Raw genomic sequence first — 60,273 nt, forward strand, 5'->3', positions numbered from 1 at the left:
AAAGTGTTGTATTGTGGGGAGACAGTGGTCAGTAAAGTGTTGTATTGTGGAGAGACAGTGGTCAGTAAAGTGTTGTATTGTGGGGAGACAGGGGTCAGTGAAATGTTGTATTGTGGGGAGACAGTGATCAGTGAAATGTTGTATTGTGGAGAGACAGGGGTCAGTGAAATGTTGTATTGTGGGGAGACAGTGATCAGTGAAATGTTGTATTGTGGGGAGACAGGGGTCAGTAAAGTGTTGTATTGTGGGGAGACAGGGGTCAGTGAAATGTTCTATTGTGGGGAGACAGTGGTCAGTGAAATGTTCTATTGTGGGGAGACAGTGATCAGTGAAATGTTGTATTGTGGGGAGACAGTGATCGGTGAAATGTTGTATTGTGGGGAGACAGTGATCAGTGAAATGTTGTATTGTGGGGAGACAGGGGTCAGTGAAATGTTGTATTGTGGGGAGACAGTGATCAGTGAAATGTTGTATTGTGGAGAGACAGGGGTCAGTGAAATGTTGTATTGTGGGGAGACAGGGGTCAGTGAAATGTTGTATTGTGGGGAGACAGTGGTCAGTGAAATGTTGTATTATGGGGAGACAGTGATCAGTGAAATGTTGTATTGTGGGGAGACAGGGTCAGTAAAGTGTTGTATTGTGGGGAGACAGGGGTCAGTGAAATGTTGTATTGTGGGGAGACAGTGATCAGTGAAATGTTGTATTGTGGGGAGACATGAGTCAGTGAAATGTATTGTGGGGAGACAGTGATCAGTGAAATGTTGTATTGTGGGGAGACAGTGATCAGTGAAATGTTGTATTGTGGGGAGACAGGGGTCAGTGAAATGGTGTATTGTGGGGAGACATGAGTCAGTGAAATGTATTGTGGAGAGACAGTGGTCAGTGAAATGTTGTATTGTGGGGAGACAGTGATCAGTGAAATGTTGTATTGTGGGGAGACAGGGGTCAGTAAAGTGTTGTATTGTGGGGAGACAGGGGTCAGTGAAATGTTGTATTGTGGGGAGACAGTGATCAGTGAAATGTTGTATTGTGGGGAGACAGGGGTCAGTGAAATGTTGTATTGTGGGGAGACAGGGGTCAGTGAAATGTTGTATTGTGGGGAGACAGTGGTCAGTGAAATGTTGTATTGTGGGGAGACAGTGGTCAGTGAAATGTTGTATGGTGTGGAGACAGGGGTCAGTGAAATGTTGTATTGTGGGGAGACAGGGGTCAGTGAAATGTATTGTGGAGAGACAGGGGTCAGTGAAATGTTGTATTGTGGGGAGACATGAGTCAGTGAAATGTTGTATGGTGTGGGAGACAGGGGTCAGTGAAATGTTGCATTGTGGGGAGACATGAGTCAGTGAAATGTATTGTGGAGAGACAGGGGTCAGTGAAATGTTGTATTGTGGAGAGACAGGGGTCAGTGAAATGTTGTATTGTGGGGAGACAGGGGTCAGTAAAATGTATTGTGGGGAGACAGTGGTCAGTGAAAATGTATTGTGGAGAGACAGGGGTCAGTGAAATGTTGTATTGTGGGGAGACAGGGGTCAGTGAAATGTTGTATTGTGGGGAGACAGGGGTCAGTGAAATGTTGTATTGTGGAGAGACAGTGATCAGTGAAATGTTGTATTGTGGAGAGACAGGGGTCAGTGAAATGTTGTATTGTGGGGAGACAGTGATCAGTGAAATGTTGTATTGTGGGGAGACAGGGGTCAGTAAAGTGTTGTATTGTGGGGAGACAGGGGTCAGTGAAATGCTGTATTGTGGGGAGACAGTGATCAGTGAAAATGTTGGGGAGACATGGAGTATTGTGGGGAGACATGGGTCAGTGAAATGTTGTATTGTGGGGAGACAGTGGTCAGTGAAATGTTGTATTGTGGGGAGACAGTGGTCAGTGAAATGTTGTATTGTGGGGAGACAGGGGTCAGTGAAATGTTGTATTGTGGGGAGACACAGTGAAATGTTGTATTGTGGGGAGACAGTGGTCAGTGAAATGTTGTATTGTGGGGAGACAGGGGTCAGTGAAGTGTTGTTGTGGGAGACAGTGGTCAGTGAAATGTTGTGGGGAGACAGGGGTCAGTGAAATGTTGTATTGTGGGGGAGACAGTGGTCAGTGAAATGTTGTATTGTGGGGAGACAGTGATCAGTGAAATGTTGTATTGTGGGGAGACAGTGGTCAGTGAAATGTTGTATTGTGGGGAGACAGTGATCAGTGAAATGTTGTATTGTGGGGAGACAGGGGTCAGTAAAGTGTTGTATTGTGGGGAGACAGTGGTCAGTGAAATGTTGTATTGTGGGGAGACAGGGGTCAGTGAAATGTTGTATTGTGGGGAGACATGAGTCAGTGAAATGTATTGTGGAGAGACAGTGGTCAGTGAAATGTTGTATTGTGGGGAGACTGTGATCAGTGAAATGTTGTATTGTGGAGAGACAGTGATCAGTGAAATGTTGTATTGTGGAGAGACAGTGGTCAGTGAAATGTTGTATTGTGGAGAGACAGTGATCGGTGAAATGTTGTATTGTGGAGAGACAGTGGTCAGTGAAATGTTGTATTGTGGAGAGACAGTGGTCAGTAAAGTGTTGTATTGTGGGGAGACAGGGGTCAGTGAAATGTTGTATTGTGGGGAGACAGTGATCAGTGAAATGTTGTATTGTGGAGAGACAGTGGTCAGTGAAATGTTGTATTGTGGGGAGACAGGGGTCAGTGAAATGTTGTATTGTGGGGAGACATGGGTCAGTGAAATGTTGTATTGTGGGGAGACATGAGTCAGTGAAATGTATTGTGGAGAGACAGGGGTCAGTGAAATGTTGTATTGTGGGGAGACATGAGTCAGTGAAATGTATTGTGGAGAGACAGGGGTCAGTGAAATGTTGTATTGTGGGGAGCCTGGGGTCAGTGAAATGTTGTATTGTGGGGAGACGGAGGACAGTGAAATGTTGTATTATGGGGAGACGGAGGACAGTGAAATGTTGTATTGTTGGGAGACAGGGGTCAGTGAAATGTTGTATTCTTGGGAGACAGAGGACACTGAAATGTTGTATTGTGGGGAGACAGTGTTCAGTGAAATGTTGTATTGTGGGGAGACGGAGGACAGTGAAATGTTGTATTGTTGGGAGACAGAGGACACTGAAATGTTGATTTGTGGGGAGACAGGGGTCAGTGAAATGTTGCATTGTGGGGAGACAGTGGTCAGTGAAATGTTGTATTGTGGGGAGACAGTGGTCAGTGAAATGTTGTATTGTGGGGAGACAGGGGTCAGTGAAATGTTGTATTGTGGGGAGACGGAGGACAGTGAAATGTTGTATTGTGGGGAGACAGGGGTCAGTTAAATGTTGTATCGTGGGGAGACAGGGGTCAGTGAAATGTTGTATTGTGGGGAGACAGCGGTCAGTGAAATGTTGTATTGAAGGTACACTGTGGGTAGTGTTATGTTGCACTGTGGGTAGACTGTGGGTATTGTAATGTTGCATTGTGGATAGTGTAATGTTGCACTGTGGATAGTGTAATGTTGCAGTGTGGGTAGACTGTGGGTAGTGTGATGTTGCAGTTTGCGTTGATTTTGGATAGTGTAATATTGCAGTATGAATAGACTGTGGGTAGTGTAATGTTCGAGTTTGGGTAGACTGTGGATAGTGTAATGTTGCACTGTGGGCAGACCGTGGATAGTGTAATGTTGCAGTATGAGTAGACTGTGGATAGTGTAATGTTGCACTGTGGGCAGACCGTGGATAGTGTAATGTTGCAGTATGAGTAGACTGTGGATAGTGTAATGTTGCAGTGTGGGTAGACTGTGGATAGTGTAATGTTGCACTGTGGGTCGACTGTGGGTAGTGTAATGTTGCAGTGTGGGTACAATGTGGGTAGTGTAATGTTGCACTGTGGGTAGACTGTTGGTATTGTAATGTTGCACTGTGGGTAGATTGTGGATATTGTAATGTTGCAGTATGAGTAGACCGTGGATAGTGTAAAGTTGCACTGTGGATAGACTGTGGATAGTGTAATGATGCAGTGTGGGTACACTGTGGGTAGTGTAATGTTGCTGTGGGTAGACTGTGGGTATTGTAATGTTGCACTGTGGGTAGACTGTGGGTAGTGTAATGTTGCAGTATGAGTAGACTTCGGATAGTGTAATTTTTGGAGTGTGGACAGACTGTGGGTAGTGTAATGATGCAGTGTGGGTAGACTGTGGATAGTGTAATGTTGCAGTATGAGTAGACTGTGGGTAGTGTAATGTTGCACTGTGGATACTCTGTGGGTAGTGTAATGTTGCAGTATGGAGTAGACTTGTGGTAGTGTAATTTTGGAGTTTGGACAGACTGTGGGTAGTGTAATGTTGCAGTGTGGGTAGACTGTGGATAGTGTAATGTTGCAGTATGAGTAGACTGTGGGTAGTGTAATGTTGCAGTGTGGATACTCTGTGGAGAGTGTAATGTTTCAGTGTGGGTAGACTGTGGATAGTGTAATGTTGCAGTTTGGGTAGACTGTTGGTAGTGTAATGTTGCAGTGTGGGTAGACTGTGGATAGTGTAATGTTGCAGTGTGGGTCGACTGTGGGTAGTGTAATGTTGCAGTGTGGGTACAATGTGGGTAGTGTAATGTTTCACTGTGGGTGGACTGTTGGTATTGTAATGTTGCACTGTGGGTAGATTGTGGATATTGTAATGTTGCAGTATGAGTAGACCGTGGATAGTGTAAAGTTGCACTGTGGATAGACTGTGGATAGTGTAATGATGCAGTGTTGGTACACTGTGGGTAGTGTAATGTTGCACTGTGGGTAGACTGTGGGTATTGTAATGTTGCACTGTGGGTAGACTGTGGGTAGTGTAATGTTGCAGTATGAGTAGACTTCGGGTAGTGTAATTTTGGAGTTTGGACAGACTGTGGGTAGTGTAATGTTGCAGTGTGGGTAGACTGTGGATAGTGTAATGTTGCAGTATGAGTAGACTGTGGGTAGTGTAATGTTGCAGTGTGGATACTCTGTGGAGAGTGTAATGTTGCAGTGTGGGTAGACTGTGGATAGTGTAATGTTGCAGTTTGGGTAGACTGTTGGTAGTGTAATGTTGCAGTGTGGGTAGACTGTCGGTAGTGTAATGTTGCAGTGTGGGTCGACTGTGGGTAGTGTAATGTTGCAGTGTGGGTCGACTGTGGGTATTGTAATGTTGCAGTATGAGTAGACTTTCGGTAATTGCAATGTTGCAGTGTGGGTAGACTGTTGGTAGTGTAATGTTGGGGTGTGGGTAGACTGTGGATAGTGTAATGTTGCACTATGTGTAGAGTCTGTATTTTGTAATGATGCCGTATGAGTAGACTGTCGGTAGTGTAATGTTGCACTGTGGGTAGACTGTGGGTAGTGTAATGTTGCCGTATGAGTAGACTTCGGGTAGTGTAATTTTGCAGTGTGGATACACTGTGTATAGTGCAGTGTAATGTTTGAGTGTGGGTAGACTGTGGATAGTGTGATGTTGCAGCATGTGTAGACTGTGGGTAGTGTAATGTTGCAGTTTGGCTAGACTGTGGGTATTGTAATTTTGCACTGTGAGTAGACTATGGGTAGTGTTATGTTGCAGTGTGGATAGGCTGTTGATAGTGTAATGTTGCACTGTGGGTAGACTGTGGATAGTGTAATGTTGCACTGTGGGTAACTGTGGATAGTGTAATGTTGCACTGTGGGTAACTGTGGATAGTGTAATGTTGCAGTGTGGGTAGACTGTGGATAGTGTAATGTTGCAGTGTGGGTAGACTGTGGACAGTAGAACCGTTGACAAATTCGACCGATTTTCGTCATATTTTGCATGAAACTCAGTAGTAGTATAGACAATTATGGTACGGGATTAGGGCCTTCCCAAGGGTTCAGTTTTTTAAATTGATCCCTTGGGAGGGCCTGGTTCCGTACCATCATTGTCTATACTACTCAGTTACAAAGAATACTACTTATTGACTGACAACGTAACATCACATTTACAAAGACTCTTCATAATAACTGAAAACGTAACATCACAGTTACAAAGACTCTTCATAATAACTGAAAACGTAACATCACAGTTACAAAGACTCTTCATAATAACTGAAAACGTAACATCACAGTTACAAAGAATCCATCATATTGACTGACAACGGAACATCACAGTTACAAAGACTCCTTCATATAGACTGACAACGTAACATCACAGTTACAAAGAATCCATCATATTGACTGTGATAAACAAAATGAAGATTCATTTATCCTCAGAGTGCTCCTTTATTCCACTTCTCATGTCAGTTCATGTTCATGTCCCGCAATTTCATAGTTTCACAGATTCAAGTTCATGACATACATATTCAATTTCATCATTCTCAATTCTCATCATAAATCCTCTCTGACGAATGAAATGATTGACTGTAAATAAAACAAAATATATACTGAAAGCCATTAAAAACGCAATTGGTATTTGTTGTCCTGAAACTTACAAAAGTTCTACTGAAGATTTTTTCCTGCGATACAGAGGATGTAGGGATAAAAGGCTGTTATTCTGGCCCATTTCGAGTTCGATTCCCGGAGCATTCCTCTCACATGAACTTTGATACTTAAAACTGAACCTTTGACATTTCTCGTAAACACAACCACATTCATGAAACACGTTGTGCACATGCATTACCTGCACCCAGGCCCTGTAAAAGCACAAGGAATTGTGGAACTCAATCACTTTGAGAAAATGCCACACTTGACACAAGACGAAAGGAATCAGGTTATCGGTATGGTCAGCCAAGGTGCTTCAGATGTGATGATTGCCAGGCACTTTAATGTGCATCCATCCACTGTAAGTCTACTTAGACAACGTTTTCGGGCTACCGGAAGTGTTGCAGATCGTCCGCGACCTGGCGCACCACCTGTGATAACAGCTCGACAAAACCGCAATATCCGAGTTTCACACTTGCGAAATCGGTTCCAAACAGCTGATGATTAGGCAAGGAGGACAATTGGGACAAGTCAACGTCATTTCAGCGCCCAAAAGGCGCAAGGACGCCTTGCTGCCTTCAACATCCGGTGTCATCACCCGTACCGTGGTCCAACCTTATTGCATCGCCACAGACTTTTTTTTTTTTTTTAAAGTATTTTTATTCACTGTACTTGGTTACATTTGAACAAGATATGTGGGTAGAGTAAAATGGCACAGGTTGCATAATAAAAAGCAGACAATGTATAACATATGGTACTGGGAATATAGATTAACAACTGAGATGCTAGCTAATATTACAGAGAATTAAAAGACTAAAATATAAATTACAGGACTGCATCTAGGACATTCCATTTTCTGTAAAAATGTTTCATATTATCGTTTTTCTTCTCGATAAATTTCTCTATCTCGTAGACATCTTTAATAATGTTCTGTAGATGGTGAAGCTAGGTTTGTGTCCTTTTATATTCATTACGAAAATGTGGCGCTTTGCCAATAGTATCATGTGGTTGAGTAAGTGGTTACTACTGCAACAAAATAGAATATCATGGTTTGACATTTCATACGTTTTACCAAAGACTTGAGTTATAAAATTGTTGTATTCTGACCAGAACATTTTGATGGTTGGATAATAAAGGTATACATGGTAAATATCCTCACTTACTGAACCACATAATGTACATAGGTCATTATCTATCAATTTCATTTTTAGTAATTCTCGTTTAGTGTAAATGGCTCTATGCAAAAACTTATTTTGAAAATCTAAGAGTTTCGTGTCTTTAGTGCATTGTCTATATTGTGAAAATATGGTTTTCCAATTTATCAACTCATTTAGTTCCCCGTTCCATTTGAGACACATATTCGGAATGTTATAGTCAGATATAAAATTATCATAGAATATCCTTGAACCTTTACTAGGTTTAATCAAATCGTTCCAAGGAGAACACATAGATAACGACGGTATATTAAAATGGTTATTTGTTCGTATAACTTCTTTCCACTGTTTGGGTATACTAAGGAGAACACGATTACCAAATTTTGCCTTAAGTTCTGCAAATGTTAGAAATGCGTGGTCGTTACAAATATCTTTAATATAAACTATTCCACATTTAATCCAGTTATGATCAAACTTGGCTGGTTACACTGGTGATTTAACCATAGTGGCTGCATGAGTATTTCATTAACGTCGTTATTGTTACATACCGATCTTGTAACATATCTATGCCAGGCATCAAGAGAATCTTTCCAAAATTGATTTTTAATATTATAATGTTTTGTGACGTTGGCTCCTAAAAAAAGGTTTGGTAGAGGGAAACCGGCGAGAGCATAGTTCTTAGGTTTTGAAATATATCTCTTCATACATGAAAGTTTTATGTGTCGGTGGACTATTCTTAGACCACCTTCTTCGTACTTTTTATCATTCCATATAAATTTGAAGAATAATCTGTTCAAATCAGTATGTAATTTTCTGAATAAAATTGATATTTTATACTTATCCTGACTCATGCTTATTGCTTGTCTCCTTCCTCTTGCGAACTTAGTGGAACACTTGTATCTCCTATTGAAGCTCCCTTCAATAAAACAGACGTAAAATCACTACTCACCAGAGTTGTCTCTATTTCCTGTTTTGGCGGGAAACCGTGGCGCCACCGTTCTCCCACGCTTCACTCTCTCCTGATTATGAGCCCGACACTTGAATTTGCAGGGAAATCCAAAGTGTCTAGTGGGGAGGTTGGGAGGGCTTACCTCATGAGTCAGGATAAGTATAAAATATCAATTTTATTCAGAAAATTACATATTTTTCCTTATCCTGACACATGCTTATTGCTTGTAGAATCCGACAGATTGGTGGCGGGCAAGTTACTTTTGGATTTCAGGTAGTGATTTACGTTAACTATACCCCCCTATGGGAACTTCGTATTGGCACTGTATTAAACTGCTAATGTCTGCTGCTGCTGCGACCTTGTCCTTCCAGCTGCCTTTTGATGGGGGGACCACAATTGTTAACTTTTGGTCCTTTCTTCTGTTAACATTTTATGTGGATTTTGCGACTCCATCTCTTGATGCAAGCACCAAGTGGAGAAGCGACCCTTTCCTGTACGAGTATCCTTACAAGTACTGGGTCATATCACTTTATGCTAGTCGTTAGACGTGCATTGAGACTTAAGCAGAACTCTGCTGAGTGTAGGCTTTGTAAGTCATGTGATAAAAGGGCGAGACTTCGTCTCAACGCCTTTGAGGGACTGTCAACTGTTGTGCTACAACCAGTGGGCCGAAATGGTGAATGCCAGAGACGTCCTCGGTGGCGATATCCCTCAGGTAGTGGTTTGCAAACACCATGTCCGATTTACAAAAGCAGCCCTCCATTATCGTCTTCAGTGAGCAATTCCCATGTAGAGCGAGTGTTGACGCCAGAGCTCTAACTTCGTGTGGGTTGGAGGCTCTTGGAGGCTCTAGTCCTGCTGCTTTGTAGGCCCATAGTATGACAGTTCTGATCCAGATTGATATCGTAGTGCGGGAGACCTCTGTCTGCATCGCTGTTGATATCGGGATGAAAAGTCACTTGAACTTGCGTCTCCTGATCCTGGATCTTTGTAGATACACTTTTAATTCTCTCACTGGACACAAAGATAGGTCTTGCGTATCTTGTGGTCCAAGGACGGAGGATAATGCTGGGACGTGGAATTGTCTGTCCGGTTGACCTGGCAGTTGATTCTTTGCGATGAAATCCCATCGTAGTCCCATATGCACTGTGTTTTGATTTTCAACAAAGGGTGTTCTCTCGTAGTCCAGAGCATGTATATCCGACATCCTGGCTGCTGTTGCTAGGGCTAGCAGGAACAGCGTCTTTTGTGTCAAGAACTCAAAGGATGTCCTCTGTAATGGTTCGTAGACGTCACTTGTGAGATGTCGTAGAACTACGTTGAGGTCCCACGCCGGAGCTTTGAATCTCTGTTGTTGGTCCTCCAATTTATAAGAGCGTAGGAAGGCCAGTAACTCTGGTACTTTCGTTAGCTTGGCACCTGTCCTCATAGTGATGACTGAGCTCAATGCCGCTAGGTATGTTGAGAGTGTAGACACTTTTAACCGTTTTGTTTGCCGTAGGTGACAAAGGTAGTCCGCCACTTGAGGGTGTGTCGCCTTTCTAGCTGAAAACCCGTTTCTTGCAGCGTATGTCTCAAAACTGCGCCACTTGTCGTCGTACAAGTTGCGTGTAGACTTGTGTAGAGCTAGTGTCACTGCTTTCGCTGCTCTGGCATTTGATGATTTGTTGGAAGATCTCTGGATGTAGCATCCATTCCGTTGGAGACGGTTGAGTTGGACGGGAGAGGGCGTCTGCGATCACATTCATGGCTCCTGGAATGTGACATGCTCGCATGTAGATGTTCAGATCGTCGGTTAGGTTGAACAGTTGAAAGCAGAGGTCCAGCAGGTTCGATGATCGTGTTGATCCTTGCTTGTTTATGTAAAACGCCACTGTAGAGTTGTCCGTGTGCACCATGTGATGAACATTCTGTAGAATGTTGGCCCAGTGGAGGATGGCGTTGACGACTGCTTTCATTTCCAGCATTTTGATGTGCAGATCTTTCTCCTCGTTGTTCCATCTCCCGGCTGCCACGTCGTTGTCAAGGTTTGCTCCCCAACCTTGGAGTGATGCGTCCACTTACAGATGAGTCTTGCACTCCACTCTGCTAGGTAAGTGCCTTCGCAGACATTCGATCTCTGGGTCCACCATAGTAGATGTGGTCTTAGGTAGTCCGGAAGACCGAAGGGGTTCGGGTCGTCAAGATAAGCATTGATGAAGACCTGTAGTGGGCGTAATTGTAATCGACCTCTGGCTGTCATGTCTTGTGCTGACGTGAGGAGACCCAACAGACTCTGTCATTGTCATAGTGGCCACGGAGAGAGTAGAGCTTGTGATATTGTCTGTTGAATCTTGAGCCATCAGTCCTCTGGTACGACAATGCGGTTCTGTGTCGTGAGAAATCTGATCCCTAGGAACTGCAGGTCCTGTGTAGGGTCTAGGTCTGACTTGAGTAGATTCACTAGCCACCCCAGTTGTGTAAGCAGTCTGATGGTGAAGTCCAGCTGTAGTCTGAGATGCTTGGGATCTTGATGTACTTGAATCCCGTCGTCGAGGTAGAAGGCACTGCGTAGACCTCGATGATGTAGGTATGTGACTATGGGCTTCGTTACCCTTGTAAACAACCAGGGGGCCGATGATATTCCAAATGGCAGGACCTTCCATTGGTAGTGTAGACCGTCCAGTGTAAACCTGAGGTACTTCCTCGAGTCCGGGTGTACAGGAATATGCAGCTAGGCGTGCTGTAGATCTATGCTGGCCATGTAGTCCATCGGACGGATGAGTAGGAGTAATTGAGGTAGATGTATCATGCGGAACTTGGGAGGTCTGCGTAGATAGTCTCTGTTGAACGTCCTCATATTGTAGATAAGTCGGAACTTCTCTTTGGAGTTTTTCTTGGGCACTAGGAAAACTGGGGAGTAGAACCCTGGTGTGATGTGGTCTGGATCCATGACTTCTATGGCTTGCTTCTCTAGAAGAGATGTGACTGCCTCTCGTAACCTCTCTGTCTGATGGGTCTTGAAGCCGAACTTGTGAGGGTCGACTGTAAGCGGCGGAGCTGCCTGTAGTTGTATGCGATATCCGTTTCTAAGGATGCTGGATACAAACGGATCTTGAAGTAGTCCCTAGCTTTCCCAGTACTGTTGAAGACGTCCACCCATTTGTGAAGGTTGTACAGGAACGGCTGGGGGTGGTAGACTCCAGTGGTTCCGAACTCCTCTTTCATCGTCGATGATCCTTGGCGCCTCTAGGTGCCCTGCCTCGTCCTCTATAGTTGCTGGCTGGGCGACGAAAAGAGTCTTTTCCACCCCTGGAGGAGGTCAATTTCTTGTCTCTAGCCTTCTGGATCCCAGCAAATTTCGACCTACCCGAGTAGCGCTGGGATGTCTGCCTGATGACGCTGGCCAGTGTATCAATGGACTTGATCACGAGGACCTCTCTGGAATCTTTGGTGACTTCCTTGGCAACATCGTCAATCTCTCCAGCGAAGATGGATGGAGTTGACCATGGGGCTCTGTAGAGTGACTTGGTGAAGCGTTCACTCCAGCTGCAGGAGGCGAGGAGACCTTGTCGTCTTGCTAGTGTCAGTGCTGCGGAGATGGATGATAGATGGTTCATCATAAACTGCTGGTCCTTCTTCTGCATCAGGAGTGCAGAGTACATAATGCTGTCTTCTTCCGCAGTAGAGGCCCTGAATTTAGCGATGAGTGTTTCGTTGACTGCCCTAGATCTGTTGAGGCATAAGAACATCCGCCTGGTCATCGTTTCGATCTGCGCCAACATCTTGTCTTCTATCTTATAGGACTTGGACTTGGCATCTCCGATGACTTTGTAGTTCTCGTCGATGTCCTGTGCCTTCAGGAACGGATCCATGTTGTGGGATGAGAACTTTTTGGCGTCGAACTGTGGCAGATGCGGTGCCTGGTCTTTCTAGGCTTTCTTGAAGGCTGCGTCTAGGTTCTCTGGGACCGCTGCGATGGGATCAATCGGAGGAAGAGTGATCGTGTCGACGTCATCCTCATGCATCTGATAGATGTGAGCTGCATTCTCATCCTTAGAGGGCGACGCCAAGTCCAGACCGTTGACCATCCAGTAGCGTATTTCTGAGTCCAAAAAGATGATCCCGCCGTCGTCCTCTGTGCCAGGTGCGCTGATCAAGGATTGGTGATCCTCCGGCGTTGATCTGAGTGGTGACCTTCACGACTGTGGGGACCTGTGTGGAGACCTGCGCGGAGACCTGTGTGGAGACTCGTGGGGCGACCTTCGAGGTGACCTTCTTGGGGACCTTCGTGGAGACCTTTGCGGAGACCTGCGTGGAGATCGGCGAGGAGAGGAGCCTGGTGAACTGCGTCTGTAGGGTGACCTGCGCGGAGACCTGCGCGGAGATGAGCGACGTTTGGTTCGCGAATGCCTCGGTGAATCCCTCGATGATCTGCGTGAGGTTGAAGAAGTCTTGGAGGCTGTGTCCGAAGTCCTTCACGAGTGCCTTCGCGAATGCTGATCATCTGAGTCCGTATCTGGGGATGGCCGAGTCTTCCTTCGCTAGTGCCTTCGCGAATGCTGATCGTCCGAGTCCATATCTGGGGATGGGCGAGTCTTCCTTCACGAGTGCCTTCGCGAATGCTGATCGTCCATTGAGTTGTCCTTCGCGCAGGCTGGTCCTGAAGCGTAGATTCGTTGCCAGACGTCACGTTGGTGGAGGGTCTCTCGGAGGCGTCGACTGCATTGGAACCTTCGCGAAGGTTGTTGATCATGCAATGCCCTCTCCAGTGCGAAACGCCTGTCCATCATCTCCATGATGTGTTGGGAGAACTGCTGCATGAAGTCCCCCGGGTTGAATGTCTGCGGTGATTGCTGAGCTGCCCTTTCTGTGGTGGTAGCGATATGGTCCAAGGATCGCTCATCTGCTGTCAGCGTAGATACCTCAGACTGCGTAGAGATCTGCACTGAAGTTACCGTTGCTGAGACTGGTCTCTTCTTGTGATGTACCTCTGGGATGATGAGCGGCTGCTCATCGTAGAGTCCCTGTTCCGACGGTGGGACAATCTCGGCCGAGAATGTTTTGGTAGTCTGCGCTGACTTCCCCTTAGAGGTGGTCGTTGCCCTGGGGGTGCGTAGCCTTTTCTGGGTAGATGACGACTTCCTAGTCTTAGGCTGCGACGACGGGACGTCCGGAGTAGCAGGCCTCTTCATGGGGGTGGCGGACATCGTCCCACGCCCGTCCACCGAGGAAGTCTCCGGCGTAGCACCAGACGGAAGAGGGTCGTCCGACATCAGTTGACTCGTGAGGGACTCAGCTGATTTATCCATGACAGTACAATCCCGTCTCGACCTATCTGCAGCACGTCTAAGGACGCAAAGAAGGTAATTATTAAATGCAAAATTAGTTAAATGCTGGCATTGAATGCAGCGCGAGCTGGAAGAACATGGCTTAGTGCAGCTAGGGCACAGTTGATGCGGGTCAGCAACAGAGAACGAAGTCTACAATTGAAACAGGTTTTCATGAACGTAAACAACTGAACAACCACGGACAAACCGTGAATAAACAGTGCTAAATACGACTAAATACTAAACCATATTGATGAATAATACTAACTAAACCTCTATAAAAGTAGAATAGAGGATAATAACTAAGGAATAAAAGGATATAGTGCCGTATAGGAGACACAGGCGCTCTCACAACCTGCTCACAGGGCGAAGAAGCAGAGAGTGAAGCGTGAGAGAACGGTGGCGCCACGGTTTCCCGCCAAAACAGGAAATAGAGACAACTCTGGTGAGTAGTGATTTTACGTCTGTTTTATTGAAGGGAGCTTCAATAGGAGATACAAGTGTTCCACTAAGTTCGCAAGAGGAAGGAGACAAGCTATAAGCATGAGTCAGGATAAAGAAAAATAATAAATGTTTTGGGGGGATTAGGGAGAGAAGAGGAGATGTGGACAATCGTGGATAAAGCTAAACTTTTAACGACGGTTATTTCCCCTATCAACGTTAAATTGCGTCTTTTCCCAATTCAGTAGAATTCTTTTTATATTTTCGAATCTCTTCTTTGTATTAATTACCCATAGGTTTTCTAAATGAGCATTTAATTTGATTCCCAATACTTCGAAATTCTCATTATGCCAATCCAGCTTATAGTCCTGGGATAGAACTATTTTACTACCTGCCATTGAGCCTAGCCATACTACTTTTGTTTTATCAATATTTATTTTCAAACCTGACATCTTGTAAAAGGAAAGCTAAGTTTTCATAGCTTCATTAAGAGAGGTTTCGAAACCGTCCAAAAATAATTCAGTGTTATCTGCATATTGACCAATAACATGTTCGATGTCGTTTAAAACAATTCCTTTTATTCTGTGGTTGTCTCTGATCATTATTCCTAGTATTTCTGCTACCAATAAGAATAAATATGGAGATATGGGATCACCCTGTCTACATCCCCTTTCATTATCGAAAAGCGTGGCAAGTGACCATTCCGTATCATACACAAGGATGCATTAGAAATCAATATGTTAACCCATCTTTGAATGTTAGTTCCAAAACCAAACTTGTCTAGGGCCATCTTAATGAATAATTTTGACAGCTTTTCAAAGTCAATTAAGGTTAGTAAACCTTTTATGTTTTGCCTTTTAGTTTCAAACATAATGTCATAAAGAAGTCTAATGTTTTCCATTATGCATCTTCCTGGATTGAATCCTGTTTGATTTTCGTTTATAAGAAAATTCAAATTTTTTTTAATCCTGTTTGTTATACGAGTACTTATAACTTTATAAAATTCGTTTAGGAGAGAGATAGGTCGCCAATTCTTTAGGTATCTTCTATCCTTACCTGGCTTAGGGATACATGTAATTACTCCTCTATTCATTGTCGTAGTCAAAGAATTCTGGTTGAAAGTTTCTTTTATATATCGGTGAATCCAAATTTTCATTTCTTTCTAGAAAACTTTGAAGAATTCGATAGGGAAGCCATCTAAACCTGGACTTTTGTTATTTTTCATTGATTTTACAGCATGCGAAAGTTCTTCAACACTAATATCGCGCTCTAGTTCATTTGACTGTTCTTTATTTAAAGAAGGAGTAGCAATATGTTCGAATACAACTTTAATGTCTTCATCTATGTCGCAATTTGATTAATACAGGTTTTCATAGAATCGCTTCCACTATTATTTCTCGTCCATCTGCTATTTCTTCACCATTATCAATAATAAGGGAGTTAATAAGTTTGTTTGTATAGTTTTTATTTTCTAAATGACAAAAATAATTTGTAGGTTTATCCCCTTCTTCATACCACTGGATTCTATTTCTAACTTGGATTCCTTTTATTTCTTCTTCTTTTATTTTTTCCAAATCATTTTTACTTTTAGATAAATCAGCAAGAAGTGTTTCATTAACGGTTTGGAAGTTACTTCTTATTTCATCTTCTATATGACATATATTCTCCTCTAGTTCTTTATATTTTGCAGTTCTGCATATCTTAAGATATGAAGAGTATGAGATGGATTTTCCTCTGAGTTTCATTAAAAATGTCTCTAAAAATAGAGTGTCACTGATAGTCAAACGTAAGTGTTCATCATTAATCTCGTTTTAATTCTTCATCTGAATATGTAGGGTCTGCGTATTCTCGTTTTGTTTCATTAAGTAAGTCTGCGTATTCTCGTTTTGTTTCATTAAGTAAGTCAATTACTAGTGTTATATATTCCTCTCGTCTCAATAATGATGTGTTAAACTTCCAATAGCCGCGTCCCTTTCCTTATTTTTTTGTGTTGATAAAGATAACGTTAAAGCAGAATGGTCACTTTTATAACCAGGTATGATGGATATATTACTATTTATGTTAAAGAGGTCTTCAGTTACCAAGAAGAAATCTAATCATTGCCAGACAGCGATGGGCAGCAAATGGGGCCAATCTTGGCAACAGGACATGGCCAGATGTCCTTTTTTTCAGATGAATCCAGGTTTAACTTATCCTTTGCAGATGGACGTCAACAGATTTATCGACGTAAAGGAGAAAGACTTGTGCCAAACTGTGTCCTTGATCATGATCGTTTTGGAGGGGGTGGTGTCATGATCAGACCACAGAAAAGCAGAGGCTGCAGACCATCCAACAGCTGTTCCTGAGAAATGTGTGTCATACAATGCCCCAAAGACTGCGAGCATGTCTTGCAGCGCACGGTGGACACACACGATATTGACTGCAAGTGATCCCTCCTTTGTGTGATGTCGTTGTTGCGTCACTGATGTTGTTGTTGACTGGACATTTTCAGATGAAATTATTCACAGATGTTCACTTAAAACATATCTGCCAGTTAGGTTTATATATGTTGAAATTAGTGTGAGTAAAGAAAGTATGAATGTCAAATTGCATTTTTAATGGCTTTCAGTATAGTAATAAGTACCTAAAGTATTACATGTCTAAGACAATTACAGTCAATAAATGGAAAAATAGATGAAATATATTTACTTTAACAGCTCAGAAATTATATGGAAATTAACTTTAACATTAGAGAAAATAACTACATGAACCTACACCCTAACCTTATAAAAAACACTTTAAATTTACTCAATGAAGAAATTTAACCAGTGCATGAAAACTGAGTACATTTATCAAAACATTGCAATAAAACATGGAAAATTTATAATAGTAATATTTTATGCATTACCATATCTCAAACACACAAATACATTATATTAACAATGAAAATATCTACATACCATTTTGTTAGACTCCATTTGCTCAGCTTTCCATATCTATCTCAAAAACAACATGTCTTCTCTCAGACCACATGGCAATGAAAATGACAAAGTAAGGAGATAACTTCCCTTAAATACAAGTCAGCATGCTCCTCACATGGAACAATGAGTAAAAAGCCCCTACAGGTGCCACTGATTGAAGTGCTAATATAACCCCAATTTTGGCTCTTACATCCCAGCCCCCTTATTGCATAGATTAAATCGGAGCAATTACCAAATTCCTGATAATATAATTTAACATCAAAATATAATAAATTACTTTAAAATGAGTGAGTGAGTCTTGTCCCACGCCGCACCCAGAAATACCCCGGCCACACGGCTGTGGTCTGCAAACAACCGAGTCAACCAGACAACCCAGCACGAGCCTTGATCCGCGCAATTCTAACTGATGACAGGTGTCAACCAAGTCAGCCAGCCCGACCACCACCCGATCCCATCAGTTGCCCCAGTACCATCTTTTATCAACTTCAGGTATGATGCACTCAAAAGTCATACTAAATACCTTGTACATAATTTTATCCCCAAATAGTCTTTTTACAAACAAACACTGTCAACAATTTCTCACTTGAAGAAATGTATCAGTTTCCATGACATACACCACATTCTAAGACTTTCCCTCACCTTCAAGGATCATACACAGCTTTGTTACTGGTCTCATCAAAGTTGTTGATTTGGTCTTAACCTGAACAGTTCGAACAAATCCTTTTCTATCTTTAAAGACCTCTGTTACTCTGCCCATGTTCCATGAATTTCTGGGCATATTGTCTGTCAACAGAACAATGTCTCCAACTTCAACATTTCTCCTCGGTTTTGTCCATTTTTGTCTCAACTGGAGTAAAGGCAAATATTCCGTCGCCCACCTTTTCCAGAATATGTTCGCCAAATATTGAACTTGGCGCAATCTTCTTACGGTGTAATTGTCCACTTTATTAAATATTCCTCGGGGCATGGTTTCACCTGGGCGGAGCACTAATAGGAGGTTTGGAGTGAGCATACACAGGTCACTGGGTTCATTCGGCACTGCGGTGATTGGTAGGTTGTTGATAATCTCCTCCACCTCACAAAAGAGTGCCTGCAGTCCCTTGTCATCCAAGTGAATTGTCTGTTGTCGTAGAAGTGCATACAACACCTTCCGCACAGTTCGTATCATCCGCATCCACACCCCACCATGGTGCGATGCAGACGGAGGGTTAAACTGCCACGCTATTCCCTTTTGTTGAAGTGCCGCATCAATTTTCTGCCGATTCCATTTCACGAATTCTTCTCGTAACTCTCTTTCACATCCGACTAAGTTGGTTCCATTGTCAGATCTCATAGTTTTCACTGGGCCGCGTCTGGCGATAAACCGTCTTACCGCATTGATGCACGAACTGGTATCCAAGGATGCTGCAACCTCTAAATGAATCGCTCTTATGGAGAGACAAGTGAAAATAACTCCATACCTTTTCACTTCTTTTCTTCCCCTTTTGATGAGAATGGGCCCAAAGTTGAGTAATCGACACCTACATTTGTGAGGGGTGGGGTGGGGGTGGGGTGGGGGTGGGGGTGTCATGTGAGGTCAAGCGATCTGATGGCAGGTGTGACATCTGCTGTTCCAACGTGCTGACACGATACTTGCGGCATTGTACACATCGTGATACGAGGCTAATTAAAGCATGAAGTTGCTCCTATGATCCAATATCGCTGTCTCAGATTGGCCAACATAGAACTCTTTCCCAAGTGTCCTACTTTCTTATGAAGATCTCTCAGGATAAGATTGTTGCTTGCTGATTGTCGCGACAGTATAACTGGGTGTTTCGCACTGTATGAAATGTCAGCCTTTTCTAGCCGTCCCCTTATCCTCAATATTCCAGCGCACATCATTGACTCAAGTTTTCTCAATGATGAGCCTGGCTTCAAAACTTCTCCTTTGCTCAACTTCTCAATTTCGTCGTGAAAGTGTGCCTTCTGGACATGACGAATTATTGCTTTCTCTGCACTTTTCAGATTCTCTATTGTTGTTTCTTTCCTTCGTGTCCTTTCACCTTTCCTTATACTTCTAAGATTTTCAATCACAAGCAAAATCCATCCAACTGCCCTCTTGAGTCTTGTCCAATCAGAGTAGTGCTCTTTCAGCTTGTCCATGGCACATCGTGACTGCTTCTCGACGGCTACATTCACAGCATGTTTTACCTCCGGATCATCAGGCTGAAGCGTATTGACAGTCTCAGCTTCATCTAGGTTCTTTGGCCATTTACGCTCTTCTTCTGTTAGGAATCCAGGTCCTTTGAACCAGATATCACATTTCTGCAATTTGTCAATGTTCATGCCTCTTGAGCGGCGCTACTCTTGATTTTCCCATGACGAAGGAAATGTGGATCTGATCGTTCTCATCAACAAGTCGAATATAGGCTACAACTCCATAGCCCTGTTTGCAAGCATCTGAGAACATATGCAACTGACAGGCTGTCACTTGTCCAAAGTTTGCTGGCTTATAGCATGTCGGTAGCCCAATGTTTCTCAACTTGCTCAATCCGACTATCCACTGTTGCCATGTTTTCGGGTCACTGTACGAGATTTCTTGATCCCATCCAAGGTTTTCTTTACATAATTGCTGCAGAAGAATCTTCGCGACGAGAACATATGGCGAGGCATAACCCAGGGGATCATAGACTGAGCTAACAATACTCAGAATACCTCGTCTTGTCGGTGACTTGGCTTTTACTTGAATGTCGAATTTGAAACAGTCCTTTTGTACTGACCAGAGCACACCCAGTGCCCTCTCTTCTGGTAATTCTTCATTCTTCAAGTCCAGAGCCTTGACACTACCAGCCCGCTCGTTAACAGGAATGCTATGTATAACCGTAGGGCTATTGCTCACCCACTTGGTGACATGGAATCCTCCCTTAGCATACAATGCACTCACATCATCAATGAGTTCCAGTGCCTTGTCCTCATTCTCAACTGACTTCAAGCAGTCATCCACATAGAAGGATTTGTAGACAACTTCAGTAACACGTAGTGTAAACGTAGATCCATTATCCTTGGCGGTTTGACGTAAAGCAGCAGTTGCGCAGCTGGGTGAAGAGACAGCTCCAAACAGCTGTACACACATACCATACACTACGGGTATACACTTTCTCACACCAGTAGAATCTGAGAAGGTCCCGGTCTTCTTTGGGTACCTGTACCTGGTAAAACATTGATTCAGTGTCTCCCATTACTGCTACTGGCTCCTGTCTGAAACGTTATCAGACTGCTATGAGGCGGTTTGTCAGATCTGGTCCCTGCAACAATAGGCTATTCAATGAAACTCCCTGGTGCATGGCTATGCAGTCAAACACGACGCAAATCTTGTTTGGTTTGTGGGGGTGATAAACCCCATGATGAGGAATAAACCACACTCTCCCATCATCTCTCTCTGACTCATGGTCCGGTACTCTCTCAGCATACCACTTAGCTACTATCTTGTCCATGAAGTCTCTGTAGTCCTTCAAGAAGTTACTATTCCTTTCCATCTTGTGTTTCAAATTCATCAGTCTTTTGAATGCTTGGCTGTGATTACTTGGCAGTTGTGTTATTTCTCTTCTCAATGGCAGTGCAATAGTGTAATGCCCACTCTCTAGTCTTATACTCTCTTCAACCTTTGTCAAGAACCTCTTGTCTTCATATGAAAGGTGCCTTTTGTCATCCATAAGACGTTCCGGAAAATCCAAGTTCATAGAATGTCTTACAAGCCGATCCAAAGTTCTCAGTTCCCCATTCTCTTCTAAAGCTCTAATCTCAACTCTAGTTACTGTCATCATAGGCCCATCATGTATCTCATTTCTCACCAAATTCCAAACAACCCATCCTAGTCGTGTAAGTGTTGCATGTGGGGTGGGGTGGCATAAGCTAGTTAACACTGGCACTAGCTAGCGAGTGTGCGTTGAAGGTCACGCAACTTCGCCATCACAGAGACCACTTACGTCGATGTAGGTCCTGGGAAGAAATCCGAGGAAGGATTTGGCGCAGTCCCTGAATTGTTGTTAGAGAGTTCGGATGACGTCATTCAATCGTTGCACAATTTCATGCCAGACATGAACAGTAGTTGATAAATCAGGGAATATTGCCCACCAGAGCAGGAATCGCGACTCGTGGGTGAAAAAAACTCTGTGTTCTGCTCAGAATTGGTTGTCGGACTGGGCGTTTTGTACGGTTACCTGTTGCCAGGTATGGGCTGTAAGAGTTGCTGGGTGGAACCTGTGTCGGAGGTGAGTGGTTCGAATCCACTGGTCTAAACGTGGGGTCGTTACTGGTCAGCTGCCATCACAGGCACGGTCTGTGACTTGACTGTTATGCTGAAAACGTCGCCATGAGTGCCCAATCGTGTTTCTGAGGAGTTGACTCGACGTAACGCTGTGAGGTACTAGGATGGAGAGAACCCGTAGTTTTCAATCAGGCATTTTCCCCGTGGCGTGGCATATCGAACTCGTACCAGGACGATGAATACGCGTTTTGTCTCAGTTCTGCACTTCCTACAACCACATAGGATCGACAGAATTTAGTCTTTAGTATGTTGTTTATTTAATTTACTTATAACTAACTAAATAGATAGATACACAGATAAATAGATAAATAAAAAGTAGGACCCGAATCAGTTTAGATCATGTATGTCAACATACTCTGAATAACATACTGCATGTAACATCAAACCAGAGCGGTTATGGCGAGACTGCCTACAAATACATACTGTATATTTAGCCGCGCTAATAGTAAATGACTTGACATCTGCTCTTATTCACTGGAATTGTAAAGGTCGATGCACACTGGCGAGACATGAAATTGTACGTAGGAAATTCACCAAAGCTAATTACCAACAGACCTAGATGCTTTCATTTTAGTGGCAATCTATAAGGTCGGTGCACTCCAGAAAATAGGTTATTTAACTTCGTTTTCTGAAATATGTGTGAGATAGGGTCAACCAACTGATTCCGAAAAATAGGTTATTGGGCTTTTCTATTTAGCACATTATATTAATTACTTTTATTACGTTGTAGACATTCTTTACTCAATACAAAGTTAAAATGTGAACCATTAGAATCCTAGTTTGTATACATGTCTTTACATGTTATGAATATAACCATCATGTCAGCCATCCTCAATTATTTGAAATTTTCCATTAACTTCTTTCGTTTTCTGTTTGTTTTTTACGGAGGATGAAAGAGGCTTTCCAGAAAAATTCCTGGAACTCCATTTCAACGGACTGCCTAATTGTAAGTATGTATTTCAAGGACATAAAAAGGGTTTGTTAAAATATGTTATTTTCACCTGACGAAAATTAACCGAAGCCATCCACATCAAACGACACCGACCCCTGACCAATAGAGACCAAGGTTACTTCATCCCCTCTGACGTACGATGAACTCATCAACCAACCTTAACTGGTTGTAATACTTGTACAAACACCAGTAAACCCCATAGCTCTCTACCATTGATGCCGTACAGAATCGAGCTATGCGCTTCTTCCTGGGACTCAAGCAACTGCAAACCAAGAAACGGGGTGCTACGGAGTAGTTTACTGTAGGAGGCTGTACGAGGCGATGACAACTGACATGCATCGTGACGTCGGTTACCAAGGCAGTGACGTCATTACAGTGTGACGTCATGCAAATATTGTACTACAGTACAAAACTCTTCCGCAACCTCTTTATGAAACCGGTTTCGGTTTGAAACCACAAAATAACAAAAATACGCTATTTTGTCAATTTAATGCATGTAAGAAGTGGGTAATAAATAAAATACCACACTCGGTCTCATTACATACGAATTATATTACGAAACTCTTGACCTTCCTATGTTATCTGACCTCGCTTTCGCTCGGTCAGATACCATAGGAAGGACACTCGTTTCGTATAATTCGTATGTAATGAGACCTCGTGTAGTATTCTCTATATACGCAGCGAATTTCCGGGAATCGAATACCATTCGATCACGTTTTTCAACCAATCAGATTAAAGAACACAGTGACTGTTGGTTTACAATTACATGTAGGTTGAATATTGCCGAGTGGGGCGTTAAAACAAACAAACAAAACAAAGTGTGGTGGTTTGTGTGCTGGTGGAGTGCTGAACCTTAAATAGTACACAATAGTAGGCAGGCGTAAGCTGTCCTAAAGAAAGGAGTGCTCAAAGCTATCAATCCTATACCACAGCTTACAGCATCTGTCGCAACTCGGGTGCTTGTTCGAGCATTAACCACGCCGTTATTTGTCGCCTTGTGAGGACGCACCGAAAGTGTCCAACTCTCCATCAGGCGGCTGCAGGCTGCTGGTTTAAGGAAACGTCGCCCGGTCTGGCCGGCGTCCCTTCCTCACAGAGAAGCACAGCCAGGAAATGTCTGGCGTGATGCAGGCTCCCAGACAACCTCAGCTCGATGACAAGGCAACTCCATGAGGGCAGTCGTCGAATGAGAGTTGCCATTTTCTACACTTATCAGGACAATTGACAGTGAAATCGGACCTCTACATCAATGGATAATATAAGAACATGTCCAAAGGCTAAAGCCTGAAAACCTCCTACGACTGATTTGTTATTATCATGCCACTTCCTATACATACAACAAAGCAGGGGAGCATCTCCGATCAGTGGCCAGAACATGCCCTGGAGAAGAAAGCAACCATTGGTTCAGTTGGGTACCAATCCTAAGGTAAAAGTAACGAATCGGACAAAACTGCTTCAGATACGACATGGGTGTACACCACTAGGAGTCCGTCTTCGAGGAGGGAAACCCACAGAAGTACAGTTTACAGGGTCCTATATGAGATACAGCATACTACATGATAAGGCAATATGCGCAACTGTTGTCAACCAGTAAAGACTGGAGGTAACAGAGTTATTTTTTTAAGCCACATTGTTTGGGCGTAAAGTAATACATAATTGTCATCTGAAGTTAGCTCAGGTGTCAGCTCGAGTGCTGTTGATAGAGTATTTGTATTGGGAAAGTGTATTGCTATATTATTGACTTTGAATCATACGAATATCTGCAAGAAATACACCTCGTATTATTTCAATTAATACGAAAAGACATGAACAGTCCATCTGACGTGGTGGGCGAGCTGTGTAAGGCGCTAGGCCAGTGATCCGGGATCGAGCCCGCCTGTAATCGGGTGTAAAAACCTTTGAGTCAACGTTGTGTGCAGACTCTTTCAGTGTTGTCACAACCCCTAGTATACAGGACACAACCCTGTGTACTTAAAAGAACCCACGAATCCGTTGGTAAATGAGTAGATGGTGGCCACATGAATACCTGCAAACAACTACAGTAGTTGGCCATGGAACTTCTTACCATTATCAGATTTGTATCTTCCCGACAGTTTCAGTGAAACTAGAGTAACACAAGACACTACAGTGAATATGTATGGCCTGGCTCTACTAGAAGTGTGCAAGGTATGGGGTATACATATCGTTAACGGTAGGAAAAAAGGCGATGAAACTGGGTCTATTACATGTATTACACACAATGGTTCAAGTCTTGTTGATTTTATATTGGCGTCGACTAGTTGTTTTTACTTGATTAAGGATATGTTTGTCCACTCGCGGTCAGACTCTGACCACCTGCCTCTATCGTGCATTGTAGAGGTATCCGTCGAGGATTGTGGTGATAACTCGCTAGTAACCAGTGTTCGTCATGTAGAGTGTGAAAAACTCGTAAAGTTCAGGTGGAACAATGGTGGTTTAGACAAGTTCAATGAGTCTGTAGCGTCTAGTACAGCGAGTTGTATATTAGATGAGTTTCTTGATCTAGTCTATTCTGATATCAATGGTGCCACCGAGAAACTTGTTGAGTTTCTCCACTTTGTGGGAAGTCACTTTCAATGTCGTGATGTTCAGATCCCGAAATCAAAGAATATTCAACCTACTCGTATGTCCATTTTATTCACAACGCTCTTTGTACATTCCTGATTTTTATATGATATCTCCAACCAGATCAAAGTTTACCCAGCTGCTTGCAACAAAGAATGTAAAACTCCTAAAAAATATTGCAATTTATCTTAAACTATATTTACCTGTATAAATTGTAAATTGTTCTCCTGACCATGTGCTATATTTTGCTTATTGAATTGTACTTTTGGTCATGTGGCCATAAATACTGAATAAAGCTCTTCTTCTTCTTCTTCTTCATAAGTGAGTCATCATTAGTGAAATTCCCATAGACTTGCATGCTAATTAACTCTTGCAAGATTATTTTCATAAATTTAGTTTCGGTCGAACTGCTTTCAATACTTATCTACCAGCTGACAATCATCTCAGCTGCATACTCATAATTTCCATTCAATGTTCCGATGGTTATTAAGAAAACAACTATTTAAACAACATATATTAGACATACCCATCAGGTTCAACATGCCAGTCTATGGGATAGATTAAAAGTTGTACTTATATATGGTGCTTAATCAGGTGTCATTCGATAACTAATGGACGTAAAGATGAAAGAAAATTGTGTACACGTAGCTGAAGATGATTTGAAAGATGTTTGCAAAGTATCAAAATAAAATTTCTTCTCAATTTATGAAAAGTATTCTTGCAACAATTAACATGTAAATCTATGGAAATTTCATTAATGATGATTCTAGCACGACATTGTGTGATACTCGATTCTGATTGGCTTAGAGCTCATCAAAACCGTACTTAAATGGCAGTTTAAGACCGCTAATTAAAGTGACCGATTAATTAAGACCGCTAAATGTTTAATTTAGCGGTCTTAAATCAACGATAAAGAACCGCAAAATTGAAAACAGTGTAGCTTTATCTTCTAACTCACTGATGCCCGCAACAGTTGCGGGTACAGCCACGTGCAGTAAACTTGGACAACGTACTGTGACTGTCTGCCCCAGTCCACCCAGCTGGGAATGAGTACCTCGTAAGGATGGGAAAGCCACGTTAACTCAGTGCGCCTAGTGACTACAATAGTTGTATGTTCCCCAGGGAGTTGAAATTGATAATACAATGTCCCGTTTGAGATTGACATCCAATGGTCGAGGGAAAAACAACTTGTGAAGCGCCTTAGAGTGACCTAGAAGTGGTTCAAATAGGGCTATAGAAATGTGGCATATAATAGTAATATAATAATAATAATGCTATCAAAGTAAACTGGAACAAGAACGCCTGTTTTAGAAACATTACACGCCTCTATTTAGCGACTGGCGAGCACATGCTGTTATTCATGACTCCGCAGTCTGAACGCGTCTGCTACAGGCAGGGTTGTATACTAATGTCGTAAAAACTAATCGTATTAATTGTAGGCTATTAAGAATGTTAGGCGTCCAGTGAGTTCATAAATGTGAGTCAATGGATAAATATGGATTAATTTAAAATTTCATATAGAATGTTCTTAATAATTGCATCCATTTGATGATTGGTGTACATCTCACAAATTACTTGTGGTTTTGTATATAACTAGTTGTAAAGTCCGTAGGATCAAGAACAACAGTGCTATGGCGGCTAACCAGTGCCACTTCTTACCCACAGAAAACTAACGGGAGTACTTTCGAAACGAAGACGAAACAAGAATAATAAGTGGGTGAGTACTCACAGCTAGCATATGTGTAAAGTATAATGTACATAAAAGCAGCTAATGGAGCTCAAGTCAAAGAATCAAGTCACGCAAGACTGAGATTCCGAGCGAGCTTAGAGGACCTGTGTAAGTCTCGTGGTAATATCGCCATAGTGTTCATTTGTCGTTTAAAGGGAGGTAACCACCTGGCCTGTCTGTAAATTTTGTTGTGGGCGGGGTCATGGAGGATGTGATAGGACTTTGTTTACTATTTGACATTTGATGGGCATGATGGAGAGAGTGTGTGTCGGACAAAATACCCCCAGCGATGACCTGATGTATCATATCTTCAGATGAATTGTAATTCTTCAATTATTTTGTCAAACATCTACTTAGTGAAGGCAGTACCATGATTGGTGGTACCATGATTGCTTACATCAGTGTATGAAATAAGCCAAAATAAGCCAAAAGTCCAGCCAGACATCAGGGCTGGCAAATTCAAAATGTTACCAGCCCAAAATGGATTTAACCAGACCAAAATATGGTGAATTTACTCAGATGTATGGAACATCTAAATTTTTTACCAGACCATCCGGCTGGCTAGCTGTATATTTAGACAGTCCGTCAGAAATCTAGACCGTCTCGGGCGGTCGGACGGGCCTTATGTCATAAACTGCTTACATTCGGTATAAATAGCATAAAACAAGGCAGATGAACAGATAAAGCAAAGTAATGTCTGCATTCTAAAAAATACATGTCTGAAACACCGAGGCTTCTCAGCCTCACCAAAGTTTATGAATGGCCAACACTGAAGGCATTTGAGTGAACCTGTGTATTCCCCCTGCCTGTCTCAGGTAGACAGCAGTAGTTGTCTGAAGCTGGCAACCACGCTGTTGCTTCCACTGAGCTGAACTTGTGATGAGGGCATGGGGAGTCAGGTTGCAGTGCTATTTTCAACACTTCTGCCTAGATTACTATCTACATATATATGCTGGATTGTGGCTGGTAGATAACTGGGTTATTACCCAGTGGTCATATATATGTTTGTAACTCCTAGATACAGATACACAGGGCTACACAACAGTACATTGTTGTACAAGATGCATGTCTTTGAGACATGAGTGCTAGGATGTGTTTAAATGTAGACAGCAGGGAGGTTTCTTTGAGTAGCATTTACTAGAAGTTGGTGTGATGAAAAAAGGAGCTACTTCTATATTGATGTACAACTTCTTTAATTGCAGAAGTTGTATATTCATAGAAGTGGCTTCCTTTGTTCAGGGGCGGTGGGGTAGCCTATTGGTTAATGCATTGGCTCATCACGCCGAAGACCCGGGTTCGAATCCCCACATGGGTACAATGTGTGAAGCCCATTTCTGGTGTCCCCTACTGTGATGTTACTGGAATATTGCTAAAAGCGGCGTAAAAAACCAAACTCAGTCAGCCAATCCTTTGTTCAGCAGGGCTTCCTTGGTATGAGTCTGAATCCAGGAGTTTTATTGGTTAGGTACCAGAATGATATATCTACTCAGGATAGTTTTTGAATCATTCAGGTCTTTTAAAACACAATTTAGAACAGCTGATCCCATTGATCGTGGTTGTTGATGTTGTCTCCCCCGCAACTACATGCTGTAATCGGTACACACAGCCAGATTACATACTGATGTACTAGTCCAGGAGATTAGGGGCATGCTGTAATCGGTACACACAGCCAGATTACATACTGATGTCCACTAGTGCAGGAGATTAGGGGCATGCTGTAATCGGTACACACAGCCAGATTACATACTGATGTACTAGTCCAGGAGATTAGGGGCATGCTGTAATCGGTACACACAGCCAGATTACATACTGATGATGTGCTGTAATCGGTACACACAGCTATTACATACCAGGAGATTAGGGGCATGCTGTAATCGGTACACACAGCCAGATTACATACTGATGTACTAGTCCAGGAGATTAGGGGCATGCTGTAATCGGTACACACAGCCAGATTACATACTGATGTACTAGTCCAGGAGATTAGGGGCATGCTGTAATCGGTACACACAGATTACATACTGATGTACCAGGAGATTACATACTGATGTACAGATTACATACTGATGTACTAGTCCAGGAGATTTGGGGCATGCTGTAATCGGTACACACAGCCAGATTACGTACTGATGTACTAGTCCAGGAGATTAGGGGCATGCTGTAATCGGTACACACAGCCAGATTACATACTGATGTACTAGTGCAGGAGATTAGGGGCATGCTGTAATTGGTACACACAGCCAGATTACATACTGATGTACTAGTCCAGGAGATTAGGGCCATGCTGTAATCGGTACACACAGCCAGATTACATACTGATGTCGTGTACTAAAATACTGTCGGAAATAGAAAAAACTGTTTTAGGCTGTTACTCTGACAAATTTACAAATAGCATATATCGAAATAACCCATATCGGCTTAACTGGGCATTCAGTGGGATGCGTAATAGTATATCCAGAAAAGCCAGTTTACTCGTACAATTGGGCAAAACTTAGAAAAAATACGAATAGCTGCTCAAAACAATAGATCAGACTATAGATGGCAATTAGGTCGTTCAGCCAGGTATGACGACGGACCGTCGACTCACCTGGCATGAAATGCACGTCCTGCCTACAAGCACAAGGGGTCAACTCAAAGATATTTATGTTTTTTCATGTGTGTTGAATATGTCTCATCTATTGATCATAAAGTTTATGTTGAGATACGTAAATGGGTATGATACCCATGGAAAAGCTTAAATCAGCCATCGTATTAAATGTCTCAAAATATATAGGTGGCATGACCACCCGAAGATCGACAGGACTGGATAAGATTTCTAAATTGTTATGACATGCCGTTTGCTTGCCAGTTTAATTCCCTTAAATGATTATCTTATCTCATCCCGACCCCAACCACCGTCTGCAACACCCGTCCTGGATTTGCTTTTGAGACGACCCCTCCTACCTGTTTCTTTTTATAGTGATAGTGAGACTCCATGGTAGCTACATCCTTCATAGTTTCAGTATTAAAGTTATTTTTTTTATCCCCCTGGCATGTAATGCGGAGGGATATAGTCGACGCCTCGTCCGTCCGCAATCATTTTGTTTCCGGAGCATAACTCAAAAACCGTTCATTATTTTTCAACAAAAATAGGTAGATATATCAAACAGAACCTAAGGAGGTGCCTTTTTGCTATTTACAGATTTTTGTCATTTGTATTTTTCTCAGTTTCCTTGGAAACGTTTTGGACTTAGTCTTAAAGGGAGGGGTGGGCTTCGTTTCCGGAGCATAACTCAAAAACCGTTCAATATTTTTCTGCAAAACTTTGTAGATATATCAAACAGAACCTAAAGTGGTGCCTTTAGCTATTTACAGATTTTGGTCATTTTTATTATCCCCCGCAACACGTTTTGCAGGAGGGTATTAAAATGGACTCCGTCCGTGCGTGCGCGTCCGTCCGTCCGTCCGTGCACATTTGTCTTTTCCGGAGCAGAACTCTAAAACCGTTTACTATTTCTTCACCAAACTTGGCACATAGATAGATCTGGTGGTGTACTGGTGCCTTTTGGTAGTTTTGGAATTCTGAATAAAACATTTTTGGCATTTCCATGGCAACAAGTTTGACTTAGAATGAAATTAGTGGTAGTGCTCTTTTCCGGAGCTGAACTCTAAAACCGTTAACTATTTCTTCACCAAACTTGGCACATAGATAGATCTGGTGGTGTACTGGTGCCTTTTGGTAGTTTTGGAATTCTGAATAAAATATTTTTGGCGTTTCCGTGGCAACATGTTTTGACTTAGCCTGAAATTGGTGGTAGTACACTTTTCCGGAGCAGAACTCTAAAACCGTTCACTATTTCTTCACCAAATTGGCACATAGATAGATCTGGTGGTGTACTGGTGCCTTTTGGTAGTTTTGGAATTCTGAATAAAATATATTTGGCATTACCATGGCAACAAGTTTGACAAAAACAGAAATTAGTGGTAGTGCACTTTTCCGGAGCAGAACTCTAAAACTGTTCTATGTTTCTTCACCAAACTTGGCACATAGATAGATCTGGTGGTGTACTGGTGCCTTTTGGTAGTTTTGGAATTCTGAATAAAATATATTTGGCGTTACCATGACAACAAGTTTGACTAAAACAGAAATTAGTGATAGTGCACTTTTCTGGAGCAGAACTCTAAAACTGTTGAATGTTTCTTCACCAAACTTGGCACATTGATAGATCTGGTGGTGTACTGGTGACTTTTGGTAGTTCTGGATTTCTGAATAAAATATTGCATTTCCATGGCAACAAGTTTGACTTAGACTGAAATTGGTGATAGTGCTCCTTTCTGGAGCAGAACTTTAAAAACCTTTCAATACTCTCCTTCCACTTTTCTATATACACACCTAAATATTTGACATAATCATAACTCGTAGACATCATCATGAAGAATATTTTGCCATTGCGGGGGATATTGATGACTTTGTCTACTTGTTTTTCTTAGTTTCCATGGGAACGAGTTGAACTTAATCTCAAAAAGGAGGAGTGACCTTCGTTTCCGAAGCACAACTCGAAAACCATTCAATATCTTTCTTCAAGACTTGGTAGATATATCAAACTTAAGCTAAAGTGGTGCCTTTTGCTATTTACAGATTTGGGGCATTTTTATTTTTCTTGGTATCCATGGAAACGTTTTGGACTTAAGGGTGTAGGTTTCGTTTCCGGAGCACAACTCGAAAACCATTCAATTATCTTTCAGCAGAACTTGGCAGATATATGAGACAGATGTTGAAGTGGTGCGTTTTGCTATTTGCAGATGTTTAGCATTTTTATTTTTCTTAGTTTCCATGGAAACAATTCAGACTTAGTCTCAAAAGGGAGGGGTGGGCTTCGTTTCCGTAGCACAACTCGAAAACCGTTCAATATCTTGGCAGATATATGAGACAGATGTTGAAGTGGTGCTTTTTGCTATTTGCAGATTTTTGGCTTTGTTCTTTTTCTTGATTTCCATGGAAACGATTTGGACTTAGTCCAAAAATATCAAGTTGGACTTTAAGTAACTTTCAGTTGATTTGTTCTTTCAAATTTATGGGGGTCGGGGGGATTTGTCATCTTCTGATGACTCTTGTTTTTCTCGGTTTTCATGGAAACGTTTTGGACTTAGTCTTACAAGGGGGGTGGGCTTCGTTTCCGTAGCATAACTCAAAAACTGTTCAATATTTTTCAACAAAACTTGGTAGATATATCAAACATAACCTTAAGTGGTGCCTTTTGCTATTTGCAGATTTTTATCCCCCGAGACGCGTTTAGCTGGTGGTATTAAAATGGACTCCGTCAGTGTGTGCGTCCGTCCGTCTGTGCACATCTTTTCCGGAGCATTACTCTAAAACCGTTCAATATTCCTTCACCAAACTTGGCACATACATAGATCTGGTGGTGTACTGGTGCCTTTTGGTAGTTTTGGTATTCTGAATAAAATATTTTTGGCATTTCCATGGCAACAAGTTTGACTTATACTGATTGGTGGTAGTGCTCTTTTCCGGAGCAGAACTCTAAAACCGTTCACTATTTCTTCACCAAACTTGTTACATAGATAGATCCGGTGGTGTACTGGTTCCCTTTTGGTAGTTTTGGAATTCTGAATAAAATATATTTGGCGTTTCCTTTGCAACAAGTTTGACTAAAACAGAAATTAGTGGTAGTGCACTTTTCTGGAGCAGAACTCTAAAACCATTCAATGTTTCTTCACCAAACTTGGCACATACATAGATCTGGTGGTGTACTGGTGCCTTTTGGTAGTTTTGGATTTCTGAATAAAATATTTTTGCATTTCCATGGCAACAAGTTTGACTTAGACTGAAATTGGTGATAGTGCTCCTTTCTGGAGCAGAACTTTAAAAACCTTTCAATACTCTCCTTCCACTTTTCTACATACACACCTAAATATTTGACATAATCATAACTCGTAGACATAATCATGAAGAATATTTTGCCATTGCGGGGGATATTGATGACTTTGTCTTCTTGTTGGCGTTTATTTTACTCATGATTTCCATGGAAACGATTTGGACTAAAAAAAATCAAGCTGGACTTTAAGTAACTGTCAGATGATTTTTCCTTTCAAATATGAGGGGGCCGGGGGGATATGTAATCTTCCGATGACTCTTGTTGGCATTTATATTTTTCATGATTTCCATGGATTTGGACTTAGTCTAAAAATAATTCAAGTTGAACTTAAATTGACTGTCAGATGATTTGTTCTTTCAAATATGTGGGGGCTGGGAGGATTTGTCATCTTCTGATGACTCTTGTTTATGTCAGCTATCGTTTATGATGAATCTAAGTTTAATTTCAAAATGGACATTTAAAAATTGTCCTTTGTAATATAATTTTGCACACTAATTTGCATAAAGCCATGGAATGTTTCAAATAAGTCACATTTCTCATTTCTGCAATAATCTCTCCTCAGTAAAGTCTTTTTTTCTACGTTTCCGATCTCCCTACCTCTGAGACTGTAGTTAGGCCGAACTTAGTTTAACAGATATTTACACTTACACATATTAACTACATAAATTGTAGACATCAATGCAAACAAACTTTTTTTTTCTATTGCCAACAGTACTTTAGTCCAGGAGATTAGGGGCATGCTGTCCGGTTAATTAGTAGTTGGTTTGTTCCCGCAATTCATGTAGTAGCAACAAATGTAACATGAAATTATTCCTATGAAAAGGAATACACGCATACATGGCCTTGTACTTCATACAAAAGATTAAAGGAGGTGAATGAATCAAATATTCCAAAGGAAAACAAATTGCAAGAAATGTAGAGTGGCTGTATAGCATTGTCTGCCCGGAGAGAGGAAGGTCGTGGCTTGAATCCCCTGCCACGTCATACCAAAAGACGTTAAAATATGGCACTTGTTGGTCCTTGCCTGGCGCTCGGCATTAATGGGTACATCAAGGACTGGTCGGCTCGGAGTCAATATAATGTGTCTGAGTGGGATATTCATGCTTAAGTGCGGCATGGTATCTCAGTGGGCTAGTGCAATTAAACCAGCTTAAGTCTGGGCTAGTACAAGCAGTCACACATACACACGCATGCACGTCGTCATGTGAATGAATATTCTGAAGTGCGACATTAAACTCCATTTCACTAGGTGGTGACAGGCCAGAAGGTATGTGAGGTGACAGGCCAGGGGGTGATGGGCCAGGTGGTATGTGTGGTGACAGGCCAGGTGGTGACGGCGCGGTGGTGATGGCCCGGTGGTATGTGTGGTGACGGATCAGGTGGTGACAGGCCAGGTTGTGACAGGTCAGGTGGTGACAGGTGAGGTGGTATGTGTATTGACAAGCCAGGCGGTATTTTTGGTGACAGGCCTGGTGGTGACAGGCCAGATGGTGACAGGTCAGGTGGTATGTGTATTGACAAGCCAGGTGGTATGTGTGGTGACAGGCCTGGTTGTGACAGGTTAGGTGGTGACAGGTCAGGTGGTGACGGGCCAGGTGGTATGTGTATTGACAGGCCAGGTGGTATGTGTGGTGACGGGCCAGGTTGTGAGAGGCCCGGTGGTGACGTGCCAGGTGGTATGTGTATTGACAGGTCAGGTGGTGACAGGCCAGGTGGTATGTGTATTGACAGGCCAGGTGGTATGTGTGGTGTCAGGCCAGGTGGTGTAGGGGCCCAGTGGTATGTGTGGTGACAGGCCAGGTGGTGTCAGGCCCGGTGGTGACAGGCCAGGTGGTATGTGTATTGACAGGCCAGGTTGTGTTAGGCCTGGTGGTGTCAGGCCAGGTGGTGATGGCCAGGTGGTGACAGTGCCCAGTGGTATGTGTGGTGACAGGCCCGGTGGTGACAGGCCAGGTGGTGACAGGCCAGGTGGTATGTGTATTGACAGGCCAGGTGGTGTTAGGCCAGGTGGTGACAGGCCAGGTGGTATGTGTATTGACAGGCCAGGTTGTGTTAGGCCAGGTGGTGTCAGACCAGGTGGTGATGGCCAGGTGGTGACGGTGCCCAGTGGTATTTGTGGTGACGGGCCAGGTGGTGACAGGCCCGGTGGTGACAGGCCAGGTGGTATGTGTATTGACAGGCCAGGTGGTATGTGTGGTGACAGGCCAGGTGGTGATGGCCATGTGGTATGTGTGGTGACAGGCCAGGTGGTATGTGTGGTGACAGGACAGGTGGTGATGGCCATGTGGTATGTGTGGTGACAGGAAAGGTGGTATGTGTGGTGACAGGCCAGGTGGTATGTGTGGTGACAGGCCAGGTGGTGACAGGCCAGGTGGTAGGTGTGGTGACAGGCCAGGTGGTGTTAGGCCAGGTGGTATGTGTGGTGATGGGCCAGGTGGTGACAGGCCAGGTGGTATGTGTGGTGACAGGACAGGTGGTGACAGGACAGGTGGTATGTGTGGGTCATGCATGTGAATTGCACTCAGACCAAACTTGTAAGCTGTTATGTTTACTGCTGCTACAACCCCTCGTGATACCAAAACAAACTGAAATTTTAATGATAGGTACTTAAGTAACTTTTTCCTCAAGTGACCAACAAAGTTCAACTATTTTAACTTATTACGTCAAAGGGGATCATTAAGATGTGGACAGTTTGTGTTATTTGGAAGATATTTCACAAAAGGGGTTTATGACTGGTTTTACAGGGTGAAAAGGGTTGGGTCAATCTTTTGAGTGAGTGAGGTTGTATTTATTATCTGTTGGAATTATCCCACTCTGAAATATATACATTCCCTGAGGATGCTTCAGGAGATTCAGTGGTCTGTGTTGTCTTCTTCAGGAAGGTTGTCTGTAAGAATGCCAAGCGTGGATATCCCAGTCAGCCTGTCAGAGGCACTGGAGATACGTGGGGCACCACTCCAGGAAGCAGAGGTCTGGGGAGTCCTCTGTCAGAGTGGTCAAGCCCTGCAGAACCTCTTTGTTAGAGGTGAGTACTGCTGCACCGAGTTACTGTACACACACAGGTACAATACTCCACATACAGGTACAATACTCTACACAAAGGTGCAATATTCTACACTCGCAGGTACAATGCTCCACACACAGGTACAATACTCTACACACAGGTACAATACTCTACACATAGGTACAATACTCCACATACAGGTACAATACTCCACACACAGGTACAATACTCTACACACAGGTACAATACTCTACATACAGGTACAATACTCTACACACAGGTACAATACTCCACATACAGGTACAATACTCCACACACAGGTACAATACTCTACACACAGGTACAATACTCTACATACAGGTACAATACTCTACACACAGGTACAATTACTCTACACACAGGTACAATACCCCCCACACAGGTACAATACTCCACACACGGGTACAATACTCTACATACAGGTACAATAATCTACACTCGCAGGTACAATGCTCCACACACAGGTACAATACTCTACACACAGGTACAATACTCTACACACAGGTACAATACTCCACATACAGGTACAATACTCCACACACAGCTACAATACTCTACACTCGCAGGTACAATACTCTACACACAGGTACAATACTCCACACAGCTACAATACTCCACACACAGGTACAATACTCCACATACAGCTACAATACTCCATACACAGGTACAATACTCTACACACAGGTACAATACTCCACACACAGGTAGAATACTCTACACACAGGTACAATACAGTGAAGCCCCGTTAGTCCGGACTCCGATAATCCGGAAGTCTCGCCTCCCGGACGATTTCAGCTTGTTACCAATCTATGCCTATATAATTTGCCTCGATAATCCGGAAATTCGGTTTCCGGAACTGGACGGTAAGTAGCTGTCACCAATCAGTAAAATAAACAGTAAATTGCTTCACCGTCCGGACGCTGTTAAGTCGTGTTCACGAACTGTAACAACACTTCCCGGCGATGTTTATTTAACTGGCCTCAAACAATATACACTCGGTGTCATGGAGTTGACAAGATGAACTCTTGTTAACTTTTGAGACATGCCAGTTAACGGTTGTTGTTTTAATTACACATAAAAGCTCCCGACTGAAGCTGTTCATTTACAGTTTGATTGACACCTGTCAGCAAACATGGCGAGTCAACCTTCTAAAAGAAAACGAAATGAGACTACCGCATTCGAAAAGAGAGAGATTGCAAGATACAAGGAAGAACATCCAAAAGCAAGTTTAGATTTCCTAAGTAAACACTTTGGTGAATTATTTGGACATTCAGTGGGGAAATCTACAATCGGTGACATCCTGAAGTCCAAGGAAAAATGGCTTACCATTCCGGAAGATTCTGCGGCCCTGTCTCGAGCAAGAAACGCCAAACATAAGAAAATGGAGGAGGCGCTCTTTTATGGATGAATGACATGACCAGTAAGAATGCAGCTGTTAATGACGAGATGTTGATTCTGAAAGCGAAAGACTTCGGTGACAAGTTGTCAATTAAGGATTTCGCGTATTCTCGTGGATGGCTGGCCAGGTTCAAATCTCGACACTCGATTTGAAGCAAGTGCTCCAGGGTGAAGCAGCCAGTGCCGACAAGACTGCAGTCATCGCGGGAGGGAGGAACTGAAGAAAGTTTTAAGCGAGTACGACGCCTTGAAGCTATTTTCAACATTGATGAAACAGGACTTTTTACAGATTAGGACCGAATTACACCCTAGCAACTAAAGCCACGCCTGGTGTGAAACGGTCAAAGGACAGAATAACTGTGGCATTGTGTGCAAATGCAAGCGGAACTGTAAAAGTAAAGCCATTTGTGATCGCTAAGGCAAGAAGACCGAGGTGTTTCGGACGTGATTTTAACCCAGAAGTCTATGTGAGATATCGACACAATACAAAGGCGTGGATGACAAGTGAGCTGTTTTGTGATTGGTTGTTGTACTTTGACAGACAGATGCGGTCACGTGGACTTAAAGTGATTTTGCTTCTCGACAACGCTGCAAGTCACAAGTGTGCTTCACTAACTTTGCGAAATGTGACCTTGCATTTTTTGCCACCAAACACAACGTCACATATTCAACCGATGGATGCAGGGATAATTCGGACATTTAAAGCATACTACAATAGATCGCTTGTGAGACATTACATCACCTGTGCCGAGGAGGGGCGTGACCAGAAACTGACTGTGAGACAGGCACTTCTCTTTGTGAAAACTAGCTGGGACGAAGTTAGTGCGCAAACAATTAGCAACTGTTACAGACATGTGGACATTATTTCTGAAGGTGATTCAGATTCTGTGGATGAAGATGACATTGCATTGTCGGAGCTAAGACTTCTCCTTAATGAGTATCCTTCATCGGATGTTGTGAGCGCCGAAGAATATGTCGCCGAAGAAGACAGTGAGTCAACATGCGAGCCGCTCACGGACAGCGCAATCATTGACATTGTCCAACCAACTGACGATTGTGAAGAAGAAGAGGAGGAAAGTGATCCAGCCCCCGTTCCACCAAGTTGTACAGAGGCAGAGAAATACTTGGAAAGTCTGGTGACATATTTTGAGACAATCGGGGATGAGATGTTACTCGGCAAAATTATTGATGTCAAGAATTCCATGAAAAAGGTTAAAAGAACACAGACAACCATGAAAGACTTTTTGCTCTGATTTATTGTTGTGCCAGCTATCCATCGTTTTATAAGCTTTACATTAAATGCTTATTTGTTTTATCCAGAGTCGTGTCGTTTTTGTAATAGAAAGGGAAGCAACTCTTGCTTGAACTTGGGTCTTGATTCAGTAGTCCGGACAATTCGGTATCCGGACAAATTTGCTGAGAAACGCAACTGTCCGGATTAACGAGGCTTCACTGTACTTCACATACAGGTACAATACTCCACACACAGGTACAATACTCCACACACAGGTACAATACTCCACACACAGGTACAATACTCACATACAGCTACAATACTCCACACACAGGTACAATACTCCACACACAGGTACAATACTCTACAAACGGGTACAATACTCCACATACAGGTACAATACTCTACATACACGTACATTACAATACTCCACACACACGTACAATACTCCACACACAGGTACAATACTCCACATACAGCTACAATACTCCACACACACGTACACACACTCTACACACAGGTACAATACTCCACATACAGCTACAATACTCTACACACAGCTACAATACTCCACACACAGGTACAATACTCCACACACAGGTACAATACTCCACATACAGGTACAATACTCCACATACAGCTACAATACTCCACACACAGGTACAATACTCCACATACAGGTACAATACTCCACACACAGGTACAATACTCTACACACAGGTACAATACTCCACATACAGGTACAATACTCCACACACACGCATAATACTCACACACAGGTACAATACAGCTACAATACTCCACATACAGGTACAATACTCTACACACAGGTACACACTCCACATACAGCTACAATACTCTACACACAGCTACAATACTCCACACACAGGTACAATACTCCACATACAGCTACAATACTCCACATACAGGTACAATACTCCACACACACTCCACTACAATACTCACACAGGTACAATACTCCACATACAGGTACAACACTCCACATACAGGTACACACTCTACACACAGGTACAATACTCCACATACAGGTACACACTCCACAGGTACAGGTCCACATACAGCTACTCCACATACAGCTACAATACTCCACACACAGGTACAATTCACTCCACACACAGGTACACATACTCCACACACAGGTACAATACAATACCACAACACTCCACATACAGGTACAATACTCCACATACAGCTACAATACTCTACACACACAGGTACAATACTCCACATACAGGTACAATACTCCACATACAGGTCACACATACACGCACATTACAATACAGGTACCACACACACATACATAATACCCACACACAGGTACAATACTCCACATACAGCTACAATACTCCACACACACGCATAATACTCCACAGGTACAATACTCTACATACAGCTACAAATACTCACACATACAGCTACAATACTCCACACAGCTACAATACTCCACATACAGCTACAATACTCCACACACAGCTACAATACTCCACACACAGCTACAATACTCCACATACAGCTACAATACTCCACATACAGCTACAATACTCCACATACAGGTACAATACTCCACATACAGGTACAATACTCCACACACAGCTACAATACTCCACACACAGCTACAATACTCACACACACACACTCCACACTCCACATAATACTACATACACATACAGGTACAATACTCTACACACAGGTACAATACTCCACATACAGCTACAAACACTCCACACACACGTATAATACTCCACACACAGGTACAATACTCCACATACAGCTACACACACTACACACACGTGCAATACTCCACATACTACACACACATACAATACTCCACATACAGCTACAATACTCCACAAGCTACACTCCACATACAGGTACAATACTCCACATACAGCTCCACACACAGCTGCTCCACACAGCTACAATACTCCACATACAGCTACAATACTCACATACAGCTACACACTCCACATACAGCTACAATACTCCACATACAGGTACAGGTAACACACTCCACATACAGCTACAATACTCCACACACACTCACATACAGGTACAACACTCCACATACAGGTACAATACTCCACATACAGGTACAACACTCTACATACAGGTACAATACTCTACACACAGGTACAATACTCCACACACAGGTACAATAATCCCACATACACACGCATACAATACTCCACACACAGGTACAATACTCCACATACAGGTACAATACTCCACATACAGCTACAATACTCCACATACAGCTACAATACTCCACATACAATTACAATACTCCACATACAGGTACAATACTCCACATACAGGTACAATAACATCTACACACTCACAGGTACAATACTCCACATACAGGTACAATACTCCACATACAGGTACAATACTCTACACTACAGGTACAATACTCCACATACAGGTACAATACTCCACACTACAGGTACAATACTCCACATACAGGTACAATACTCCACATACAGGTACAATACTCTACACTCACAGGTACAATACTCCACATACAGGTACAATACTCCACACACAGCTACAATACTCCACATACAGCTACAATACTCCACATACAGCTACAATACTCCACATACAGGTACAATACTCCACATACAGGTACAATACTCCACATACAGGTACAATACTCTACATACAGGTACAATACTCTACACTCACAGGTACAATACTCCACATACAGGTACAATACTCCACACACAGGTACAATATTCCACATACAGGTACAATACTCTACACACAGGTACAATACTCCACATACAGGTACAATACTCCACATACAGGTACAATACTCCACATACAGGTACAATACTCTACACACAGGTACAATACTCCACACACAGGTACAATACTCCACATACAGGTACAATACTCTACATACAGGTACAATACTCTACACCACAGGTACAATACTCCACATACAGGTACAATACTCCACACACAGGTACAATACTCCACATACAGGTACAATACTCTACACACAGGTACAATACTCCACATACAGGTACAATACTCTACATACAGGTACAATACTCTACATACAGGTACAATACTCTACATACATGTACAATACTCCACATACAGCTACAATACTCCACATACAGGTACAATACTCTACATACACGTACAATACTCCACATAGATGTACAATACTCCACATACAGCTCCAATACTCCACATACAGGTCAAACTTGCTCTGTCAAACTTACTAAACCTAAGCAAGTGAGAAAAGAAATTAGCTACCGGAAGACTTGAAATGTTGATATTGGAAGTTTTATAATGACACTGAATCTTCTGAGCTCCTACAGTCACTCTCTGATTCTTGTGGAGTTGATGATAAGACTGATGTGTTAACTACTTGCTTATCACGAATATTGGATAAGTGTGCTCCTCTGAAGTCTAGTTCTGTTGTCATTCGTCCTTGTTTTGTTGTCATCTATTCCTTGTTGAACAGTCTCTTGAAGCGGGATACAAATTGTACTCTAGCCAACAGATATGGAATATACGCCAAGAACTTGACATTAGACATACTCTGAAGAATAATTCTTTCAATGAGTAATTTTTCAGTGGCACATATTTGTCTGAACTCTCCGTGACCTATCCGGAAGAAATAAGACAGGTTATATCCAAAGCTAAAGCAGCTTCTAGCCTGGAAACCATACCGACCTGGCTGTTTAAGCAAGCTTGGTTTCTCTCATCAGTCAATTATCCAACTTTCAAACAGGCAATCGTCACTCCCCTCATTAAAAAGGCCAATGTAAATTCAGATGAGTTAAAAAACTACCAGCCAGTATCTAATCTGTCTTTCATTTTAAAATGTTTATAGAAATTTGTTTCACGAAGGCTTGAAGAACACCTACGCAATAACAACCTGCTTTCAGAGTGCTTACAAATCAAAACATAGCACAGAGACAGCACTTTTTCGCATCCATAACGTTGTTATGAGGGCAATGGACCAGCAGAATGTAACCCTGCTGGCCCTTCTTGATTTATCATCAGCCTTTGACACCCAAGACAACACGATACTGCTTTCTCGCTTGGAGGAAAGACTCGGTGTTACAGGAAAGGCTCTTTCTTGGATCAAATGCTATCTGTCCGCCAGAACTCAGGTTGTCAAGATTGGCGACCTTACCTCACTTCCAACAATAGTTATTGCTCTTCCGCAGGGTTCAGTTCTGGGGCCTTTGCTTTTCAGCATATATATCTTTCCAAAAGGTGATATAATCAGGAAACACGGTTTGATGTTTCATCTCTGTGCTGACAGCAATCAGATCTACATATCTATAAAGTCATCTGAAACCTCTACTGGAATCAGTCAAATTGAAGACTGGGTGAGGGAGGTTAGATCCTGGATGACTGTCAATTTTCTCAAAATAAATGACAGTAAAACAGAATTTCTACTACATGTTTCTAAACAGCAGCTTTTGAGTGAGTGAGTGTGTTAAGATTTAAAGTCACATCGGCAATATTTCAGCCATATCGTGACTAGTTCTAAATTCATAATACCTACATATAATATATTAAACCCTGTCCACGAAGGACAGTAAAATTACAAGGTTATCACAAAATGAGTTAAAACTAGCTAGCATATATCTTGAAAAGTAGAAAATTATATTTGGACAATACAATGTAAAAATGGGCTATTGATCGCCAACAACTGAAGCAGCTTTTGAAAGTGCCTGCAGGTCTGTCACTTAACACTGGCAACAGAAATGTCAGAACCACTCCATCTCTAAGAAATCTTGGAATCATATTTCAATCCAGCATGTCCCTTGAAAACAATGTCAAGAACTTGAGCAAAACTTGCTTCTTCTTCAATCACAACATCAGTAAAATGCAACATCTTCTTGACCATGAAACTTCTAATGTAGACTCTCATCACATCACCACGGAAATATTGTAACTCCCTTTTCTTCCATATTCCTTCATCTCTGATCACAAAGTTACAGCGAATCCAGAATGCAGCAGCAAGTGTTGTAACACACGCCGCAAACTGAGCATTTAAAATTTGGGCTGAAGGCCCTCTACTGGCTGCCCATGAATTTCATGATTCAGTACAAGATACTTCTTCAAGCCTGTATCTATGATGAATCATCATGTCACTATCTCACAAGTCTTGTCAGCATACACCAACCAACCCATACCCTCCGTTCTGTCAACCATCTTCCCCCGTCAGTCCCAATCAAGAAATCATCAATGGATGATCGAGCCTTCTCTTCCTCAGCTCCTCTACCAGCCTAATTGCCCAGACTCATCATCAGCTCAGGGCCCTTGCCCCCTCTACACACAGCCCAGACAGCCAATGGGACTTCTCCCATTCTGCCTTGTCGAATCCACCAAGAACTTTCCTGAGAATATGTAGACACCCCGACACTGCAGCCTTCTGCATTACCCAGAGTGTCAGAAGGGATGTGCTCCCGGTGCAGAACCCGGGCACTCTCCTGATCAGGGGGTACCACACCAAGGACACCAAGAACAATGGGGACCCTGGCGACTGTGTACTTGGGATGCAAGCGAAACATTTCAAAGGCGACGTCTGCATATTTAGCATGCTTTTCCTGATTCTTGCCAATCACATTTCTATCAAAAGGGACAGAAAATTCAATAACATAAATAAATTCATTGGCTTTATCAAAAAGGACAAGAAATACCATTTGAAATAAAGAATTGAACAGACCATTCATTGTTTTTCATTTCTTTTGCCATTTTATACCTACGGCATTTGTTTATAAGGACATGTGAAATAAGTTTTAAAATAATGCAATTATATTAGTCATTTTTTTATAGAACGTTTTCGGTTGAAAACACGTTTTTGGGGCATTTTTGGACCCTCGTCAATTCTTTTGAAAAATTAAAAGTATAATTTTGAAATGTTAGAACAATGCAATTATCTTAAGATCAATATGGACCAAAAACATGAATTTATCTTAACCAATAAAAAAGTTACAAAGCATTTTATGACATGTTCCCATATGGGAACATTGGCATGAACAAGGTTAATAACTGACGAGAAACCTGAAACCCAGATCAAGGGAACAGTTAAAACATAAACTTATTGTTATTCACAATTTCAAACTCCGAGTCGCATGCCGCATTTGCCACCATGTTTCTTTAAGAGGTAACAGGGGCAGATAACTCTAAATAAAAGTGAATGAATCTGGTACCTCCTGTATTTTGCGCTGCACATTTATCAACGGAAGTCAATTACTAAACTATCAATAGTCACACATACTCTTGATGCATCGATAGTTTTTCGTTTCTACCATTGATTAATTGTTATCAGAGACTCACTCAACAATTGCAAAGCCTTGATAGGTTTGTTTCTTCTCTTCGGATGTGTTGGAGGTCTTGAAAGGTTTGTTTCTTTTCTTCTAAGTGATGTGTTGGAGGTCTTGAAAGGTTTGTTACGGAAACACTAAGAGACATGTAAGATCTGTTTTTCCAATGTTGTAATGTTTTACATTGCAGGCAAGGCCTTCTCTGTTGAAGGTCGTATTTTCGCTATCAGTCCAAGCACACTGCTGCTTGGGGTCTCTGGAAGAGTTTCTTTTGCTGAATCAGATCCCGTTTGGCTAAACAGCATCTACGTGGCCCCTGAACTACAAGGCAGCAGCCCAATCTCCCAGTCTTCACTGGAAAAGGTAAAATACCTGTGATCTTCATGTTCATTTAATGTACTTACAACTGGGTATATATATATCTGAGGTATAAGTAGATAGCACTTGGTGTATATCAGAATAATATTGCTGGAAAATAGTTTGGGGCATAGATGTTTTAGGTAGGTAGTAAATAATACAGTGTGTGGATGTTTATATAAAATAATAATATATTTTTTTTGAAGTGTATTATAGTAAAATGTTATATACATCAGTACAGTGAATACATTATGCATACAAGTTCAGTTTTTAATAAGATATTTTTTGAATATTTGAAAGAAAATTATGACAAAGAATAGATGTATGTGATGGTTATTTTTTTCCATCTAAGTAACAAAACACAAATACTTTGGCAGAGAAATAAATAATCTGTCTGTCTATATCAGCAAATGCCAAAATTAGGTGGCATGCTGGCTTTTCGTCACTTTATTGACAGAGACATACTGAAGAGTGAAAAAGAGTGAAAAATAAAGAAAACTCTAATGATTCTTTCTCAGAGGTATTTAAATCGTCTGTGGGACTATATATCATTGAGTTTTCAAACACTTCACACACTTTACTGCCATGATAGAGGGAAGTGATATAAAAAACAAGTCTGTCCAGGATTTTAAAGGGCACATATTGACACTGAGTCAACTCAACTGAGATATGTATTTCAATTGTTTATTTTTTTTCAGCACGTTATTTTTCAACTTTATAAGTTGTATTTGCATTTTTGATGATTTGTTTCGGTAAGTCCATACCGAAAGGTATCAGAATCTGCAAAGTTGTGTTTTACGTTGCATGTGACCTTCAAGCTTTCATTGCTTTTTAAGTTTGATTTGATAATTTTCGGCGGGGGATTATGTCACCTTAGTGACAATGCTTGTGTCTTTAGTGTACAGGGCGGTGGGGGTAGCCTAGTGGTTAAAGCTTTCGCTCGTCGTGCAGAAGACCCAGGTTCGATTCCCCACATGGGCACAATGTGTGAAGCCCATTTCTGATGTCCCCCTCCGAGATGTTGCTGGAATATTGCTAAAAGTGGCATAAAACTAAACTTAACTCATTCTTAGAGGTGCTGCAGTTAATGGTATGAAGACAGATGTTGGCTGTAACCCAACCTTGTGTAAACCTGCTTATTGAAGAACTTTTGTGTTATATCTCCAGATGTATGTGTATGCTCTTGGACGATCTCTCCAGCAAGCCATTGAATATGGCCAAGACACGGTAGGTAACAGCCATTGTTAGTGAATGAAAATCATAGTATTAAGAAAGTATATTACAGCTTTTTAATGTTAGACAGTTATCACAGGACTTTTAGTGCAGCACTTGTTTCCCTACAGTTAGCTAGACCTGTCAGTCAGCTTTCAACTGAACAATCAATTGTTCAATCTCCTGGAGCCCTGTGGTTGATCTCACTTGTAGCATTGTACCAAACATGTAAGGTGGTGCTCGGTACGAGGGGTATCAAAAAGTTTTGAAACTAAAATACTTCTGATATGTGCATGATAAAAATAAATGTATGACATTGAATAATGGTTTATATCATTCACATAAACGTAATATTGACATGCACATGTCGCTAGTTTCCGGTCACGTGACATCTAATCACATGTACTCCTATTGAAACGACAGAAATGGATAAGCTTCAGTACATCGCAGCATAAAGTTTTTGGTCCTCGAGGGCCACCTGGCAAAATATATTGAATAGCGATGGGGTACTCGTACTACTGTCAATCGAGTACTGAGTCCTAAAGGGTACTTGTACTACTGTCAATTGAGTATTGAAGCCTATGGGGTACTCGTACTACTGTCAATTGAGTATTGTGTCCTATGGGGTACTCGTACTACTGTCAATTGAGCATTGAGTCCTATGGGGTACTCGTACTGCTGTCAATTGAGCATTGAGTCCTATGGGGTACTCGTACTGCTGTCAATTGAGTATTGAGTCCTATGGGGTACTCGTACTGCTGTCAATCAGGTATTGAGTCCTATGGGGTACTCGTACTACTGTCAATTGAGTATTGAGTCCTATGGGGTACTCGTGCTGCTGTCAATCGAGTACGCAGTCCCATGGGATACTCGTACTGCTGTCAATTGAGTACAGAGTCCCATGGAGTACTCGTACTGCTGTCAATCGAGTACAGAGTCCCATGGGGTACTCGTACTGCTGTCAATCGAGTACTAAGTCCCATGGGATACTCGTACTGCTGTCAATCGAATACGGAGTCCCATTGGGTACTCGTACTGCTGTCAATCGAGTACGGAGTCCCATGGAGTACTCGTACTGCTGTCAATCGAGTAGGGAGTCCCATGGGGTACTCGTACTGCTGTCAATCGAGTACTAAGTCCCATGGGATACTCGGACTGTTGTCAATCGAATACGGAGTCCCATGGGGTACTCGTACTGCTGTCAATCGAGTACTAAGTCCCATGGGATACTCGTACTGCTGTCAATCGAATACGGAGTCCCATTGGGTACTCGTACTGCTGTCAATCGAGTACGGAGTCCCATGGAGTACTCGTACTGCTGTCAATCGAGTAGGGAGTCCCATGGGGTACTCGTACTGCTGTCAATCGAGTACTAAGTCCCATGGGATACTCGGACTGTTGTCAATCGAATACGGAGTCCCATGGGGTACTCGTACTGCTGTCAATTTAGTATGGAGTCCCATGGGATACTCGCACTGCTGTCAATCGAGTACGGAGTCACATGGGATACTCGTACTGTTGTCAATTGAGTACGGAGTCCCATGGGATACTTGTACTGCTGTCAATCAAGTACTGAGTCCCATTGGGTACTCGTACTGTTGTCAATTGAGTATGGAGTCCCATGGGGAACTCGGACTGCTGTCAATCAAGTACTGAGTCCCATGGGTTACTGCTGTCAGTCGCTCTTCAGAGTCGCTCTTCAGAATGGCTCTTGAGGACCAAAAACTTTATGACTTACTTAAAACTTATTTACCACGTCTGTGATGCTTATTTCCATTGTGTGCTTACGCCATGCAACCCCAGGCAACACAATGCCCACCTTACCAATTACAAAAGCAACAGAAAAAATGCCGTTTACAATACTGTAGTGATTGGTCTTGTGCATATTGGTCTAAGTCACATATGATGTCACAAGCATAACAATGTCATGTGTGTTCACAGACTTGCTAGCAGAATATGCATAATAGCTGATGCTGAGATAGCAGAAACTGTTTTTGTGAATAAAATATAAATAATAATAATCTTGCATTAATAATTGGGGTACATGTTTCTGATGACTTTATTTTTGACCCAGTCGTATATTGCAGTTTTCCAGTATTCTCCTTTTAGGATGTTATGAATTGTGTAATATCTTCCTTCTAGGAGAGGAACGTCAGTAAGGATTTGAAGTCCTTACTTTCTGCCATGTGTGAAGAAGATGTTGTTCTTCGCATCTCCTTAGCTCATGTTCTTGAGGTGAGTCTTCACATATGTCCAGTTCATGTCCTTGAGCAAAGTCTTCACATGTCTCTTATTTCTGACCTTGAGGTAAGTCCTCACTTCGCTAGCTCCTGTCCTCATGGAAGGTGTTCCCATCTTGTGTATGTAACAGAGTGATACATTTCTTGTGTATGTAACAATGTGATGCTCTGCTTGTGTATGTAACAGTGTGAAGCTCTGCTTGTGTATGTAACAGTGTGAAGCTCTGCTTGTGTATGTAACAATGTGATGCTCTGCTTGTGTCTGTAATAATGTGATGCTCTGCTTGTGTCTGTAACAGTGTGATGCTCTGCTTGTGTATGTAACAATGTGATGGTCTGCTTGTGTCTGTAACAATGTGATACATTGCTTGTGTCTGTAACAATGTGATGCTCTGCTTGTGTCTGTAACAATGTGATGCTCTGCTTGTGTCTGTAACAATGTGATGCTCTGCTTGTAACTGTAACAATGTGATGCTCTGCTTGTGTATGTAACAATGTGATGCTCTGCTTGTGTCTGTAACAATGTGATGCTCTGCTTGTGTATGTAACAATGTGATGCTCTCCTTCTTGTATGTAACAATGTGATGCTCTCCTTCTTGTATGGGTACTGTATGTACTGATGTTTTCTGTACTATGGACACCTCGCCACATCCAGCTGCTGCAGTGTCAGGCGCCAGCTGTTCCCTGCAATCAGACCCAGATCCCTCTCGCTGGCCTACTTCCAGCCAGCATAAGGTCTCCTGTAGTTGTTGTCCTGGCAATCAATGTCCCGTTGTGTATACCATTGATTACATTGGTCATACTGAGCTGATAACGTGTGTGATTTTAGGAACTCTACAGTGTCTCAATGTTTCATTAATATTATTGTGATAGATAGCATGGACCTCTCTGTCTGGTTTTGGAGGTGATGCTGCTCATGAGTGTAACGTCAACACTCCATGACAAGAACTCCACAACAGGAATTTGTTATAGACGTACATTTAGCATCCTGTACATGTGAGGGTTGATATGGTCTCTTGTTGAAAGAGATGACTCTTTAAACGTTTAGATGCAATATATGGGAGCAGATGAGATCCTTAGAAATGAGACTTGGATGAGTAATAGTGATATAATAGGATTGGCTGTTTCAGAAGGGTATCATTAGACCAAAAAGACAAGACAAATGGGTTGAGTGTATTTTATCTAATCTTTCTCTTTGATATGAGTACCAAAACAGTGTGTCTGCACAGGTGGCCTGTTTTGTCTTTGACATTATATATAGAGAGATTATTACACGAAACAAGTGTGTCACACATCACTTGCTTGATAACGGTGTCAGTACCTACACCAAAACGTCGCAATGATTGCAATAAAGAAGTTGACTATCCATAGAACTTGGTTTTCCTTCTGTAGATGGTGTGAGTCTTCTGTAGATGTTGTGAGTCTTCTTTAGATGAGTCTTCTGTAGATGTTGTGAGTCTTCTTTAGATGAGTCTTCTGTAGATGGTGTGAGTCTTCTGTAGATGGTGTGAGTCTTCTGTAGATGGTGTGTGTCTTCTGTAGATGGTGTTAGTCTTCTGTAGATGGTGTGAGTCTTGTGTGAGTCTTCTGTGAGTCTTCTGTAGATGAGTCTTCTGTAGATGGTGTTAGTCTTCTGTAGATAGTGTGAGTCTTCTGTAGATGGTGTTAGTCTTCTGTAGATGGTGTGAGTCTTCTGTAGATGAGTCTTCTGTAGATGTTGTTAGTCTTCTGTAGATAGTGTGAGTCTTCTGTAGATGGTGTTAGTCTTCTGTAGATGGTGTGAGTCTTCTGTAGATGTTGAGTCTTCTGTAGATGTTGTGAGTCTTCTTTTAGATGAGATCTGTGGTGTTAGTCTTCTGTAGATAGTGTGAGTCTTCTGTAGATGGTGTGAGTCTTCTGTAGATAGATGTGTGAGTCTTCTGTAGATGTCTTCTGTGTGAGTCTTCTGTAGATGTGTGAGTCTTCTGTAGATGGTGTGGAGTCTCTGTCTGTAGATGGTGTGAGTCTTCTGTAGATGGTGTGAGTCTTCTGTAGATGGTGTGAGTCTTCTGTAGATGGTGTGAGTCTTCTGTAGTAGTCTTCTGTAGTGGTGAGTCTTCTGTAGATGGTGTGAGTCTTCTGTAGATGGTGTGAGTCTTCTGTAGATAGTGTGAGTCTTCTGTAGATGTTGTTAGTCTTCTGTAGATGTTGTGAGTCTTCTGTAGATGTTGTTAGTCTTCTGTAGATGTTGTGAGTCTTCTGTAGATGGTGTATTGAGTCTTCTGTAGATAGATGGTGTGAGTCTTCTGTAGTCTGAGGAGTCTTTGTGAGTCTTCTGTAGATGGTGTGAGTCTTCTGTAGATAGTGTGAGTCTTCTGTAGATAGTGTGAGTCTTCTTTAGATGAGTTTTCTGTAGATGGTGTGAGTCTTCTGTAGATGGTGTGAGTCTTCTGTAGATAGTATTAGTCTTCTGTAGATGGTGTGAGTCTTCTGTAGATGGTGTGAGTCTTCTGTAGATGGTGTGAGTCTTCTGTAGATAGTGTTAGTCTTCTGTAGATGTTGTGAGTCTTCTTTAGATGAGTCTTCTGTAGATGTTGTTAGTCTTCTGTAGATGTTGTGAGTCTTCTTTAGATGAGTCTTCTGTAGATGTTGTGAGTCTTCTGTAGATGTGAGTCTTCTGTAGATGGTGTGAGTCTTCTGTAGATGGTGTTAGTCTTCTGTAGATGGTGTTAGTTTTTTGTAGATGTTGTGAGTCTTCTGTAGATGTTGTTAGTCTTCTGTAGATGTGAGTCTTCTTTAGATGAGTCTTCTGTAGATAGTGCGAGTCTTCTGTAGATGGTGTTAGTCTTCTGTAGATGGTGTGAGTCTTCTGTAGATGAGTCTTCCTTAGATGGTGTGAGTCTTCTGTAGATGTGGTGAGTCTTCTGTAGATGGTGTGAGTCTTCTGTAGATGGTGTGAGTCTTCTGTAGATGGTGTGAGTCTTCTGTAGATGGTGTATGTCTTCTGTATATGGTGTGAGTCTTCTGTAGATGGTGTGAGTCTTCTGTAGATGGTGTGTGTCTTCTGTAGATGGTGTTAGTCTTCTGTAGATGGTGTTAGTCTTCTGTAGATGGTGTTAGTCTTCTGTAGATGTTGTGAGTCTTCTTTAGATGAGTCTTCTGTAGATGGTGTCAGTCTTCTGTAGATGTTGTGAGTCTTCTTTAGATGAGTCTTCTGTAGATGTTGTGAGTCTTCTGTAGATGTGAGTCTTCTGTAGATGGTGTGAGTCTTCTGTAGATGTTGTGAGTCTTCTGTAGATGGTGTGAGTCTTCTGTCGATGTTGTGAGTCTTCTGTAGATGTTGTGAGTCTTCTTTAGATGGTGTGAGTCTTCTGTAGATGTTGTGAGTCTTCTTTAGATGAGTCTTCTGTAGATAGTGCGAGTCTTCTGTAGATGGTGTTAGTCTTCTGTAGATGAGTCTTCTGTAGATGCTGTTAGTCTTCTGTAGATGAGTCTTCCTTAGATGGTGTGAGTCTTCTGTAGATGTGAGTCTTCTGTAGATGTGAGTCTTCTGTAGATGGTGTTAGTCTTCTGTAGATGGTGTTAGTTTTTTGTAGATGTTGTGAGTCTTCTGTAGATGAGTCTTCTGTAGATGTTGTTAGTCTTCTGTAGATGTGAGTCTTCTTTAGATGTGAGTCTTCTGTAGATGGTGTTAGTCTTCTGTAGATGAGTCTTCTGTAGATGGTGTTAGTCTTCTGTAGATGAGTCTTCTGTAGATGGTGTTAGTCTTCTGTAGATGAGTCTTCCTTAGATGGTGTGAGTCTTCTGTAGATGTTGTGAGTCTTCTGTAGATGGTGTGAGTCTTCTGTAGATGGTGTTAGTCTTCTGTATATGGTGTGAGTCTTCTGTAGATGGTGTTAGTCTTCTGTAGATGGTGTTAGTCTTCTGTAGATGTTGTGAGTCTTCTGTAGATGGTGTGAGTCTTCTGTAGATGTGAGTCTTCTGTAGATGGTGTGAGTCTTCTGTAGATGGTGTGAGTCTTCTGTAGATGGTGTGAGTCTTCTGTAGATGGTGTGAGTCTTCTGTAGATGGTGTGAGTCTTCTGTAGATGGTGTGAGTCTTCTGTAGATGTTGTGAGTTCTTTAGATGATGTAGTCTTCTGTAGATAGATAGTCTTCTGTGAGTCTTCTGTAGATGGTGTTAGTCTTCTGTAGATTGAGTCTTCTGTAGAGTGTGAGTCTTCTGTAGATGAGTCTTCTGTAGATGTAGATGGGGAGTGTTAGTCTTCTGTAGATGTTGTGAGTCTTCTGTAGATGGTGTGAGTCTTCTGTAGATGAGTAGTGAGTCTTCTGTAGATGTTGTGAGTCTTCTTTGATGATGTGAGTCTTCTGTAGATGGTGTTAGTCTTCTGTAGATGTTGTGAGTCTTCTGTAGATGGTGTGAGTCTTCTGTAGATGGTGTGAGTCTTCTGTAGATGTTGTGAGTCTTCTTTAGATGTTGTGAGTCTCCTGTAGATGGTGTTAGTCTTCTGTAGATAGTGTGAGTCTTCTGTAGATGTGAGTCTTCTGTAGATGGTGTGAGTCTTCTGTAAATGGTGTTAGTCTTCTGTAGATGGTGTTAGTTTTTTGTAGATGTTGTGAGTCTTCTGTAGATGAGTCTTCTGTAGATGGTGTTAGTCTTCTGTAGATGTGAGTCTTCTTTAGATGAGTCTTCTGTAGATGTTGTGAGTCTTCTGTAGATGTTGTTAGTCTTCTGTAGATGGTGTTAGTCTTCTGTAGATGAGTCTTCTGTAGATGTTGTGAGTCTTCTGTAAATGAGTCTTCCTTAGATGGTGTGAGTCTTCTGTAGATGGTGTATGTCTTATGTATGTGGTGTGAGTCTTCTGTAAATGGTGTTAGTCTTCTGTATATGGTGTATGTCTTATATATATGGTGTGAGTCTTCTGTGGATGGTGTTAGTCTTCTGTAGATGGTGTATGTCTTATGTATATGGTGTGAGTCTTCTGTGGATAGTAGACCACCTCTGTGGTGTAGTGGTCAGAGCATTCCCCCGGAGAGCGGAAGGTCGCAGGTTTGATCACCGACTACGTCTTACCATAAGATGTTAACATATGGTACCTGTTTGATCCCTGCCTGGCGTTCGACATTAATGGGTACAAGAAGGACTGGTCGGATGGAGTTAGTATACTGTGTCTGAGTGGGTATTCATGCTTCACTCCGACATGGTATCTCAGTGGGCTAGCATTATAAAACCAGCTTAAGTTAACTAGTACAAGCAGCCGCACCTAGACCTACACATGCATGCATGTCGTCATATCAGCAAAATATTCTGAAGTTGGATGTTAAACCCTATTTCACCTCGCCACTGTGGATAGTACACGTCTTGTGTAGATGGTACGTGTCTTCTGTAGAAGGTATACGTTTTCTGTAGATGGTACATGTCTTTTGTAGAAAGTATACTTCTTCTGTAGATGGTACATGTCTTCTGTAGATGGTACATGTCTTCTGTAGAAGGTATACTTCTTCTGTAGATGGTACGTGTCTTCTGTAGATGGTACATGTCTTCTGTAGAAGGTATACTTCTTCTGTAGATGGTACATGTCTTCTGTAGATGGTACATGTCTTCTGTAGAAGGTATATCGTCTTCTGTCTTCTGTAGATGGTACATGTCTTCTGTAGATGGTACATGTCTTCTGTAGAAGGTATACTGTCTTCTGTAGATGGTACATGTCTTCTGTAGATGGTACATGTCTTCTGTAGAAGGTATACGTCTTCTGTAGATGGTACATGTCTTCTGTAGATGGTACATGTCTTCTGTAGAAGGTATACTTCTTCTGTAGATGGTACATGTCTTCTGTAGATGGTACATGTCTTCTGTAGATGGTACATGTCTTCTGTAGATGGTACATGTCTTCTGTAGATGGTATATGTCTTCTGTAGATGGTACGTGTCTTCTGTAGATGGTACATGTCTTCTGTAGATGGTACATGTCTTCTGTAGATGGTACATGTCTTCTGTAGAAGGTATACTTCTTCTGTAGATGGTATGCTGTCTTCTGTAGATGGTACATGTCTTCTGTAGATGGTACATGTCTTCTGTAGATGGTATATGTCTTCTGTAGATGGTACATGTCTTCTGTAGATGGTACATGTCTTCTGTAGAAGGTATACTTCTTCTGTAGATGGTACATGTCTTCTGTAGATGGTACATGTCTTCTGTAGATGGTACGTGTCTTCTGTAGATGGTACATGTCTTCTGTAGATGGTACATGTCTTCTGTAGATGGTACATGTCTTCTGTAGATGGTACATGTCTTCTGTAGAAGATGGTACATGTCTTCTGTAGATGGTACTTCTGTAGATCATGTTCTGTAGATGGTACATGTCTTCTGTAGATGGTATATGTCTTCTGTAGAAGGTATCGTCTTCTGTAGATGGTACATGTCTTCTGTAGATGGTACGATGTCTTCTGTAGAAGGTCTTCTGTAGATGGTATCTCTTCTGTAGATGGTACATGTCTTCTGTAGATGGTACATGTCTTCTGTAGATGGTACATGTCTTCTGTGTCTTCTGTAGATGGTAGGTATCGTCTTCTGTAGATGGTACATGTCTTCTGTAGATGGTACATGTCTTCTGTAGAAGGTATACTTCTTCTGTAGATGGTGCGTGGTACATGTCTTCTGTAGATGGTACATACGTCTTCTGTAGATGGTCTTCTGTAGATGGTATATGTCTTCTAGATGGTAGATGTTTTCTGTAGATGGCATACGTCTTCTGTAGATGGTACATGTCTTCTGTAGATGGTCTTCTACAGGTATGTCTTCTGTAGATGGTGTCTCATGTCTTCTGTAGAAGGTATACTGTCTTCTTATACTTCTTCTGTAGATGGTACATGTCTTCTGTAGATGGTATATGTCTTCTGTAGAAGGTCTTCTGTAGATGGTACATGTCTTCTGTAGATGGTACATGTCTTCTGTAGAAGGTACACTTCTTCTGTAGATGTACATGCTTCTGTAGGTATAATGTCTTCTGTAGATGTCTTCTGTAGATGGTAATGTCTTCTGTAGATGGTACATGTCTTCTGTAGATGGTACATGCTGCATGTCTTCTGTAGAAGGTATACGCCTTCTGTAGATGGTACATGTCTTCTGTAGATGGTGCGTGTCTGTCTGTAGATGGTACATGTCTTCTGTAGAAGGTATACGGTCTTCTGTAGATGGTACATGTCTTCTGTAGATGGTACATGTCTTCTGTAGAAGGTATACTTCTCTGTAGAAGGTATGGTACGGTCTTCTGTAGATGGTATGAAGGTGTCTTCTGTAGATGGTAGTCTTCTGTAGATGGTACATGTCTTCTGTAGATGGTACATGTCTTCTGTAGATGGTATGTCATGTCTTCTTGTAGATGGTACATGTCTTCTGTGGATGGTCTTCTGTGTCTGTCTTCTGTAGATGGTACATGTCTTCTGTAGAAGGTAAGGTATACTTCTTCTGTAGATGGTACATGTCTTCTGTAGAAGGTATACGTCTTCTGTAGATGGTACATGTCTTCTGTAGAAGGTATACTTCTTCTGTAGATGGTACATGTCTTCTGTAGATGGTACATGTCTTTTGTAGAAGGTATACTTCTTCTGTAGATGGTACATGTCTTCTGTAGAAGGTATACTTCTTCTGTAGATGGTACATGTCTTCTGTAGATGGTACATGTCTTCTGTAGATGGTACATGTCTTCTGTAGAAGGTATACGTCTTCTGTAGATGGTACGTGTCTTCTGTAGATGGTATGTGTCTTCTGTAGATGGTATATGTCTTCTGTAGATGGTACATGTCTTCTGTAGATGGTACATGTCTTCTGTAGAAGGTATACTTCTTCTGTAGATGGTACGTGTCTTCTGTAGAAGGTATACGTCTTCTGTAGATGGTACATGTCTTCTGTAGAAGGTATACTTCTTCTGTAGATGGTACGTGTCTTCTGTAGATGGTACATATCTTCTGTAGATGGTACATGTCTTCTGTAGATGGTATATGTCTTCTATAAATGGTACGTGTCTTCACTTCTTACTAAGGATTTCTATTTGATACAGATATTGTAAGATCAACGTTTGTTTCAGACATGTGCTCTAAACTGGCAAGAGCAAGGCAACAAGCTGCCGTACTCCCACTATGTAACCAGACTGCACCACTCTGTTCTGGGACCAAGTCCGGACAAGGTATTGACACTTTAACTATCCCACACATCACATGGACATGTAGCAGTGCTGACCTCCCCACCCACACACCCCTACACATCACATGGACATGTAGCAGTGCTGACCTCCCCACCAACACACCCCTACACATCACATGGACATGTAGCAGTGCTGACCACCCCACCCACACCCCTACACACACATGGACATGTAGCAGTGCTGATCCCACCATGGACACATCACATGGCAGTGCTGACCTCCCCACCCACACACCCCTACACATCACATGGACATGTAGCAGTGCTGACCTCCCCACCCACACACCCCTACACATCACATGGACATGTAGCAGTGCTGACCTCCCCACCCACACCCCTACACATCACATGGACATGTAGCAGTGCTGACCTCCCCACCCCACACCCCTACACATCACATGGCATGTAGCAGTGCTGACCTCCCCACCCACACCCTCTACACATCACATGGCATGTAGCAGTGCTGACCTCCCCACCCACACCCCCTACACATCACATGGACATGTAGCAGTGCTGACCACCCCACCCACACCCTCCTACACATCACATGCACATGTAGGAAGAAGATTGCCACATGACGTCGCAGTTTAGGCATTTTTACACCTCTCATTTTACCCAACCAGCCAGTCCTTGGATTATCGCCTTATTGCTTATTGTCCCCATGCAAGCTGACCAATTTTTCGTAAGCTAATTGTGGGCAATCCTTAGTGTCATTGATTGCTGCATCCAATAGATGTTCTTCTGTTTTGTTAATCAGATGGAAGTCAGCAATGACAGCAGTTATGGTAGTGATCAAAGCCGCCAGAGCACTCTGTCACACCAGTCACGAGGACACAGATTATCAGCCAGACCACGACGTCGCTACCAACATGACCTTAGTAATAAAAGCAGGTCAAGGTCAAGGTCACGTAGTAGGAGTAGAGGTTTGTGTGCCCAGAGCTCTTGCAGCATTATGCAATATATTCTCTTCCAAAAAGTAGGAGACACAGAAACAAAACTGAACATTTCTAAGATTGTGAGTCTAATTCTTCTTGTGATAGTTGTAGGATAATAATGAACAAATGTGAATGTCCTCTTGTGAGGTATTACAGTAAATGGTTGGACTGCTAACAATCTTGAACAACAATAGGGGTAAGATTAATAATTCATGAGTTGACGATTTTGGATTACTAAGAATGCCAACACATTTTCTCAAACATTCATTCACTCAATGAGACAAGTGCCATATCACTTTTCCACTGTCAATTTGAGAGTGGCTGTCCCTAGCAGACCCTGGCCAAGTTTTTCTAACACAATACCGTATAGATAAGCCGAATTTTGAGGGCCTACAAAAGCAGTCTGTAGAAAGGGGTTGGCCTATCTATCAGTTACACTTTTTGTCAAACTTTTTCCAGGGGGTAAGGAAACGACATATAGCTTCGCATGAGCAAACAAACAAGAGAAGACGACTTTGTCAGTAAAGACGTCAAATTGCAATTAAACATCACTAGACAAATTTATGCTGGGCATTGTATTATTTGCAGGGATTAAGATTACAGTGTGTATTTTTGTCTTCGTATATAAAGCCGGAAATAGATATCAGCTGTGCACATGTTTCCCAGTGATCTACCTGTGATTTAGTTAAACCATACACAATAATATAACGGGATGAATTCTGACTCAGGGATCAGTAATATATAATGCACAAAACTATTATTTAACCCAAAGAAATGTATCCTAGCTTTGTGTAATATTAATTACAGGTTTTGCTCTATAAATGTAAAATATGTATAAGCAACACTAAGCTGATACGGACCCTCATGAACATGGTAAGCGGAAGTTGTACACGCATGGAATGAGGTGAAAAAAGCATACCATTTATATTCACACGTTTTCTCCGATGTTACTGTAAACTAGCGGTCCATGGATAACGAGGCGGTAATCAGTTCGTGATTGTTGATAATATGATGTGAAATTGGTGTTATCGCGGTTGGAGAAAAACGTACCCTCATGAACATTGTCAGGTGAAGTTATGCGAACATGGAATGGGGTAAAATAAGCAAGCCAGTTTGTTGACATGTGATCGTCTAGCTACAATAAGTATGATATTTAGTGAAACAAAATATAATATCCATTTTCTGTCAGCTATACTTCATTTCGAGGTGTGAGTAGACACAATATGATTGTGAATTCTTTTGAATAATGCGGACTGAAGTTATAATTATCATTATCTGCCAGTTGTGTGTGGTCTGAGTTTGCTGCATTTGGACCCCATTTCGAGGGGTCAGCTTATGTATGAAACATACCATTTTGACACTGATTTTAAGGGTCAAGTTAGGGGGGTTGGCTTATCTAATATACAGTACATAATAATTTGTAGCATTGTGATGGGGGGGAATACAGGGTTTTATGCGTCCCATGTTAGGGTTTGTCCACAGAGCCTCAGCCTCGGTGGTTAAAACCTAATGAGGGACGCATTAAACTCTGTATACCCCGAATCATAATACTATGACGAATTTATCTTACGGAATGTTTAAATCTCTCATTATGTAAATGTAACATTAAACAAACTGAAATTCAATCATATATTTTACTAACATGGTACTGACTTGTCAATCCAAACCACTGGTTCACGGTTCACTTGACTGCTGTGGATGTATGCTTTTTCCATTGGGCGGGGTATAAATGATATATTCTCCCTTGCAAAGAGTTATACCCTGCTTGGGCGGTGTATGTCCGTGCACCGAGCATTCATGGTAATTTGTTCAAGGTCACATGAATCAATCCGAGATGGACATTCTTACATGATGTAGGATTAATGATATTGACACTCACATCAGGTGTGTTCAGTGGAGGGACAGGTTTAAGGCTTATTGCTGGTCATGATGTTTGTGTTCTTTATTGATCAGCCCAACACAAGGCTGTCCAGCATGGAGATGAACTGAATGTCAGGATAAGTTTAAAAATTCTAGAATTATCTTACTTGTTGTACTCTCTCTCCCATGATTCCACAGCTGAGTGGAAACAAACTCGAAACAAAGTTTTCAGCCTCTGTTGTACCATTCGCCCAATACCCTGCCTCTGTGAAGCATTCAGCATGCCCTCTAGTTGATCATGTGACTCCTTTGATCATTCTCTTTCTCCCTGGGACTGATCAGACAGAGGAGTAACATGATCAATCGGAGGGCATGCTGCTTGCTTCACAGAGGCTGAGGCTGTCCAGGAAAGGGATCAGTGGAATGTGTTGCGCGTATGGACCAAGAGAGGCCAAAAACTTTGTTTGCAGTTCGTTTCCACTCAGCTGTCAAATCATGAGAGAGTACGAAACCTGAGATATGATTATATATATACAATTAATAATTTTCTATTTTTTTTCTGTCATGCTCGAGTTGCCTGGAGAAAGTTTGCAGCGTTTTGATTTGTCGATAAAGCTTGATAACAAAGAGCCATTGTGAACACTAACAGAAAATGTTTCCTGGGTCCATGCGTTGTGAACACTGACGGGAAATGTTTCCTGGGTCCATGCGTTGTAAACACTGACAGGAAATGTTTCCTGGGTCCATGCGTTGTAAACACTGACAGGAAATGTTTCCTGGGTCCATGCGTTGTAAACACTGACAGGAAATGTTTCCT

At 42.1% G+C, this 60,273-nt stretch overlaps 1 protein-coding gene across 1 annotated transcript; it reads left to right on the plus strand.

The window, feature by feature from the left end:
• Positions 1 to 26,691: 26,691 nt before the first annotated feature.
• On the plus strand, positions 26,692 to 59,585 carry LOC124269270 (tyrosine-protein phosphatase non-receptor type 13-like). The gene is made up of 8 exons (XM_046704280.1): positions 26,692 to 26,789; positions 35,553 to 35,699; positions 44,863 to 45,035; positions 46,197 to 46,256; positions 48,384 to 48,476; positions 56,546 to 56,644; positions 57,419 to 57,637; positions 59,550 to 59,585. The coding sequence occupies exons 2-8, from the start codon at positions 35,570 to 35,572 to the stop codon at positions 59,583 to 59,585; spliced, it is 810 nt and encodes a 269-aa protein (XP_046560236.1). The 5' UTR covers positions 26,692 to 26,789; positions 35,553 to 35,569.
• The last annotated feature ends 688 nt before the right edge of the window (positions 59,586 to 60,273 follow it).

The sequence above is a fragment of the Haliotis rubra genome, unplaced genomic scaffold (assembly GCF_003918875.1).
Source record: "Haliotis rubra isolate DU_JTF1 unplaced genomic scaffold, ASM391887v1 Scf1011, whole genome shotgun sequence".
NCBI classification, from domain to species: Eukaryota; Metazoa; Mollusca; class Gastropoda; order Lepetellida; family Haliotidae; genus Haliotis; species Haliotis rubra.

Coding starts and splice junctions, on each gene's coding strand:
- LOC124269270 (XM_046704280.1), top strand. CDS start 35,570: ATGCCAAGCGTGGATATCCCAGTCAGCCTGTCAGAGGCACTGGAGATA. Junction 45,036..46,196: donor CCCAGTCTTCACTGGAAAAG/GTAAAATACCTG, acceptor TTATATCTCCAG/ATGTATGTGTATGCTCTTGG. Junction 56,645..57,418: donor TGGGACCAAGTCCGGACAAG/GTATTGACACTT, acceptor TTTGTTAATCAG/ATGGAAGTCAGCAATGACAG.